The following is a 72,089-nucleotide window of genomic DNA, read 5'->3' as shown; positions in this document are numbered from 1 at the left end:
CTGAGATGACAATCAGATGTGAGTGGGTGACCTGTTTTATTTAAAGCACATAGGTATATCAAAGTCTGATTTCGTTTTAGGTCAAATTTATGCGGAAATCTAGAAAATTCTGAAGGGTTCACAAACGTTTGAGCAGCACTGTATATGTTGTTCAGTTTTCCTGATCAACAGCAACAAAAAAATCTAATTTCTAATTTTACTGAAAGGGTTTTATGATTATTCCAGAAGCTTTATTAGATGTATGGCAAATGGCATCCATATCTTCAGTGCTCCTTTGAGACCTTGGAATAAGTGGATGAGACTGCATAGCTGCCAACTGTCCCGAATTTGCAAGGACTATTCCTAATTTTCAGAGACAGTCCCGGCAAATTTTCACTGTCCCGGTCCTAGTGGGGCTAATGCAAAGCACGGCCGTAATTACACGTTTTTGGGCGGGTTTGGGGTGTTCCCGGGGCGGGCTTATATGCCTCAATTTTACCAACTCAAATATTGGTAAGTATGAGACTTTCACATGCTGTAATTACAGTAGAACTCAGATCTGCACCATCATGAGCTCATCACAGTAGAACCAGGTCATAATTGTTATGCCAGACTCAAATTAGAAGTAATTCCAGCACTGTTGTGACATCATCACAGTTAAAACTATACTAGTACCATTGTGACATTATTATAGAAGAACCTAGAGCAGTGACATCATCATCTAGAAACCAAGCCCGCAGCATTGTGATGTCATTACAGTAGTATCCAGACCAGACCAGTGTCATTATGATATCATCATAGAGAACCTATGCCAGCACCATTGTAACATGACAGTAGAACCCACACCGGCACCATAGTGACATCATCATTATAGATTCCAGACTAGCCTCATTGGGATGTCATCACAGTAAAATCTAAGACAGCATTATTGTGATATTTTGAAATCATACTAGAACCTAGGCCAGCACCACTGTGGCATTGTGCAGTAAAAAACAGCCCAGCAACATTGTGACATCATCAAAGTAGAACCCAGTCCAGCATCATTGGGACATTATCAAATTAGAACCCAGGCTTTCAGCATTGTGACATTATCACACCACAACTCCTGTCAGCACCATTGTGAAATCATGACAATAAAACCCAGGCCATGACATCATCTTACTAGAACTTCACTAGTACCATTGTCATATCATCACACTAGAACCAACACATATATGACATTATTAAAGTGAAACCAAGGCCAACCCAAAACCTTAGTGACATCATCAAAGTAGAAATTTGGCCAGAACTGTTATTACTAAAGATGAGCAAATCGAAGTTGATGAAGTGGAATTCAATCCGAATTTCAGGAAAAATTTGATTTGTCCCAAAGTCAAATGTCACAGCCTTATAAAAAGCCTCCTTATGCCCGGTCTCCGCAATTATACAGTGTACTTAGTGCAGGGAGAGACGTTGGAGGCACTAGGGACAGTGTTTAGAAAAGACTTTATAAAAAAAAATTAAAAGGAGAACAGGGTCCAATAGGGGAGTGTACAGCCTGGGTAATAGGAGCAATTCTATTACACCTTGCTGCACTAGTTGGGGTTACTACAAGTGATCTATTACTACAGATTTTAGGTTGTTTTAAACAGTAATTGCAGTAATCCTAGCATCTGTTATTGGGTTGAAAGTGGTGTCTAATACGACCAGTTTTGGGGTGTATTTATTTTAAGTATATAAAAAGTACGTCCATTCATCCTTGCTTTTGGGGTGTATTTGCAGTCTGATTCAACCAGTTTTGGGATGTATTTATTTCATATGTAAAAGTACTTCCATTCATATTTGCTTTTGTAAAGCCTAAAGTGGTTCATTTAGTTATATAGCACCAATGTATTCTGCAGGACTTTACAAGAAACTGTATAGTTGTCTGAGTGATTGTTAGCTATTTGAGGAAAACTGTTAATGCCCCTTCAAAGCAGCTGACAGCAAGAATGATTTGTTTCTTCAGCTAGCAGTAGGAGAAGGTACCAGTATAGGTCCAGAAGACCCTGATGTGAACATAGGGATTGTGCAATTTGTGCTCCTGTGCCACAAGATAGGAGGAGCACAGTAGAGCTATTGTAACTACCCAGAGTTATGTTACGAAACTCTTTTACCCCGCTACAACCTAAGTGAATTCATACTGTCATCTAGTGTGATTTTATCTAATTTTCTCACAAATGTGCATTGAAACCCTTGTTAAATGTATTTGCTGTAATTTCTATGTTCACCAACAGGTGGCAGCAATGTGTTAACAGGGATTTAGCTACAGTTTAGTGTTTCTAGACTGGAATAGTTTATTCCAGTTTAGCTCCCCCCTCTTTGAGCAGAGTGGGCTCGTCCATGTCCTGCCTCATGGGGAGAGAAGGAAGTTAGAGTCAGTGTGCCAGCCATCCCTGCTAGGGGAAGGCTGTGCTTGTAGGAGCTCCCAGTTCTAGGGATCCAAGCCAGAATTTTGTCTCGGCTGAGACAATTGATCATCATTCCCAGCCTGAGCCTTTCAGCCTCAGCTGGTAGAAGCAGGAAGCTCTAGAAAGAGTCCTGGTTGTTCCAAACTTCTTCCATTGAAAAATTATGGAGGACACTGAACCTTTAGTGCAGCAAAAATGTCCTCTGTCCCACCACACAAACCTGTCCGTAAGCTCTACAGGCAGTTCTTTCCTCCTCATGGGTTGGTTTTTGCTCTGAGATGCATTGTCGGCTGCGAGACATTATATAATACAGGGTTGTGTCTTTCCAAATCATGTCCATGAATTTATCACAGGTGGACCTTAATCAAGATGAGGAAGCATATCAAAGATGATCAAGAGAAATGGGAAAGCTACATTTTTCATAGCAAAGGATCCGAATACTTATGTCTATGCAAAATTTATTTTTATTTTTTATTCAATTTGTAAATATTTCTGAAATTCCATTTTCACTTTGTCATTTTGGGGTATTGAGTACAGATTGATGGGAAAAACTTGATTTGTTTTTATTATAACACAAGGACACAAAAGAGCAAAATGTGAAAAAAGTGAAAGGGTCTGAAGATTTTCTGAATGCATTGTATGTTGATGTGTCTGTTTGGATATCACAGTGAATTTCCCTTATTTAAATAAGTTTTAAAAATGTAAATGGTCTGGAAAATCTGCTAATTTGGCATCTCACCAAAGTCAATAGGATTACTGTACTGTATATACATATAGAACATTTCCAAGTGTAACAAGACACCTTTTTTAAAATCTTTCATCAAAACAAACTGCAAGAGCCATTTAAGACAGTTAAATCTGTCTGTCATTAAGCTGTATAAATCTTCTACTCTCCCTCTCACGTCTTATGAAATATTAAGAACCTCTTTAAACTTCTTAGCCTTTATGACAATAGTTGTGTGCACAGAGCTAAAATAGATCATCGTTCTCAGCCATTAGCTGAACAATCAATACCAAGAACATCAAGAACAGCGTATTTAGTGCTCTGACAGGGGACTAAATGTAACCACTGTTTAAAGGGCAGGAAATGCAAAGGTTCTGTCATCTTCAAACGCCTTTGATCCAGGCCAATAACCTGCAAGCAATATCCTATTCCTATGTGTCATAGTGTTTGAGCCATGGGTTTCATTACCAATAGTTGGCATTTCTTTACAGAAGGAGCACCACAACAGTTTAATGTGTGGTAGATCACAGTGTAAGGCTACATACACACAGCAGTGTTTTTTTGCGTCCTCCGTTCCGTTTTTTTTGGTGGATCAGATGGTTTCCCATTCATTTCTATGGATCCGTTAAAAATGCGGTGGACTCATCCATTTCTTGTCCGCTGTCCGTGTTTCACGTCCGCAAAAAAAGTATTGCATGTCCTATTCTTGTCCGCAATAAACGTTTTGCGGACCCATTGAAGTCATCCGTATGTCATCCGCATCCGTTTTTTTTTTTTGCGGATGGTTGCTGGGAAACCTGTATATATTAAATTTCAAGAATTACAGCCTTCAGGTTTTTTTTTGCGGACCGCAAAAAAAACCTGAAGACACACGGAAACACAACCTACAAAATTTGTGGACAAACGGAACGGATGTGGATGTAAAAAAAACAGGAACACGGATCTGCTATTTGCAGACCGCAAAAAACAACTGTCGTGTGCATGTAGCCTAATACTGTGCATTTTTGGAGATAAAAAGGTTGGAAATGCCCTGGACTCCTCTTACAAGAAAATATGTATCCTTTCTTGGTTGAATACAGTTTCTGTATTTTGTACATGGGCTACCATTGACCCTGTTGCAGTGGCAATACTACCCAAGTTGTATTGTAGAACTGTTGTGTAACTGAACTCTGCAGTATATGCCAATATGCACCTAAATGTGATGATTACTGAGGCATTATGCTACCTTGTAGTGATCCACGCTTTAGTGGAGAGGAAATGGTTAAATATAATTACACTACTGTGGGTGAAATCCTCTGAATATACAGTGTTAAGGCTATGTACATAGTTGTACAGTGTAGTGGTAGCCTGTGAATGGGAATCACTCCCTTGGAGTCAGATATCCTGAGGAAGGATGCTGATGGGTACAGCAGCCATGTGTTAGGTGAACCACACTATTTATTGTAATAAAAACACTGTATTTGAGGCAAAAAGCCCTTGAAATATGTGGCTATTAAGGTGTTAAGGCCAGACATGCAGCAAAAGTAGCCATCAGAGGTTTCGGTAAGGTGGTTGCTTCTTAGGTGTAATCATACCAATAAGCATGTTCCTGTGAGTGCATAAATAGAGGTTCCTGATGGGACGCAGTGAGCAAGACAGTGTTGGAAGATGGTGCAACTGATGAGCCAGTGAGCCAGACAAATCAGGTATGAAAACGAGAAAGTGGAGGTGGGTGATGCCCTTAAATTTGTGCACTGACTCAGGAGTGGGTCAAGCAGCTGGGTGCCACAGTGGATAGCTTGGAGTAGGAGAAGCTGAATTGGTGAATTGGGAGGACCTTTTCTGGTAGCTTGCTGCAAGTATACTCTTGTAATACATTTCTGTAGGCGCTGTGTGAACAATGCGTATTGCCGGAAGAGAGATAACATGACCTGATAGAAGCCTATGCATAATTCGACCAAGGAGGCGCAACAAACAGAGGGGAACTGTCGAGACAGGGGACCCATCCACTAACTCTGCTACATCAGAGCCTACTGCTTTCTGTGTTTCTGTGGTTCTGGTATCTACCGGCGCTGTTCCCAAGATCTCAGCATCTCTGCATCTGTGAAGGACCTTTCATATGCCACCTGCCGGGCCCGTACACAGAAGATATCTACACCAAAACCTGTAGAGCCAGCACAATGGGTAGGTCCCTTTCCAGTTTTATTACCTGCAAGTATACAGTATTTTCGTGCATTGGTCCTATATATGACCCGAATTACTGGTCACAGTTAAGAGCAGAGCCTGGGTTCACCATCCACGATGACCAGGGAGGAATGGACACCTACTTGTAAGTAGGCCTGCTAGGCCAACACCTACACCATTATGTCTTAATGACTGTTCCAGTATAGGCGTCCTTTGTTGCAACAATGCGAGCTGCTGCCAGTTCCCCACGGCCCAGTGGCAGTTCCTTAAGTCACTCTGGATACCAATGCCCGCATTGTGCCCTTTCAGGACTCCCTGCCAGACAATATTTTTTATTTATTTTTTTCATCCCGTTTGTGCCTGTTTTTGCACATGTTTCCCCTTAACCCCTTTTTCAGGTTGATTGGGGGTTTTGCTATGGACATGTTTTATAATATTTTAAGCCATATGCCCAGAAGGACATTTTCTGTGATCATTGCACTGAGCTATCTCTTAAAAGTTTTAAGTTTAAAAAAATAAAATAAATTTGCACTCTGATATATGCCAATTCTTATTGGGACTCTTTATTACTTGCCATGGACTTTATTGCCCTTACTTATGATCGTCGCCCATGTTTCCCTGTCAAGCACTGAAAGTGTCAACGCCCATTATTCATCCAGACCAGTGATATAATATATAGGGAGGTCATTTTCCTGAAGTCTAGTCAGTGTGCAGCCAAGATGTAGCTGCCTGCTGGAGAGAGGCCTCCTGCCTCTCTGCTCTCTCTCTGTTGGCTCCACAGTCCAAGGTTAAAGCCTACAAGATTCAGCCTAGAGGTGAGAAATCTACTTCTATAGCTCGCTCCTCTGGGGTGACCAGTGATAAGCTGCAAACAGCAAGTATTCAAGGGGACTAGTATATTTTATTCAAGTCAAAGGATAGCAAATGTGCCGTACTCAAAGACTTCCCAGGCACCTTTGCAATTAGGTCTAGGACACAGCTTCCGGTATCCACACCTCCAGATTAAATCCTGAGGACAGTTAGGGCAACTGTCAGAAAAGCACTGGAAATAGAGGTTCAAGGATTCTGAAAACCACCTTTAATCTAGGTTAGAATAAGGCGAGAGTTAATACCAGCCTAAGACTTTTTATACTTCAAAAGCCTAGTTTGAAGCAGTAGCTTTCATATATATTAAAGACAAAGAGCCTGTTTCACCTGAGGACTTACAATATCCTACCCTCGTATGCATGAGAGACTGTACAGGGAGTGCAGAATTATTAGGCAAGTTGTATTTTTGAGGATTAATTTTATTATTGAACAACAACCATGTTCTCAATGAACCCAAAAAACTCATTAATATCAAAGCTGAATATTTTTGGAAGTAGTTTTTAGTTTGTTTTTAGTTTTAGCTATTTTAGAGGGATATCTGTGTGTGCAGGTGACTATTACTGTGCATAATTATTAGGCAACTTAACAAAAAACAAATATATACCCATTTCAATTATTTTTTTTTACCAGTGAAACCAATATAACATCTCAACATTCACAAATATACATTTCTGACATTCAAAAACAAAACAAAAACAAATCAGTGACCAATATAGCCACCTTTCTTTGCAAGGACACTCAAAAGCCTGCCATCCATGGATTCTGTCAGTGTTTTGATCTGTTCACCATCAACATTGCGTGCAGCAGCAACCACAGCCCCCCAGACACTGTTCAGAGAGGTATACTGTTTTCCCTCCTTGTAAATCTCACATTTGATGATGGACCACAGGTTCTCAATGGTGTTCAGATCAGGTGAACAAGGAGGCCATGTCATTAGATTTTCTTCTTTTATACCCTTTCTTGCCAGCCACGCTGTGGAGTACTTGGACGCGTGTGATGGAGCATTGTCCTGCATGCAAATCATGTTTTTCTTGAAGGATGCAGACTTCTTCCTGTACCACTGCTTGAAGAAGGTGTCTTCCAGAAACTGGCAGTAGGACTGGGAGTTAAGCTTGACTCCATCCTCAACCCGAAAAGGCCCCACAAGCTCATCTTTGATGATACCAGCCCAAACCAGTACTCCACCTCCACCTTGCTGGCGTCTGAGTCGGACTGGAGCTCTCTGCCCTTTACCAATCCAGCCATGGGCCCATCCATCTGGCCCATCAAGACTCACTCTCATTTCATCAGTCCATAAAACCTTAGAAAAATCAGTCTTGAGATATTTCTTGGCCCAGTCTTGACGTTTCAGCTTGTGTGTCTTGTTCAGTGGTGGTCGTCTTTCAGCCTTTCTTACCTTGGCCATGTCTCTGAGTATTGCACACCTTGTGCTTTTGGGCACTCCAGTGATGTTGCAGCTCTGAAATATGGCCAAACTAGTGGCAAGTGGCATCTTGGCAGCTGCACGCTTGACTTTTCTCAGTTCATGGGCAGTTATTTTGCGCCTTGGTTTTTCCACACGCTTCTTGCGACCCTGTTGACTATTTTGAATGAAACGCTTGATTGTTCGATGATCACTCTTCAGAAGCTTTGCAATTTTAAGAGTGCTGCATCCCTCTGCAAGATATCTCACTATTTTTGACTTTTCTGAGCCTGTCAAGTCCTTCTTTTGACCCATTTTGCCAAAGGAAAGGAAGTTGCCTAATAATTATGCACACCTAATATAGGGTGTTGATGTCATTAGACCACACCCCTTTCATTACAGAGATGCACATCACCTAATATGCTTAATTGGTAGTAGGCTTTCGAGCCTATACAGCTTGGAGTAAGACAACATGCATAAAGAGGATGATGTGGTCAAAATACTCATTTGCCTAATAATTCTGCACGCAGTGTATTTCATATCTGGATGTACTAGAGACTGTTTTATACTTGGATGTAACCGTTACCAGGAGCAACGTTCAGTAAAAGTTACAAGCTGGATTGCACCATCCTTGTCTCAGTCTCTAATTCCTCAGTTAACACTACAGTAATGGTTGTACCACCATAAACGGTACTGGCATCACGACTACAAGGGACCTTGCCATAGTCACATTAATACAGACCATCAAGGGCACTTTGAACCACCATCTGGCCTGTGTCCCTTACACCAGAGTGTGCCCCAGAGAATTCCTGTGCCGTTCTCCTCATCACTTGTGCAGGCTTGCCCAGGGACGACATAACCGTGAGTAACCAGAACTGTATTTACCTCGGCCCACCTAATGCTCACACCGTGACCTCACATATAATTCCCCTGTCGGTCTGGCCTACTGCATTCTCTCCTACAGTCCTTGCTTGAAAAGGGTATTTCAAGCTTTTCAAATTGATAGCCTATGCTCAGGATCTGAGGTAGCGTGCACCTGCGTTCTCATATTCACTTATTGTGGAGGTGCTGGTTCGTTTATTTTTCCCCATTGTCACTGCCACTAGGGGAGTGGCTCCCCCTGGTGGTGAGATTGAACCGTGCACCACCAGCCCATTTACCATGTGCTTTTAATCAGATAGCTTGTACAGCTGTATTCTACCCAGCCCATACTGCAGGCTCACAGCCTGGGAGAGGCATGCGTAGGATGCAGCTTGGTACTACTTTGCCCAGATTGTAGGCTGTAAGCCCAGGAGAGGCATGTTAGAGTAGGACCCATCTGATTAGAAGCGACCTTGACGACCGGTAGATGAGCCCGAAATATTTTTGATCAATTATATTTGCAAAGAGCTTCTAGCTGCATTTGCAGTAAGTATGACCGCCAAGCATTTATTCTTTCAGTGTTTGCTTATATCTTTGTGCAATTGACCAGCAGAGTGCTGTTACCTGTAGTTCTTCTAATCCAAGTGGCGGGGGTCGGACACCCTGCACCCCTGTCAATCAGCTGTCTGGGAGTATCTCCAGTGCCGTAACTGTACAGCTTCATCCATCGTGTAGTAGATGGAGTGCTCCTCCCATGGAAGTTACCAGCTCCGTCCTGTCATGGGGCGCCAAAGGCGCACTCGGTCTCCCATCAGCCACAGACCTGCTGCTTAGCTTCGGGAGCGAGGATCTGTGTTTGGCCTCGTTCCCAGGGCGGCTTTGCTAGCTGGGAGGCTCCCTGATCCTAGGTCTGCCTTGAGCGCCGAGCTGATCACTCGGTGCTCGACTTATCTGTCTGTCGGTCATGTGACGCTGGCCACGTCACATGACCCTCAGACCCCACTATAAATACAGGCGGCCTGCTGGCCACAGGTTGCCTGTTAATTCTAGGTTCCTGGCTATTTGTTGGACTACTGATTACTCACCTGATCCTGTTCCCTGACGATCCTTTGCCTGTACAGCGCATCCCTCCTGGTATTGTGACCTCGGCTCCCACCTGACTACTCTTTGCGGACTCCTCTGGTACTTCTCTACTCTCCTGATATTTTACCCCGGCTTCTCCTGACCATTCTTTGCTTTACCCTTTGTACTGCGTAGCTCTCTTGGTTCTGACCCGGTCCGTTCACTTTCTGTTATTTGTCTTGTCTGTCTTCCCAGCACATATCCTAAGTTAGGGACTGCCGTCTAGTTGTCCCCTGTCATTAGGACTTGCAAGGCAAGTAGGCAGGGCCAGGGGTGAGGGTGGAGCGCAGTGGTCACTATCCTCCCCCCTGTGTGTAGTGTATGTGACCGTCACACGTCCGCTACACAAGCAATGGAGCTTTTTAGTTCCGGTGCCGACTCTAAAACAGCTGAAGGGGGGGGGGGGGTCAGATCCCTGCCAATCAGATATTGATGGCCTACTCTAAGGATAGGCAATCCATATTAAAAATCCTTGTATACCCATTAAAGGACAACAGCACACAAAGGGATTATGTGTGTGTAGTGTCCCACTAGGTAAAGGTGGGCACTGCACAAGGGTTAACATGTCTTTTGCATTACTGTGATGTTTAATTATGCATTTACCTGTGTTCACTGGGTGTCAGGCCTGTTAGGGTGTAGTTTAACCTCCTAGACATTAGAGGGAGCTAGAGAGCCCTAAGTATATATAGGTAGGCCCAGACAGGGGAGGAGTAGTTCAGTCCAGGTGGCTAGAAGTGTTCCCTAGTCAGCCTGTAGTTCCTGAGTCTAAGCTTAGCTCAGAAGATTACCCCAGAAGAAGGACTTACCTCCTGGGAGAAACCTGCAGTTATCCTCAAGCAAAGCAGTGCTAGTACAACCAGCTCAGATAAGTAACCTGATGGGCAGAAGTACTATAAAATAAAAGCAAGGGTCAATACGGGAGGAAGAATTTCTACCAAGGATTAAAGCCAGCATTTAGGCATCCGGGCCTTGGGATACAGCCAGCCAGAATAGCTGTGGAGATAGTGCAGCCGGGGCTGTGAAGCATTAATTGTGTACCCTCCAAGTATCTTGCAAGATTATACCTGCCATATTATTGAATGTAAAGCCTGCTTGTGGAACATTGATATAAGGAACTGCATCATCAACTGTCTGTACAAAGTTGGACTGTTTTCCAAGTAAAGCAACGTTTGGTTCACCATACCATCTGTGTGCCTCCATTACTACTCCTATAAATTGGTGTGCCACCGTTACAGGCACTGGCGTCACGATCCTTAAAGAGACCTTGCCTCAGGCACTCAAAATACCTGCAACATCCAGGGCACCTCATCCACCATCAGGTCTGGTCCCTACATACAGAGTGTGCCCCAGAGGAACTTGTGTCTACCTCTCCTTCACTGCCGCATGCCTGCCCAGGGTCCTCCAAAAAGTGAGTAACCCTCGATTGCCCATAACTGTGACCTCACTATTGCAATACCTTGCAGGTCTGGCGTGCTGCATAAATTGGCGTCACAAACAGGATTCGATCATATCCGCGCCATTGTTGGATTACAAAACTGTGTGCCATTATCCACCTAAAAAGTGACTAAGCCCCACTGTTTATTGAAAAATTGCTGGGCCAAAGAGAACTGTAATAATTTGCGGTGTGAAGATTATAGTGCATGGACTGTTTGCCATTTGTGTAAGCCACCGCTTGCTGTCAGTGAATAGACAGCGATTTGCTCAAAGATGGCCGCTTAACCTGACTGGATTACAAGTGCGCCTCGTTGTACCCGTTTGGCGCGAAAAAGGACAAGGTGAAGTTACCGCCCAGCCTGTAAGGAGGAAGAAACGCCGCCCTGTCGGGAAAAAGTACCGCCTACCTGAATCCCGGAGCTGCAAGAGGCTGCACCTACCTTCTGACACTTAACGTGGGACTCCTGTCTGACGTAGCCACGCATCTCGCGAGACTTGGAGCGAGCACCGCCGGAGTAAGTACTAACTTTATCCTTCACCGGCCCCCTTCTGATTACTATACCGGAGCAGCTCCGACCCCTGCTAAGGTACCAGAAAAGGTCCTCCTTTAGCAGCAAGAGACTTTACTTTGAAAAAAAAAGGGGACTCTGACATTTCAGCTCCAGTCCGCTCCGCTGTCATTTAAAGGGCCATACCCACCTAGTAACACTATGTCCGCACCTGAAGGAGCAGGGCAGGCGGCCCCAGAAATGCCCGCAACTGACAATAGGGCACCTGCCGCCGCGGCAGCATCAAGCCTGATGCCATTAACCATGCCGTATTATTTTGGGGCCCCCTGGTTTCTACGATATTCAGGGGAAGCCCACAAATTAAAGGACTTTAGGGACCAGATACTGGCCTTGTTCCGGCTCTATCCTATATCTGCTGAACAACAAATGGAGATCCTCCTAGCTCAGTTAGAACGGGCCGCCCGCAGGGAAGTCATGTCCTGGCCCCGTTCTGAAAAGAGTACCCTGGAGCAGATTTTTGATCGCCTCGGCACCACATTTGAGGCCAGAACGGTGTCCGAAGTTAAAATGCGATTCTTTAGCAGGAAGCAGCAACCTGGGGAGTCACTCCGCGATTTTGCTCCGTCCTTGCAAGAGACCCTGAGGGCTGTGGTCCAGGTGGACCCCAAGGAAGCTGAGGATCAGGACAGGACTCTTAGAGAACAGTTCATTGCAGGTATAAGTACTGAGCATTTAAAGGGCCAGCTGAGGATGCTGTCAGCCCAACATCCCAATTGTGCATTCTTGGACTTTAAAGAGCTGGCCATCAGCATTCTAGGCCAAAACCCGGCCGCAGGGCCAGCAGCCTTGCCTGAACCTCAAGTTTGTCAACCAAAAACTGTCAATGTGGGGCCGGCTGGAGCCAGTCAGGCCACTCAGGCTCCAGTAACAGATGTAGTGGCAGCACTAATGGAGCAAGTGAACCATCTTACTCTGAGCTTAGAGAAAGTATGCAAGAAAATAGAGTGGGAGAGACCATTGTTCTTAGAGGATGAAGGCCCTTTTCCTCCAAGGCTCCCACCTGCATATAGGGATGTCTACCCAAAAGAACCTGATGGACGGCCAAATTATCGGTCTAGAAATCGAAAGCAGCCTGTTTGCCACTATTGCAAAAAATATGGACATACTGAATCAATGTGCTGGCAGTTAAACGGGCAACCCCTGAGGCAGAGGACCGCCCCTCGGGAGGTAGAACAGTAGGTTCAAAGGATCCAAGCTGGATGCCTAAATATGTGGGATCCCGTCCAAAAATTAAAATATGTATCAACGGGATACCCTTTGAAGCCCTTCTGGATACGGGGTCACAGGTCACCACCATCCAACGACCTGCCTTTGACAAGTTCTGGGATCCAAGTCTCCTCACCCTGCCACCAGAATCCTGGCTAGATATAATTGCCAGCAACGGGAAGCCAGTGAAAGTCCATGTATACTGGGAACCTACTCTTCAGGTGGGAGAGGCCACCTTACCCCACAGCAAGGTGTAATTGTGGTACAAGCAGGAGATAAAGGAGGACACCCTGTGATCCTAGGGACTAATGTCCTTAAAAACTGTTACTCTGAAGTGCTTGAGGCATTGAACCAAACTATATCCTCAGCCTCGCCTGCTTCCAGAAGGGTCATTCAAAAGACTATCAGTGTGCTGTGCGCTCAACAAAGGTTCGCTAACAAAAAAGGGGAACTTTGTACTGTTCGGATCCGGGACAACCGGCCAGTAATCCTGCCTCCAAATTTCCAGATCATCCTTTGCTGCCGTGCGGTGTTAGGGATCCAGGGTCAGGACTATCAAACACTAGTGGAACCCATCCAGATTGAGAATCATCCCTTCGTACGGACAGCCAAGAGTCTGGTGACCGTGTCCCAAGGTAAAGTGCCTGTCCGTTTAATTAACTTTGGTGATCACCCCGTTACTCTTTTTAAGCACTGCCCCGTTGCTCAGCTTTTCCAGGTGTCTTTCCAGGATGTGATCCGTCTGCATTCCACGGAGGCGTTCCAGACTACACAGAGCAGCAGCACCACCGCCAACACCTCGACAACATCCTGGTGGGAAGAGCTTCATGTGGGGAACGAATCCACCCCGAAAGAGCAAATAGAGGGAGTTCTGAAGCTAGTGAGAGAACATCACAAGGCTTTCAGTAAGCACTCCACGGACTACGGAGAGGTCAGTGTAATCAAACACACCATACCCACTGGCTCTCATCCTCCTATCAAGGAGAGGCACAGACCCATACCACCTACTACCACCTATCAGTCTGTGAAAGAGATGATACAAGAGATGAAAGACTCTAACATAATTCGGGACAGTCACAGTCCCTGGGCTGTGCCCCTAGTCCTCGTGCGAAAGAAGGATGGCAGTATAAGGTTCTGTGTGGATTACAGAAAGATCAATCAAATCACCCACAAAGATGCCTATCCACTACCACGCATTGAGGAGTCCTTGACTGGGGTCATCAGCCTATTTCTCCACCTTGGACTTAACTAGTGGGTACTGGCAAGTACCTATGGCCCCAGAAGATCGAGAAAAGACTGCTTTCACTACACCTATTGGCCTGTTTGAATTTAACTACATGCCGTTTGGACTGTGTAACGCTCCAGGGACATTCCAACGGCTGATGGAACGTTGTTTATGCCATAGGAACTTTGAAACCGTATTGTTATATCTAGATTACGTCATTATATACTCCAAGACGTATGAGGACCACCTAGAACACCTGGCAGAAGTGTTCCAAGTCCTTACCAAATATGACCTCAAAATCAAGCCATCTAAGTGCCACCTGCTGAAACCAGCGGTAAAATACCTAGGGCACGTTGTTAGTGCCGAAGGAGTACAGCCCGATCCTAATAAACTTGCTGCTGTCCGTAATTGGCCTACTCCTACCACCGTAAAAGAGGTGAGAAGCTTTCTCAGCTTTGCAGGGTATTACAGGCGTTTCATCCCCCATTTCGCACAAATTGCGCATCCAATCCAGGAACTCCTGAGGGGGCACCCTAAGAAGAGTCCAAAGACTCCTATTCCTGTTGAGTGGAGCGAAGAACGGGAGATTGCCTTCCAGCTCCTCAAGAAGAAGCTGACCGAACCCCCTGTTCTGGGTTACCCAGATTATCAGAAGCCGTAACACCTCTACACAGATGCCAGTAAAAGAGGCCTGGGGGCTGTGTTGGCTCAAGTGCAAGATAACAAAGAGGTATTCTATTTTAATTTGGGACAGACCTGGGTAAGGTTATTTAACTATACTATTTACAGATGCCCAACTGGGCAATAGAACCTGTCTTGACCCAGGTACAAATTAATACTTCACTTTTATTATAATTCGCTAAAAATTGAACTGTACTGAGCATGTGTGCAATTATACTCTTTAATTGAAATAGGACAAGACCAAGAAATTATAAATTAAAAACACAATGCACCTCTACACTGTAAGTGGCAAGCAGTGCACAGTGAAAGTGTGAGAGATGTGCACTATCTCCCACCTTGTATAGTTATGCACAAATTGCTACTAGTAATTCTACTAAAAGTTGACACTACCACAGCACCAAGTGTGGCTCACTTGTAACAAGCAGTATGGTTGTAATGACAACTTAATAAACTAGTAGGGGAGTAGTGATTACTCCCTCTACATACAAAGGGCTTTGCTGATGGGAGGAAGCAGTAACGTTAGGAACCGTTACAGCCAACTCAGTGGCCAGCAATAGTCGCCCTGTTGATTTAACAGTGAGACCGACACAACACCATCAATGTCTGGCCGCTAGGTGCTGATACAGTGGGGAGGCGCAGAGCAATTTAAAATCTACAGCTGTCCCCCGACATGTTTCGCCAGACTTCTGGCTTCTTCAGGGGCAATGGACAGCAATGAGTGGCCGCAGCCACCTGGAGGTTTAAATAGTGTATGTGTAGGTATTGACACTAGCCGCTGTGGATGTAATACGTCACCGCTGACGATGTCAGTGAGGTGATGCTGCAGGCTCTCCACTGGTTGATTTCTAGTACACAGCTCCCATTGGTCCCGCTCCGGTCACGAGCGGCGCGCTGGATAGGCAGTTCATTGTGTCAATACCTACACATACACTATTTAAACCTCCAGGTGGCTGCGGCCACTCATTGCTGTCCATTGCCCCTGAAGAAGCCAGAAGTCTGGCGAAACATGTCGGGGGACAGCTGTAGATTTTAAATTGCTCTGCGCCTCCCCACTGTATCAGCACCTAGCGGCCAGACATTGATGGTGTTGTGTCGGTCTCACTGTTAAATCAACAGGGCGACTATTGCTGGCCACTGAGTTGGCTGTAACGGTTCCTAACGTTACTGCTTCCTCCCATCAGCAAAGCCCTTTGTATGTAGAGGGAGTAATCACTACTCCCCTACTAGTTTATTAAGTTGTCATTACAACCATACTGCTTGTTACAAGTGAGCCACACTTGGTGCTGTGGTAGTGTCAACTTTTAGTAGAATTACTAGTAGCAATTTGTGCATAACTATACAAGGTGGGAGATAGTGCACATCTCTCACACTTTCACTGTGCACTGCTTGCCACTTACAGTGTAGAGGTGCATTGTGTTTTTAATTTATAATTTCTTGGTCTTGTCCTATTTCAATTAAAGAGTATAATTGCACACATGCTCAGTACAGTTCAATTTTTAGCGAATTATAATAAAAGTGAAGTATTAATTTGTACCTGGGTCAAGACAGGTTCTATTGCCCAGTTGGGCATCTGTAAATAGTATAGATAACAAAGAGAGGGTAATTGCCTACGCCAGCAGATCCCTGAAGGGATCTGAGAAGAACGACCAGAACTACAGTTCCTTCAAGCTGGAGTTTCTTGCCTTAGTGTGGGCTGTGACCGAGAAGTTCAAAGACTATCTCGCTGCCACGCCATTTGTGGCCTTCACGGACAATAACCCCCTGGCGCATCTGAATACCGCCAAGTTAGGGGCTCTGGAGCAAAGATGGGCCTCCCGCCTTGCCAACTATGACTTCACTGTGAAATACCGGGCAGGCCGCTCCAATGACAATGCTGATGCCCTGTCTCGGCTACCCACTACGGAAGCCCCAGATGAACCAAAAGATGCCTGGGAAGAAGTGGAAATGCCAGCGTTCTACAATAAATTTGCCCAGCAGGATAATATCCGCACTGAAAACCATCCCGCTGCTGATCCTTCCTCACCAGATATTCCTGAGTCCAGAGGCGACCAAGAAAGGTGGATTAAGCTCCAGTCCAAAAGTAGAGTCCTCGGTGAACTGCTCGACTTTCTTACCAGTGGGAGAACTCCTGAGAGAGTCCGCAGGAAGAGCGCAGACCCAGAACTGATGAGACTGTGGAGACATCGCCACCTACTTTTCCTTCAAAGAGGCCTGTTGCTTAGAAGGAGCCTGCCTAGACCCAGTGTCCTGTGATAGGATATATCAAATCCTCCTACCACGTCGAGATGCCAGTCTGGTGCTAGAAATGTATCACAACCAGTCCGGACACTTCGGCGTGCAGAAGACTGAGGCCACCATTCGCAGAAGATTCTATTGGATTGGAATGAGAGACGATATTGAGAAATGGTGCCGAGAATGCACTGCCTGTGCTGTGGCGCGAACTGAACGTCATGACCAGAGGGCGCCTCTCCATCCTATCGTAAGTAAAACTCCTTTAGAACTTGTCGCTATTGATCATGTGAAGTTGGAGCCGAGTCGCTCAGGGTATACTTATGCCATGACCGTTATTGATCACTTCACTAAGTTTGTCGTAGCAGTGCCTGTGAAAGACCTGACAGCTAAGACTACAGCAGAGGCGTTCTGGAAGTATTTCCTTCTGCCCTACGGCTGCCCAGAGAGAATCCTCACCGACCAAGGGTCTGCGTTTGAGTCACAACTGTTCCAAGAGATGTGCCTGCTGCATAACTGCCAGAAAGTCCGGACCACCTCCTATCATCCACAAGGTAACGGACTCTGTGAAAAGATGAATCAAACTCTCATCGAAATGCTGAGAGCAGTACCCCCAGAGACAAGGGGTAATTGGCCTACTCTGTTGCCACAACTCATGTATACCTATAACAACACAATTCACTGCTCCACCGGTTACACACCTTTCTACCTGATGTTCGGCCGTCAAGGGAGGTTGCCTGCGGACCACTCCCTAGATGTACAGGTGCCTGACGTCATTAACCCACTACCAAAGACTGATTGGGTGGTGGAGCACCAAAGACGTCTCCTCAATGCCAAAGAGATAGTTCAAGAACGCATGGAAAATGCCCGGGAACGACAACAAAGAGACTATGACCTGGCTGCTCATGCGGAACCCTTAGCTCTGGGAGACCTGGTGTGGTTGAAGAACAACCATAGAACCAGTAAATTGGACAGTAAGTGGGAAAGGATTCCCTATGTTATTTCTGCCATTCCTAACGCTGAGCGCTCATCTACCAAATCTCCAGAGAAGGTAAAGGCTCTCAAGTTGTACATAGAAATCGGTTGAAACCCTGTATAGAAGGAGAACCTGCAGCAGAGGACATTGAACAAGAATCTCCTGAGCCTGAGTTGCCAGCCCAACCTGTTGATCCCATGCAGGCGGTTGAGAACCTGATACATGATAAAGATCCACTTCATTGGTTTCTCACTCCCTGGTTAAACCTGGTAGTACCTGCTCCTGTTCCAGTTGTTTCTCCATCCCAGGATGAACCCACTTCAGTTCCTGTTATTTCTTCGCCTCAGAGTGTACCTGAAGGAGCTCCAGAGCCTGTGTTCTCCTCCAATCCTCCTGAACCAAGTCAGGAGGAATCTCCGCCAGTAAGAAGGTCCACACGGTCTACCAAGGGGCACCCACCTGTGAGATTTGGGGACTACATTATGGGCCCAGGTAGCCCCTCACGGGAAACCCCTGTTTAACCCTCTACAAGCCTTGGGTATGGACTCATTGTGTTCCTTGAGCCTCTAAGAATTGTTATTTTGTTCTACATTTTCTATGGACTATCCTGGTATTATTGATACGCTGCACCAGGTCAGCGCCCCTGTTCCCTTACAATTATTCTGAGAGAAGAGAACGGCGCCCCTTGTCACCGCACTTTCAGTGAAACTGTTTATTATATTGCTAAAGTGGTGATTACTGCGTATGCCTGTTCTCCATTTTGTCTTTCAGGAGCAGTATCCAGCTGGGCAGGGCCCCTCCATGTTGCGCCGAGGACGGGCAACGTCATAGCATGGGGGTATGTAGTGTCCCACTAGGTAAAGGTGGGCACTGAATAAATATTCACAATAATCTAATAAAGAAGTATTACGCCCAATATTACATAAATTTATCTGCCTGAGTAGACGTATGAGGAGAAAAATAATAAAGGATTTATTAAATATAAATAGGGAAAACTGAATATCACGTCTGTGACAATCAGGCTTCCAGACTCCAATGGTGATGTAGGAGAGGGATTAAATCCACACCACTATAATAGAGTCCGGACTAGAATCCTATACAGCTAGCACTGCAGTGCTAATATAAGCTGATCAGGAAATTGCACACGACTCAAGGGGTTAAACCAGGCACAGGTTTGTCAGGTGTAGATCAACCTGGCTGGGCGATGTGGGATAGCTGACAAGTGAATCAAGCCCCCTTGGGGTAAAGCATCCACCAGGTGCCACAATATTGTGGACGCTCACTCAGCCATCTCCATCAGCCCAAACAGCCAAGGTGTAATGATGATCACAAACCCTAAGTACACAAGTCAGCTGTAGCGCTGCCTGAGTCAAACACACACCCTGCCTAAAGAGCCGTGTAACAAACACAGGATCACCGGCTCAACGCGTTTCCCTATGGCCATATGAGCCACAATTCATCAGGAGCGAAGCGAAGTGTTTAAACAGTATTAGCCTGTGGAGCAGAACCGCCTCACACTGTTGTGTGTAGAGGCATTCGGCGCTGTGATGGCCGTACGCGGCCGCATGAACGCCGGCCAGATATCCAGTCAGCCCCGCCTACAAAGGGGGCGTGTGTTAGTGCTCGGCCGAATCAGAGCAAGGTGCGTCATCTGACCTACACCCCCGATCCGCCCAGAGCCCTCCTTACATCACACACCTCCATGCTGACACATCAAGTGCCCATGTATACAGGAGGAATCGAAAGTCGCGGCTATATGAGATATGTCACCTATACGCCTAGCACTGGTGTCAGCTATGCTGGAGGAGCCCAAATTGGTGACATCAAGGAAAATGTAAGTGCATCCCTAAACACAACCTTATACAAAGCGGCATAAATTAAAAGACAGTGACAAACATAATGACATGCATACAGAGATACACCCCTCCTCCATAAATCCAATATGTCCATACCAGCAAGGGAGGAAAGGGGGAAATCATAGAGATACATCAAGCATTTATAGCTTATATAGTGGCCAAGGTCTTGAGACAACCACATGCACACAAGAACCAGTAAGGTATCCATATAGTGGTATGACTCAAATGAAGCATGAATACGAAATTGCTTCATTTAACCCATTAGGTTGAATGGTTTGCAATCTGAAGATCCACATCGCTTCTTTTTGGAGCAAGAGTGTGTCCATATCCCCACCGCGTATGGATCTTTTGGGCATAACAATACCCTGGACCCTCAGAACATCCGGATTCCCTGCGTGCATTTCCCGCACATGACGAGACACCGTAGTGTCCCGTGAATTCCGGATGTCTGATAGATGTTCCCCTATCCTGCGTCTCATTTCTCGCTTTGTCTTGCCCACATACTGGAGCCCACAATTACACGTGGTAAGGTATATTACACCCACTGAAGTGCATCTAATGAAGGACCGGATCTTATATCTTATTCCACTACTCACACTAGTGAAAGAATCTCCTTTGGTAATAAATTTACATATGATGCACGAACCACAGGGGAAATTACCTTTCGCAGAATTTTTGAGCCATGTTTCAGGAGTGGGCCGAGTGTAGAGACTATGCACCAAACGGTCACGTAAATTGGAACCACGTCTGTATGTGACCGATGGGCGATCGGATAGGGATGATCCAATGTCAGGATCCGACTGAAGAATGGACCAATGGTTCTGGAGGATTTCTTGAACTTGACGGTGGGCTTTGTCGAAATTAGCCAGGATACGTGGTGTCATATCAACATTGTCCCTATTTCTAGGGGTCAGTAACTGGCTACGGTTTGTGCTCATGGCATGATGGTACGCCTTTTTCAGGGTATACTCTGGGTAACCCCTGTTTGTAAACCTGTGTTTCAGATCTAAAGCTGCGGCCTTAAATTCACCAAGCTCGGAACAATTTCTCCTGGCCCTGAGATACTGTCCCTTAGGGATACCCCTTCTCAGGGCCAGGGGATGTCCGCTCTCCCAGTGTAGGAGACTGTTGGTCGCCGTTTGTTTCCTAAACAGCTTGGTAGTGATACGTCTATCAGCACCTATTGAGATGCTGAGATCCAAAAACGTAATTGCGCTCTCCTGTATCTCAGATGTAAAAAAGAGGCCAATTACGTTAGTGTTTAGGACCTCCACAAATTCAAGAAAACCCTCTCTGGTACCATTCCACAATATCAGAACATCATCCAAATATCTAATCCACAATTGGATGCAAGATGTATATGGATCCATAGATTCTGAGAAAACCACCTCTTTCTCCCACCAGCCCAGGAAGAGGTTTGCGAAAGTAGGGGCACAGGGACTGCCCATCGCAACCCCCCTGAGCTGGTGGTAGATACTTTGGTCAAAAAGGAAGATGTTCCGTGTCAGGATAAAATCCAACAATTGCATAACCAAGGCATTATGGCGGCGACACTGGTCCCCTCTCTGCCAGAGGAAAGTCTCCACCGCTTTACACCCCAACTCGTGTAGTATAGAGGTGTAAAGGGCTTCGACATCCAGACTAGCCAACCATATATCCTGATCACAGTATATGCCGTTCAGTCTCTGTAGCACATCCATAGTGTCGCGGGCATACGAGGTGGGCACTGCACAAGGGTTAACATGTCTTTTGCATTACTGTGATGTTTAATTATGCATTTACCTGTGTTCACTGGGTGTCAGGCCTGTTAGGGTGTAGTTTAACCTCCTAGACATTAGAGGGAGCTAGAGAGCTCTAAGTATATATAGGTAGGCCCAGACAGGGGAGGACATAGTTCAGTCCAGGTGGCTAGAAGTGTTCCCTAGTCAGCCTGTAGTTCCTGAGTCTAAGCTTAGCTCAGAAGATTACCCCAGAAGAAGGACTTACCTCCTGGGAGAAACCTGCAGTTATCCTCAAGCAAAGCAGTGCTAGTACAACCAGCTCAGATAAGTAACCTTATGGGCAGAAGTACTATAAAATAAAAGCAAGGGTCAATACGGGAGGAAGAATTTCTACCAAGGATTAAAGCCAGCATTTAGGCATCCGGGCCTTGGGATACAGCCAGCCAGAATAGCTGTGGAGATAGTGCAGCCGGGGCTGTGAAGCATTATTTGTGTACCCTCCAAGTATCTTACAAGATTATACCTGCCATATTATTGAATGTAAAGCCTGCTTGTGGAACATTGATATAAGGAACTGCATCATCAACTGTCTGTACAAAGTTGGACTGTTTTCCAAGTAAAGCAACGTTTGGTTTACCATACCATCTGTGTGCCTCCATTACTACTCCTATAAATTGGTGTGCCACCGTTACAGGCACTGGCGTCACGATCCTTAAAGGGACCTTGCCTCAGGCACTCAAAATACCTGCAACATCCAGGGCACCTCATCCACCATCAGGTCTGGTCCCTACATACAGAGTGTGCCCCAGAGGAACTTGTGTCTACCTCTCCTTCACTGCCGCATGCCTGCCCAGGGTCCTCCAAAAAGTGAGTAACCCTCGATTGCCCATAACCGTGACCTCACTATCGCAATACCCTGCAGGTCTGGCGTGCTGCATGTGCTGCTGTAACGGATGTGTATATGCAGCTTTGGAGCCTCTTAAATCTGTATAAAACACAAAGTATTTAAAGGGAGTCTGTCACCACCATATGGCCATATACAGTGCTTACATTGTCTTTTAGCACACCTATACATGAATGTAATGGTACCTTTGTTATTTTCTTTAGACTTGCAGAGGCTGGAAAAAACGAAGTTAAATTCATATGCAAATGAGCACTCGCAAGTGCCCCGGGGCGGCGTTCACTGTGTTGGAGCCCAGGCTGCTCTACCTTTTTTTATTGTTTCCCCGCCCTCCTATTCCCTTTCGTCATCCTTCGGTCCGGCAGAGATCCCGCGCCTGTACACTGCCTCGCCGGGCCAGAGCATGCGCACTGCTATGCCCATTGTGAGCACGGCATCGCTTTAACTGCTGCGCATGCACTGGCAAACGCCACATTGCTACTGGTTTCGCGCCTTTCCGACCGAAGGATGACGCAAGGGAATAAGAGGGCGGGCATAGGCAAAGGCTGGGGCGGGGAAACAATGAAAAAAGGCAGAGCAGCCTGGGCTCCAACACAGTGAACGCCACCCCGGGGCACTTGCGAGTGCTTATTTGCATATGAATTAAACTTTGTTTTTCCAGCTTCTGCAAGTGTAAAGAAAAAGACAAAGGTACCATTACATACATGTATAGGTGTGCTATAGGACAATGTAAGCACTGTATATGGCCATATGGAGGTGACAGACTCCCTTTAAGAAAGGTGTAGGACTTTCTTATGCTTTCTTTATTGCAGAAATGTTTATTGTCTGCAATGAAGAAATCTGATTCCCTGGGGGGAATATTCATTATTCATTAGTGTCAGATGTGCCCTGTAAAATCACATTTGTTGGTTATTGGCTTCTGTCATAATGAACTCCACCTCTCTCTGTGTAAGGTGAATTGACTGCTCTGGGAAAAGTCACCAGAAGATCCTGAAGTCTACAGGATGCCACAGAACCCTCCATCTGTGCGGTAAGAACATTCCTTCACATTCATTCATTTTAATTAGCACATTTGTAACAAAGATATAAGATTAACTCTTTTTTGTGTACAATAATGGTTGCGAATGCCTTACATGTACCCAGCGATGTGTTATAGATCGTCATTTAGACAAATGTTCTAGAAAGGTTTCATTTTGTAATTTAAAACCTATTTCTTAATTTGCATAATATTTTCATGTGGTTCTCTGTGTAGTATATGCTGCATAACTGTGAAATGTCCTTAGAATAGAAACCGATGGGGAGCATTGGGTTAAAATAGAGATGAACTAATGGACTCGGATGGATTTTACAAGTGGCTTAAATGCTCTCTTAATGTTTGCCTAATGAATGAAATCTTATTTTAATAGCTTAAAAACATTAGAACTCTCAGTTGTGTTCTCAGCGTAAGACAAAAAGTTAGATTTAGATATGATAATTGTTATTTTATTAGCGTCACATTGTGCCATTAAAATGTGAGTGTGTAATGCATCCATTTGTGCTATGCTTTTAAGGATACAAGCATTACGGGTAAAGCATTTTATATTTACAGTTAGGTCCATATATATTTGGACAGATACAAATTTTTTCTAATTTTTGTTCTGTCATTTACCACAATGGATTTTGAACAAAACAATTCAGATGCAGTTGAAGTTCAGACTTTTAGCTTTAATTCAATGGGTTGAACAGAATGATTGCATAAAAATGTGAGGAACTAAAGCATTTTTTAAACTCAATCCCTTCATTTCAGGGGCTCAAAAGTAATTGGACAAATTAAATAATTGCAAATAAAATGTTAATTTTGTTGGCAATGACTGCCTGAAGTCTTGAACTCATGGACATCACCAGATGCTGTGTTTCCACCTTTTTAATGCTCTGCCAGGCCTTTACTGTGGCGGTTTTCAGTTGCTGTTTGTTTGTGGGCCTTTCTGTCTGAAGTTTAGTCTTTAACAAGTGAAATGCTCTATTGGGTTCAGATCAGGTGACTGACTTGGCCATTCAAGAATATTCCACTTCTTTGCTTTAATAAACTCATGGGTTGCTTTGGTGTTATGTTTTGGGTCATTGTCCATCTGTGAAACGCCGACCAATCAGTTTGACTGCATTCGGCTGGATTTGAGCACACAGTATGTCTCTGAAAACCCCAGAATTCATCCGGCTGCTTCTGTCCTGTGTCACATCATCAATAAACACTAGGGACCCAGTTCCACTGGCAGCCATGCATGCCCAAGCCATTACACTGCCTCTGCCGTGTTTTACAGATGATGTGGTATGCTTTGGATCATGAGTTGTACACTGCCTTCGCCATACTTTTTTCTTTTCATTATTCTGGTAGAGGTTGATCTTGGTTTAATCTGTCCAAAGAATGTTCTTCCAGAAGTGTGCTGTTTTTTTAAGATTTTTTTTTAGCAAAGTCCAATCTAGCCTTCCTATTCTTGAGGCTTGTGAGTGGCTTGCACCATGCAGTGAACCCTCTGTATTTACTTTCATGCAGTCTTCTCTTTATGGTAGATTTGTATATTGATACGCCTATATCCTGGAGAGTGTTGTTCACTTGGTTGGCTGTTGTGAAGGGGTTTCTCTTCAACATGGTAATTATTCTGCAATCATCCAGCACATTGTTGAGGTCACCAGTGCTATCTTTCTCAGGATGTACCAAACTGTAGATTTTGCCACTCCTAAAAGTGTAGCAATTTCTCGGATGGGTTTTTCTGTTTTTGCAGATGAAGGATGGTTTGTTTCACCTGCATGGAGAGCTCCTTTGACTGCATGTTTACTTCTCAGCAAAATATTCAAAATGCAAGCACCACACCTCAAATCAACTCCAGACCTTTTATGTGCTTAATTGAGAATGAAATAATGAAGGAATTGCCCACACCTGCCCATAAAAACAGCCGTTGAGTAAGTTGTCCAATTACCTTTGGTCCCTTTAAAAACTGGGTGCCACATGTAAAGGAGCTGAAACTCCTAAACCTTTCATCCAATTTTAATGTGGATACCCTCAAATGAAAGCTAAAAGTATGGACTTTATGTCCATGTCTATTATATAACTATAACTTGAATATGTTTTAGTAAACAGGTAAAAAAAACTAAATTTGTGTCAGTGTCCAAATATATATCAACCTAACTGTATATTTTATTGTAACAACTTTTGTGATCTTTTGCTTTTTTGAGCTCTTTGTGCAGTGGATTTAAGTGAAGCTATAGTTTGTAAGCAACCCTGCAGAAGGAACTATTTAAGTACAGTAGTGAATCCCTATTAAAATGTACGTTATTTAGTATAATATTTCCATTTACAAGTAGGTGTAATCTGACAATACTCCTGCAGTACTGGGAAGAATTTTTCAAAGGAATTCATTTTCATTTCTTAATATAATGTCTCCAGAGCAAGCATCTATTTATATATGTTATCCTATTAGCTGGAATTTATACATTGGTAGGCAGGATGATAGTGGCATTATAGAGAGCCAACCCCTGTGTGCAAAGAACATTGTAGCTGCAAAAATGGGTATATGACAAGCAGTTTTTAATGCAAGTTTGGGGTAATTTTTTTTATTTTTAATGATTCTAGGAAATATTGGTAGATCTATTTATCTTTTATTCCATTATATTTTAAGTAGTTTGGATTGTTTTTCATTTTACTTTTACATTAAGCCTTTGATACTTTGTACTAATCAGTCATGAATCAGATTAGGATACTGTAAATAACTACAGTAAGAAAGCCCTGCTGGAAAGGTGCACATAATTTACAAGAGTTTACCCAATGACTTAAGCTGCAATTACACAAGCCAATATTTGTCCAGATTATCGAGAGCGTCCATTCCTGCGAACGGTCATTCACGACTATATGCCCATGTAAATGGTCCGCCGATCACCCAATGAATGAGCAAAACACTCATTCATCAGGTCATTCTGTCGTTCATGCAGGCACCACCAATCATAGTTTCTCGGCAGCAGGTCGTATGGTCTAAACAGCTATCTGCTGCTCAGAAACCATGAATCTGTATGAGGACGAGGGATCGCTGCATGGAATGCTTCCTTCCCAACAATCGGCTGCAGAATTGTCCCATCTAAATCCTCCTTAAGGGCTGTATTACACCAACAGATTATCTGACCAATTTCTGTCCAATCAGACCAATAGTTGGTGTGTATAACAAAAGATCTGTGATTGGTCAGAAAATCTGTCAAATAATCTGTTGGTGTAATACATTCCTTTCATAAATCCCATTCCATAATACAGAAATTCTGATAATCTGGCACTCACTTTGTCTTAAATTGCAGCACATAGCCAAGCGAACAGGTGAGATGAAGCAACTGGTTCCATTTAAGAGAATTCTACAATTTGGGCTATTGATTGTCTCACTGTAGTAGTGTTATATGATGACACACGTCAGGATAAATACACTAGATAAGACTTTATGGTGAAAAAAAATGTGGAACCCTCTTGTTGATTTATGCCAGCACACTCATCATTGTGGGACAAGAAACCCTATACTTATTATTCCTGCGCCTACATGCCTTGTAGAAGAACAGGGTGGACATTTCATCTTCACTGTGATTGTGTATAGATGGAGCCCTGTGCAGCCCAGTAGAAATGAGCACCTTGTCTGCTCAATTGATTGCATTGCTTATATCTTGATCAAATGGATATAGCCTACAGTTTTTTATAGGCTTTATTTTACCTTTAGCCAAGATTGTCTCATAAATATTTTGCTGTAGCTATGCCAGCATTTATGTTTTTATTTTTTTTATTAAAGGCATATAGATCATGACTTCCAAACCATTCTGGTGCCTTATTCCAAACGTCAGACGCATACATATCAACAAAATCTGATATCTATGAATTCATAGTAGTTATGTTAAACCATTATGCAATAAAAAACCCCACTAAAAATAGCTAATAAAGATGACTTTAACACGTCTTTATGCTACAAAACAGCCATGAAGCTCTAAATATCTCTCTTTCTGCAATTTGTAGTCTTATACTGACGCCTGAATGTTACTGAGGATAAAGGATCAGTTGTAGGTAAGGGGTGTGCACTAATATATTGTGCTACTACTACCACACCTCAGTTGATGAGAGCAACAAAAGCCCGGCCCAGGTGTGGTAATACGTTTCCTGGCAGTTCCCATACCTCCTTTGTTGATGAAGTAAATTTTAATGGTGCTGGGTCCAATTTGCTATGTAGTAGACAAAAGTTCCTTTGTATGAACATTACTAAATAGCTAACAATTATTTTGTTTGAACTGTAGAGGATATTCCATAAACAACGTATATCGCCCATCCACAGGATAGGTGATAAATGTATGATTACTTAGAATCACAGTGATCGTGAGAATGGAGGTCCCCCAAGCCCCCTCTGTGAATAGAGTGGTAGTGCACACGTGTGACTGCTACTTCCTTCACTGCCTATGGGACTGAAGAGAAGGGAGCAATGGTCATGAATGTGCATTGCTCCATTCACACAGGGGGCTCAGTCTTAAAACGGCGGAGATTTACTTTAAGCTGGCCACGTAAATTAGAAAACTGCTGTAGCTGATGTACTGCACGTGAAGATCTAAGGGTACTTTTACACTACCGGCAGGACGGATCCGACAGGCTGTTCACCCTGTCGGATCTGTCCTGCCGCTATTTTGCCGTGCCGCCGGACTGGCGCTCCGTCCCTATTGACTATAATGGGGTTGGGGGCGGAGCAGTGAGAGGCCGCCGGACTAAGATGTCGGACATGCAGTACTTTTAGTCCGACGGCCTCTCACTGCGCACTGCTGTGCTGCGCCAGGAGCTCCCCCACCGTCCCCATTATAGTCAATGGGGACGGAGCGGCAGTCCGGCGGCACGGCGAAATAGCGGCAGAATAGATCCGACAGGGTGAACAGCCTGTCGGATCCGTCCTTCCGCTAGTGTGAAAGTAGCCTAAGGCAAAATGATGTTGCTGTTTTGCAATGTTGATTTTATTACTGTATTTCACATTTTCAAACAAAACTTAATATAAGGCCTGGTTATGGCACGGCCACGCGGTCAGGTTTCCAGATGCAGTTTTGGAAGACAACATCAGGAGTGGATCATAAAAAGAGAGAAAGTATAAAGGACAGATACAACTGCATCAATAAACCTTGTATCATCCTCGGGTGTCAGTGGTGGTCACCTGGGGTCCCTGGATAAAAAACAAAACAAGGAATGAGTACTGATACAGGTACATTAAACACAGAAAATGCACACACAAAAAAATTCCCACACTCCTTCCATTAGCCATGTCCCCATCCCTCCTCCACCTCACTATCTTATGTCTGACTGTAGGGGTGAACTGGGAACTTAAAATGGCCTTGGAAAAAACTAAAAGTGGCCCGAATGTTGTAGGTGGGTCCAAACTTACAGAGGTAATATCATAGTGCAGCACAGAATACTATCCTACAGAACCAAATACCTCCCCAGAAGCTGTCCTTCTGTGGCGGCCATCAATAGCTGCCATGTTCTGTCCTCCTCCTCCAATTAATATGTATATGGAGCAGGGGGTGGGGGGGCTTAGGAGGTATAATGTGGACCACAACAACAAGCCAGCCCTACCTTCACCATACTGCCTGGACTCCCTCTAATAATGACCTCTGTAGTTCCCCCAGTAGTATGTACCAGTTCAGCAGCAGTAAGGAGGACTCTGGTGGCCCTGTAGGGTCTATGGCCAGTCTGCCCTTGTCCGACTGTAAAACATGTGGCTGGAGCAGGAGCCTCCCTGCTGTCTGCAGAAGGATAAAAAGTTTGTGATACGCCACCCCTTAGCTAAGCTCCTTCCCCATGACAGGTCTCCAGTTGAAGATAGAACAGATCAGCAGGAGATTAACCCCTTTTTTTCCTCTGCAGAATTTCTGCAAGACTGTTTTAGTATCATTCATAAAATGCCACAGACTGGCAAACAGTGAGAGCAAGATTATCTACTGTTTACTTTGCATTCATTTCTATGTTTAGTGTTCCTTTTAGTAATAAGAAGGAGTATACAGTATATCAGCCCGACTGATCCTATAGACACTGCACCTGCAGCTAATGCTCCTTTGTGTGACTAAGCAGTAATTTATTCCATTGTCCTTATATTTCCCCTCAACAGGAAGCGTCTTTTAGTAGTTACAATAAAACAGTTTAAAGGAGAGTGCCGATGAGAAGATCTACAACCAGAGTCTCCGAGGCTGTGTTACAGTGGCAACCATCAGAGGGTGAAGACCATTATGCTTCAGCATGAGCTTTCTGCTACGTGCAAATTCTTTAAGACCTGACATTAAGACAAAGAAGCAAAAAAGACTAACAGATCAGAAGATTGCTGTGTAACACTAGTGACAAGCAAAGACAAATGATTGCAGATCAGGTTCTCTAACAATGCCAACTCTTGTTCTATGAACTTGAAGATTAAACTAACGAGAAAAAAACTGAAAAAATACAGCTGTGAATGATGAAAAGCAGTCTGACACAACTTGGTGCCCTCTGGGCACTTCTGTCTTTCCTATCAGCTGCTGCCAGCTGCACCAGTTTCTTCATGCCATATTGGTTGTATGGCTTCCAAATGGGGAAACCAGTTTCATTTAGCACTTTCCGCCGTTGTACGTACCCTGCTCAAGCAGATGAGAAGAACTTGGTTATGGTTGAAGAATGTGGAAGATATGCCAGCTTTAGTGCCATTCCTAGCCTATCCTGGCAGATCTGTACTCTTGTGACGGGCATTGGTTGTGCTTTACTCCTTTTAGTGTCTCTAGCTGCGGTTCTTGGCTGTTGTATTGGTGACCTCATCTCCAGAATGACCGGTAGAGTTCAAGGGGCTATGCAGTTTATTGGAGGTAAGTCTATATAAATGGTGAAATTCTTTTTTAATTAGCACTGCTAAATACCAAGACTACAATTTTTTCTACTATATAGTTTATAGATTTTTATATATAGTACTGTATATCCAAATATAAATATATATATACACACAAACACACACACGTATCTACAAATATATATATATATACACAAGTATAGTATGTATATTGCATATCTACTATATAGTTTATATATTTGTATATATAGTACTGTATATATAAAAAAAATATATATATATATTCAGCGGTCCTTCAAGTTACAATATTAATGGGTTTCGGGACGACCTTTATATGTTGAAACCATTGTAAGTTGAGTAATTGGTTCCAAAGTCCCAAAATGTCATTCAAGATAAGAGAAGATGAAGATTTAAGAAAAATAAGCAGATAACTAAGACAGATCAAACAAATCCTTACATATAACAGTCAGAAATAGCAGATAACGAACAACTAATCCAGCTATTTTACCAGAGAAGTGACCTTGATTGGTTGGATCTGAGTCAGAGACATTGTATGTTGAGTCTGGTTTCAACTTACGATGGGACCACTATATATATATATATACAGGGAGTGCAGAATTATTAGGCAAGTTGTATTTTTGAGGATTAATTTTATTATTGAACAAGAACCATGCTCTAAATGAACCCAAAAAACTCATTAATATCAAAGCTGAATATTTTTGGAAGTAGTTTTTAGTTTGTTTTTAGTTTTAGCTATTTTAGGGGGATATCTGTGTGTGCAGGTGACTATTACTGTGCATAATTATTACGCAACTTAACAAAAAACAAATATATACCCATTTCAATTATTTATTTTTACCAGTGAAACCAATATAACATCTCAACATTCACAAATATACATTTCTGAAATTCAAAAACAAAACAAAAACAAATCAGTGACCAATATAGCCACCTTTCTTTGCAAGGACACTCAAAAGCCTGCCATCCATGGATTCTGTCAGTGTTTTGATCTGTTCACCATTAACATTGCGTGCAGCAGCAACCACAGCCTCCCAGACACTGTTCAGAGAGGTGTACTGTTTTCCCTCCTTGTAAATCTCACATTTGATGATGGACCACAGGTTCTCAATGGGGTTCAGATCAGGTGAACAAGGAGGCCATGTCATTAGATTTTCTTCTTTTATACCCTTTCTTGCCAGCCACGCTGTGGAGTACTTGGACGCGTGTGATGGAGCATTGTCCTGCATGAAAATCATGTTTTTCTTGAAGGATGCAGACTTCTTCCTGTACCACTGCTTGAAGAAGGTGTCTTCCAGAAACTGGCAGTAGGAATGGGAGTTGAGCTTGACTCCATCCTCAACCCAAAAAGGCCCCACAAGCTCATCTTTGATGATACCAGCCCAAACCAGTACTCCACCTCCACCTTGCTGGCGTCTGAGTCGGACTGGAGCTCTCTGCCCTTTACCAATCCAGCCACGGGCCCATCCATCTGGCCCATCAAGACTCACTCTCATTTCATCAGTCCATAAAACCTTAGAAAAATCAGTCTTGAGATATTTCTTGGCCCAGTCTTGACGTTTCAGCTTGTGTGTCTTGTTCAGTGGTGGTCATCTTTCAGCCTTTCTTACCTTGGCCATGTCTCTGAGTATTGCACACCTTGTGCTTTTGGGCACTCCAGTGATGTTGCAGCTCTGAAATATGGCCAAACTGGTGGCAAGTGGCATCTTGGCAGCTGCACGCTTGACTTTTCTCAGTTCATGGGCAGTTATTTTGCGCCTTGGTTTTTCCACACGCTTCTTGCGACCCTGTTGACTATTTTGAATGAAACGCTTGATTGTTCAATGATCACGCTTCAGAAGCTTTGCAATTTTAAGAGTGCTGCATCCCTCTGCAAGATATCTCACTATTTTTGACTTTTCTGAGCCTGTCAAGTCCTTCTTTTGACCCATTTTGCAAAAGGAAAGGAAGTTGCCTAATAATTATGTACACCTGATATAGGGTGTTGATGTCATTAGACCACACCCCTTCTCATTACAGAGATGCACATCACCTAATATGCTTAATTGGTAGTAGGCTTTCGAGCCTATACAGCTTGGAGTAAGACAACATGCATAAAGAGGATGATGTGGTCAAAATACTCATTTGCCTAATAATTCTGTACAGGGTGTATATATATATATATATGAATAATTATATATAACAGGCACTCTATCATTCAGAACTGCATCGAGTGTCTGTACACACAATGATATAGAAAAAGTGTATGTGACCACCCTCCTAAGCTCTCAATATAACAGATATGAGTATAATATAATAAAGGGTATCTGCCACACCAATTTATTGTATAAAATATTATATAGATTAAAGCATATAACTACAATTATTAATAACACAATTTTAATAAGACGGTATAATTAATAATATTAAAAAGGGATTATATATAAGAAAGAAGAAAAAAAAGTATACAGGGAGTGCAGAATTATTAGGCAAATTGTATTTTTGAGGATTAATTTTATTATTGAACAACAACCATGTTCTCAATGAACCCAAAAAACTCATTAATATCAAAGCTGAATATTTCTGGAAGTAGTTTTTAGTTTGTTTTTAGTTTTAGCTATTTTAGGGGGATATCTGTGTGTGCAGGTGACTATTACTGTGCATAATTATTAGGCAACTTAACAAAAAACAAATATATACCCATTTCAATTATTTATTTTTACCAGTGAAACCAATATAACATCTCAACATTCACAAATATACATTTCTGACATTCAAAAACAAAACAAAAACAAATCAGTGACCAATATAGACACCTTTCTTTGCAAGGACACTCAAAAGCCTGCCATCCATGGATTCTGTCAGTGTTTTGATCTGTTCAGCATCAACATTGCGTGCAGCAGCAACCACAGCCTCCCAGACACTGTTCAGAGATGTGTACTGTTTTCCCTCCTTGTAAATCTCACATTTGATGATGGACCACAGGTTCTCAATGGGGTTCAGATCAGGTGAACAAGGAGGCCATGTCATTAGATTTTCTTCTTTTATACCCTTTCTTGCCAGCCACGCTGTGGAGTACTTGGACGCGTGTGATGGAGCATTGTCCTGCATAAAAATCATGTTTTTCTTGAAGGATGCAGACTTCTTCCTGTACCACTGCTTGAAGAAGGTGTCTTCCAGAAACTGGCAGTAGGAATGGGAGTTGAGCTTGACTCCATCCTCAACCCGAAAAGGCCCCACAAGCTCATCTTTGATGATACCAGCCCAAACCAGTACTCCACCTCCACCTTGCTGGCGTCTGAGTCGGACTGGAGCTCTCTGCCCTTTACCAATCCAGCCACGGGCCCATCCATCTGGCCCATCAAGACTCACTCTCATTTCATCAGTCCATAAAACCTTAGAAAAATCAGTCTTGAGATATTTCTTGGCCCAGTCTTGACGTTTCAGCTTGTGTGTCTTGTTCAGTGGTGGTCGTCTTTCAGCCTTTCTTACCTTGGCCATGTCTCTGAGTATTGCACACCTTGTGCTTTTGGGCACTCCAGTGATGTTGCAGCTCTGAAATATGGCCAAACTGGTGGCAAGTGGCATCTTGGCAGCTGCACGCTTGACTTTTCTCAGTTCATGGGCAGTTATTTTGCGCCTTGGTTTTTCCACACGCTTCTTGCGACCCTGTTGACTATTTTGAATGAAACGCTTGATTGTTCGATGATCACGCTTCAGAAGCTTTGCAATTTTAAGAGTGCTGCATCCCTCTGCAAGATATCTCACTATTACAGAGATGCACATCACCTAATATGCTTAATTGGTAGTAGGCTTTAGAGCCTATACAGCTTGGAGTAAGACAACATGCATAAAGAGGATGATGTGGTCAAAATACTCATTTGCCTAATAATTCTGCACGCAGTGTATATAAAAATATTAAAAATGTATAAATATTAAACACAATTATGTATATAGTCCAGAGCAGTCCATTAATATCCTTTTATGGTTCAATTTAGTTCAATGTCTCCACATTTGATAAATGAGTATATTCGTTATCAAGTTGACCCAAAGAGGTAAAGTTATTTAGTGTCCAGTGATTGTGATGATAAAATAGTGAGAAAGTGTATATATATAAAAAATAAAAAAATATATAGAAAAAGTAAAAAATGATTAAATATAAAAGTAAAGAGTTGTATGAAAATGAGTATACAATAAATATAGTAAATATAAATAATAGGGATAGACTGGTGATGTTGCCATATTTATCAATAATTAATGTGTCCCTCTGGTTATTACTTGATTGAGCTCAGTTAGTACTGAGCTCAGTATTTATATCAAATTGTGTCAATAGCGCGCTATTAGCTACTATGTCGCTCAGTTACCGTATTGACTTCTGTGTTGTGTTCTCACCGACCGAGTCCTTTCATTCATTCAGCGGCGTGTTGATGCTGCTCCTGAGGTTGGCGTCCCACGTGTTGGCGTGCTTTCTCTCCGGGCTGTTTGAATTGCCAGGCTGTTTTAGATCCTCCTTGCGATTGAGGATTGTAGGAATCTCACCCCGATTTAGTTCCTGCCACACTGTGTTCTACGGTTTGCGGTAGTATTATTTCCTTTAATGGATTATCTTTGCCTCGTACGGTGTGAACTTTTAGTATACAAGAAGCTTCTTTAGAATTACATTCATGTATTCCTCAGACGCGTTTCGGTCGTGTAATTATTCATATTTATTCTGTGAGGCTTTTCAGGGAAACCTTTTTAACAGAGCACCTTATCCATTTGCCACGACAGGTGAGCCACCACACACTCCTGTATTTCTGTATATATATATATATATATATATATATATATATATATACACACACAAGTATATACAAATATACGGTATATATATATACAAGTATAATATATATGTTGTATATCAGCAACAAAAACAAAATTAGTCGAGACAATTTCAATTGAAGTGGCATGTTCGTGTAGATCCCAATTTAAGAAGTGCCCTGTAACTTTTTAGAACTATGTAGCAGGCTTGTTGGCATCATAATGAAAGATTTTTTCGTAAAACATAACTATAAATGACTATTTACATGTCCAGCGTTACTTAAAATAATCAGACTGAATGCATGACAATATTAGAAAGTACAAACAGCCAAACTGGGTTTCTGCAAAAACAGGTTAAGGTGCAATATTATCCTTTAAACATGTTGGCTTGAACTTGCAGACTCTCTGTATTTGGATTATCCCTCTTCATTGTGTAGCTTTACTGTAGAATTTCCAAAGAGGACAGAGAGAAAAGGGGCCGTATTGAATAGCTTGCTCTGGCTCTTAAAAGAACATTCCATTTTAAATGTACTTTTACAGGGATTTAATGTATGTTCTTGTTGAAATACGGGATTGGGGAGGAGAATACAACAAAATGGTATTTAACTGTTTAAATTCTGTTTGAATGAGGAGGAAGTGGCTTGACCATCTCTATAGGCACTAACTATGCTCTAGCATTTATGGGGGGCAAAAGGAAGGAGGCAAATGGGGCAGATATAGTAAGATAGGTGTAACAAATGACAGTAAAAAGTCCAGTGGAACAGAATGTGCCAAATTAAACAGGTTTCCTAGGAGTTTGATACTGATGGCCTATCCTTGATATCTTATTGGTGGGGGTCTGACACCCTGCTGATCAGATGTTTGCCATCCAATGAACAATGTGGCCTCCTCTCTGCTTACCAAGCACAGCACCGTACACTGTATAGCAGCTGAACTTGATATTGAAGCCAGGCCCATTCACTTGAATGGGACTGGGAATGTGATGTTACTGGCCTAGGAAGAGTGAGCGTCATTACCTCTTCAAACAGCTGATCCATGGGAGGGTACAGGGAGTTGGACCCCTAGCGATCAAATATTGATGACATATCCTGGGAATAGGCCATCAGTATCGAACTCCCGAAAAAGCCCTTTAAGAAGTCTCTTAATAAATTTGGTGTATCTCCAGGCAGTCTCTGCACCAGAAATTTTAATCTACACCAGCTAAGAGTTGGCATAGGTTTCAGTTATGGTTTACTTCAATTTCTGGTGTAAATTATAGTAAATCTGCCAGGTTGCAGAAGACCATGCCCCTCCTGCTTCTCTTGACACCTGAAAAGTAGATAGAGAAATGAACAGTTGCAAATTGGTGCAACATAATTTGTAACATTTTTAGCCAAAATAATGGTGTACATGTACAGCATTTGGTAAATGTCCCTGAATGTGTTAACCCCGAAGTATGGTACCTAGAAGTAGACCTGTGAAGTAGAGGAGACTTTACAGCAAGGATCATTGTAATACAACATTATCTGCACCTTTGAAGAGGACCTGTGTTAAAAACATATTTAGCAAAGCTAGGCTAGTGGTAGCTTTTGAACTTATTAAGTTCAGATTTTGGGGAGCAACAGCGCACATCCTATTTGAGAGGTGTTAACAGGTTATTTTTCATACATCAGGCTCGCTGTATTTTAGTGTAGCCTGGAGGTGTCGCCCATAGAAATTCAGAATTCAGCACATTGGTTACCATACTCTTTGTAGTTCTCTAATAATTCTGTTTTACCAGCCCCATATACCATTTGTCTTCAACTAGTGGCTCCCTGGCTGTTGTGGAAATGCCAGCCATGGGCTTGTAGCCAATGGTTGAAGACTTCTGTTCTAGGGTCTTCAGAATTGTAAAACTAAATCAATAATCATAATGATATGAGAAAAATGTTATAACTAGAGTGTTATTTTTTGAATCATAGCCAATTTTTTTAAAGAGATTAAAAAAACAACACCTGGAGCAAAAGATAAAATAAAAATCAGATTAACTGCCTGAATAAATTTTGCTAAAATAAACTCCCTATAAATCACATTAATTAACCACTAAGCCTTCAATCTTAAAGGATTGTACCTATGAAACTGGCTGACCAGTTACATGTACGCTTGGCAGGTGAAGGCATCTGTGTTGGTCCCATGTTCATATGTGCCTGCATTGCAAAGAAAAATTATGTTTTGATATATGCAAATGAGCCTTTAGGAGCAATGAGGGCTTTACACTTAGAGGCTCTGCTCTCTCTGCAACTGCCACGCCCTGTCCACTTTGATTGACAGGGAGAGGCAAATTGCAGAGGGCATGGTATTTGCAGACAGAACAGAGCCTGTAGGTGGAATGGCAATGCTCCCGTAGCTAATAAAGGCTCATTTGCATATATTAAAACTTTTCTCAGCAATGCGGGCACATATGAACATGGGACCAACACAGATGCCTTCAGCTGCCAAGTGCACATGTAACAGGTCAGCCAGTGTCATAGGTACAAATCTGCTGACAGATGCCCTTTAAAAATTGAGCTATTCCTGTATTTTAAGTCCAATTGTGTGGACTTAGAAATTAGTCCTATCGGTCACTAATTTCTCTAGTCACATAATTGTAAATTAAACAATTGATTGCCAGCAATTCCAATTACTTTAGCTATCAAATATCAGCCATACTCAAATGATCTATTCAACACGAATGCAGATTTTTGTCAGTAACGTGATTGTAGATCTGTCATTCAATACATTGACAGCATCGACCTCAAACTGCTTACTAGGCTTTGACTTCTGTGTGGGTATAGGGTACACAAAGGGTGATTGTAACTTTTGTAGTTCACGCCTTCCCCTCTTTTCAGAAACTGCAATGATACTGAATGATCATTCTGTATAAACTTCCTCTTTTTACACCTTGTGAAAAATAAATGTTTCTCAGTGCATGTAGATCCTCATTTACAGGACTAAGATGAAGACTTTCTCATTTGTGCAGAGCTCTTCTCCTTTTTAATTCATAAATGATCAATTGTTATTATTCATTAATTATCATTATCTGGATAGAGTGGAGCTGCAGCCTGGTCACACTCTTCACACTGGTAACTGTTCCTATAAGCCTGCGAGCATACAGTACAGACCAAAAGTTTGTACACACCTTCTCATTGAAAGAGTTTTCTTTATTTTCATGACTATGAAGGCATCAAAACTATGAATTAACACATGTGGAATTATATACATAACAAACAAGTGTGAAACAACTGAAAATATGTCATATTCTAGGTTCTTCAAAGTAGCCACCTTTTGCTTTGATTACTGCTTTGCACACTCTTGGCATTATCTTGATGAGCTTCAAGAGGTAGTCCCCTGAAATGGTCTTCCAACAGTCTTGAAGGAGTTCCCAGAGATGCTTAGCACTTGTTGGCCCTTTTGCCTTCACTCTGCGGTCCAGCTCACCCCAAACCATCTCGATTGGGTTCAGGTCCGGTGACTGTGGAGGCCAGGTCATCTGGCGCAGCACCCCATCACTCTCCTTCATGGTCAAATAGCCCTTACTTTAAAAGTTTTCCCAATTTTTCGGCTGACTGACTGACCTTCATTTCTTAAAGTAATGGTGGCCACTCGTTTTTCTTTACTTAGCTGCTTTTTTCTTGCCATAATACCAATTCTAACAGTCTATTCAGTAGGATTATCAGCTGTGTATCCACCTGACTTCTCCTCAACGCAACTGATGGTCCCAACCCCATTTATAAGGCAAGAAATCCCACTTATTAAACCTGACAGGGCACACCTGTGAAGTGAAAACCATTTCAGGGGACTACCTCGAAGCTCATCAAGAGTATGCCAAGAGTGTGCAAAGCAGTAATTAAAGCAAAAGGTGGCTACTTTGAAGAACCTAGAATATGACATATTTTCAGTTGTTTCACACTTGTTTGTTATGTATATAATTCCACATGTGTTAATTCATAGTTTTGATGCCTTCATAGTCATGAAAATAAAGAAAACTCTTTGAATGAGAAGGTGTGTCCAAACTTTTGTTCTGTACTGTACATTACACTTTCTTCTCCTCCCCTTTGCCCCCTACACTGATTGTTCGCCAATGCTGCGGTGATCACAGAACTTTGCTAGCTAACAAGTTCCCTCTACAGGCTCACAGACATCCTGCTATTCCATGTTTTTTCTCCAATACTGCGCTCACAGTACGGCTGGCTCACAGTAACATCAATACATCTAATAAAGGTTTAAAATACATGTGCAATTAAAAAACCTAAAATAATACTCCTACAGTCTCAGTCCCTTTTTGCCCACGCATGTATTATCAGAGATGGCGGCTTTTATGACTTTTGTCCCACACTTCTAAAATGAATCGTCTCCTGTATGTTATAACAGTTGACACTTATATTGGTGCGATTTATATTACGGTCTTCTGTATATTGTAATAGTTCACACTTATATTTATGCGAATCGCACAGCGGTCTTTTTCATATCGGTGAAATTTACTTTGGGTGTTGCGCTGCAGCGCTATCATAATGGCGTTAGATGTTATAGCTCTTAATATATCGTTATACACAATCAAGTGTTAATGTCCGATATTCCAGATTGTGCTGTTCTTCTATTGTTATAAGTAAACTCTGGATATTTCTTACCAGACTCAGCCGATTTCCTGCACTTGTCGTGCTTACTCTGATGCACTGGCCAGGGTATCTTTGCGCATGCACTTTAGAATCTTATCCACGCCAGACTTCGGAAGATGTTTAATGCTCTGTTACCATACTCGGGGTGTCCCTTTCTGCAGAGATGCAGTCTGTGAAACAGGCTCAGACAGCTCAGTCTCTGCAGCCTCTTCTCCTGTTAGTCCCCTCTGCAGCCTCCCCTCCTGTTTGTCCCCTCTGCAGCCTCCCCTCCTGTTTGTCCCCTCTGCAGCCTCCCCTCCTGTTAGTCCCCTCTGCAGCCTCCCCTCCTGTTGGTCTCCTTTGCAGCCTCCCCTCCTGTTTTTCCCCTCTGCAGCCTCCCCTCCTGTTGGTCCCCTCTGCAGCCTCCCCTCCTGTTGGTCCCCTCTGCAGCCTCCCCTCCTGTTTATCCCCTCTGCAGCCTCCCCTCCTGTTTGTCCCCTCTGCAGCCTCCCCTCCTGTTTGTCCCCTCTGCAGCCTCCCCTCCTGTTAGTCCCCTCTGCAGCCTCCCCTCCTGTTAGTCCCCTCTGCAGCCTCCCCTCCTGTTAGTCCCCTCTGCAGCCTCCCCTCCTGTTAGTCCCCTCTGCAGCCTCCCCTCCTGTTAGTCCCCTCTGCAGCCTCCCCTCATGTTAGTCCCCTCTGCAGCCTCCCCTCCTGTTAGAGACTGAGCTGTCTGAGCCTGTTTCACATACTGCACCTCTGCAGAAAGGGACGCTCTGAGTATGGTAACAGAGTATTAAACATCTTCGGAAGTCCGGCGTGGGTAAAATTCCAAATATATATTTATTTGTATATTAGTTTAGATACCTGACTTTACATACAGAGATGCATATGCTAAGTGGTTTTAAGCAGATCACTTGTGGTACAATTACTTCAGTACTTATAGCTTCTCTGAGGGGAGGTACAGTATACCTGTAAAGGTGTTTATAAAGTATTATTTTTCAATTTAGATGGTGTTAAAGGGAATCTGTCCCCCCAATTTTGGACCATTATCTGCAGTAATACACAAGTAGCACTACAGATATGGAGTCCAGATCATTATTTTTACTTTCCTACTGCCTCCCGCTCCCCAGCTGTCAGCGCTCAGAGCTGCGTTGAAATACATTGTCAGGATTGCTGTGCATGCGCACGAGTCCTCTCCACTATGTTAGCATGGCACAGCAGTCCGGACGTGATCTAGACTTCTTATCTGCAGTACTACTCATATATTATTGTAGATAATAGTGCAAAATCAGGGTGACAGAGTCCCTTTAAAGAACCTACACTTAAGCATCCTCTGGAAATCCCTACTACATAGAAGTTCAAAGAGATGATCAGTCTTCTATCTTCTTAGATGTTGCAGGTGAAGTTGATAATCATACAATATTACAGCTAATAACCTTGTACTTTAGGTCTAACAGTTTTAATATTTCTGAATGTCACTTATTTAACTAAACAGTCATACAGAAAGAGCAAAAGCATCATTACACAAGCTTTGATGACTTTCTATGCATTGAGTTCCAGTGTAGGCGCACCCTACTGCCTGGTGGCAATTTGTAAAAAGAACTTATAAACTATAACCATAAAACTGGTTGAGCTCAGTTGACCAAAACTGTATTCACAATTCTGTAGCATTCAGAGCATTTTATGTAAATACATTGAATCATTTATTTTTTCTGCTGAACCTAAGTGACAGTATATACACTGCTCAAAAAAATAAAGGGAACACTTAAACAACACAATGTAACTCCAAGTCAATCACACTTCTGTGAAATCAAACTGTCCACTTAGGAAGCAACACTGAGTGACAATCAATTTCACATGCTGTTGTGCAAATGAGATAGACAACAGGTGGAAATTATAGGCAATTAGCAAGACACCCCCAATAAAGGAGTGGTTCTGCAGGTGGTAACCACAGACCACTTCTCAGTTCCTATGCTTCCTGACTGATGTTTTGGTCACTTTTAAATGCTGGCGGTGCTTTCACTCTAGTGGTAGCATGAGACGGAGTCTACAACCCACACAAGTGGCTCAGGTAGTGCAGCTTATCCAGGATGGCACATCAATGCGAGCTGTGGCAAGAAGGTTTGCTGTGTCTGTCAGCATAGTGTCCAGAGCATGGAGGCGCTACCAGGAGACAGGCCAGTACATCAGGAGACGTGGAGGAGGCCGTAGGAGGGCAACAACCCAGAAGCAGGACCGCTACCTCCGCCTTTGTGCAAGGAGGAACAGGAGGAGCACTGCCAGAGCCTTGCAAAATGACCTGCAGCAGGCCACAAATTTGCATGTGTCTGCTCAAACGGTCAGAAACAGAATCCATGAGGGTGATATGAGGGCCCGACGTCCACAGGTGGGGGTTGTGCTAACAGCCCAACACTGTGCAGGACGTTTGGCATTTGCCAAAGAACACCAAGATTGACAAATTCGCCACTGGTGCCCTGTGCTCTTCACAGATGAAAGCAGGTTCACACTGAGCACATGTGACAGACGTGACAGAGTCTTGAGACGCCGTGGAGAACGTTCTGCTGCCTGCAACATCCTCCAGCATGACCGGTTTGGCATTGGGTCAGTAATGGTGTGGGGTGGCATTTCTTTGGAGGGCCGCACAGCCCTCCATGTGCTCGCCAGAGGTAGCCTGACTGCCATTAGGTACCGAGATGAGATCCTCAGACCCCTTATGAGACCATATGCTGGTGCGGTTGGCCCTGGGTTCCTCCTAATGCAAGACAATGCTAGACCTCATGTAGCTGGAGTGTGTCAGCAGTTCCTGCAAGACGAAGGCATTGATGCTATGGACTGGCCCGCCCGTTCCCCAGACCTGAATCCAATTGAGCACATCTGGGACATCATGTCTCGCTCTATCCACCAACGTCACGTTGCACCACAGACTGTCCAGGAGTTGGCAGATGCTTTAGTCCAGGTCTGGGAGGAGATCCCTCAGGAGACCGTCTGCCACCTCATCAGGAGCATGCACAGGCGTTGTAGGGAGGTCATACAGGCAAGTGGAGGCCACACACACTACTGAGCCTCATTTTGACTTGTTTTAAGGACATTACATCAAAGTTGGATCAGCCTGTAGTGTGTTTTTCCACTTTAATTTTGAGTGTGACTCCAAATCCAGACCTCCATGGGTTGAAAAATTTGATTTCCATTTTTTTATTTTTGTGTGATTTTGTTGTCAGCACATTCAACTATGTAAAGAACAAAGTATTTCAGAAGAATATTTAATTAATTCAGATCTAGGATGTGTTGTTTTTGTGTTCCCTTTATTTTTTTGAGCAGTGTATAATAGGCCAGAGCAGCATTTACAATTCTGCAGCTTTTAAAGCTGAAATTTTTATAGCATCCTTTGAGATTCAATGGGCCAAATTTACTAATACTATATGAGATTTAGACAGTGTAAAATTACTTCTTAAGATGCGCTGCCACCAGAATTCAACTGCAAGTTCGGACTGATGCTTGTGTTAAACCTGAAGACATCAGTGGATGCCTTAGTAAACGATACCTAAAATAGCTGGTGGATGAACCTGAAGTCCATTGCATCTAGCATTGCTTGGGGGAAGGGAGGAAAAGGGGAGCATACTACAGATCCAGCATCAAAATCTGTAATAATTGTCTTTCCTCTGTTTTAGAGAGATAATTATTATGTGTCTGTAACACCCTGGAGTGGTGTTACCACTCCTACACCCTGCTACTATCTTTAATGGTCTAACCTAAATGCCATCTTATGTATTTCTGTCCAGGTCCTCTACACTGTGCATTCCTAATCTTGTTATGCAACTGTTTTATTACATGTAATTTATGTACATGTGCCTAGTTCACCAGCAGGTGGCAATGCAAATGGAGTTATAGTTAGAGAGAATGGAACTTGCCATTCCATTCTCTCCCCTTTGGGCATAAGTGGGCCAGTCCTGCTTCCTGCCAGAAGGGTGGGGCAAGTTTCCAGTAGTTGGAGTTGGAGTCTAGTTCAAGACAGGAGGTGTGTGAGCAGGGGCCCGCTCAGGCATGCCTACGCCAGCCAGAGCACCCTAAGCTCTGCTGGCCATGAAGAAAGATGTCTGGAAGCCATAGGGGATAGAGGAATAGTTCTTCGGCCACCACAAGAGAAATCAGCAAGAGGAAGAGTTCTTCGGCTGAATATAAGTTTTACTGAGTGTCAGGAGGGGAATAACATTCAACAGCACCCTATCCAAGGTTACCAGAGCAGATCAGAAATACAGCAACCAGACTTAAGCAGAATTTAGTGCAGCTTAACGAAGTAATGCAAAGTATTAGGCAAGCCTGTCAGTACAGCAGAGAAAGAGAGAAAGCATAGTTATTGAGAAAGCCTGCTAGTTTATGCCAAAGCCTGCTGTGACCAAGATAAAGCTTGAAGATTGTTTTTATTCAAGTAAAGCTGCTGTTCAACTACATACAAGGTCTGGACTAAATCTTTCTTTCAAATCCCTAAATTATTTCCCCTTTTTATTGCTTCAGAGCCAAGGCCTGAGGGTCCAGCAGTATCCAGGTAGGAGCACCGTGACACACATTAAGAAGACATTTAGGCCACACTATTACACCACTCGGCATTTCATACTAACCCTGGGTCGCGAAAGAGGGCCCTGGGGGGGGGGGGGGGGGGTGGCGTACATTGCATGTCCAGCAGATGGCAGCATTACACAGTGATGCTGCCTCCCACTGGTATTGTAACATAAAGGGGGCTAAGGGTGTCAGGAGGAAGTCTTCTCCATCGAGACAGTAGAAGTGGCAGCTATAATTAGGGATTACTTGTTTGTCCAACTGCCTCTTCTGTTCCATTCTGAGACCATTCATGCTGAAGTTGCTTCTCATCCAAGGGTGTGAGCTCACTAAGAACACTGTCATGAATAAAGAATGGCATCAAAAAAATCCTCTAACAGCAACTTCTACCAACAACCCAGGAGCAAGTTAATGATGAAAAATGCTCTTTCCAGCAGTATGGAGCACCATGTCACAAGGCAAAAAATGATAACTAAGTGGCTTGGTGAACAAAACATTAGCATTTTGGGTCCATGGTCATGAAAATTCATAGATCCCATTGAGAAACAGTGGTCAATTCTCAAAAAGCATATGGACAAACGAAAACACAAAAATTGTGAGGAAGGGAAACACCACTAGATGTTTTAACCAGGTATAAACCGGCCCTGCGTCTATGTTTACACCTATAAGCTTACTATGCATAAAAATTTTGTGCTAAAAGTTTGGAGCACATTGACACGTCTTAAGCCTGCCTCTTTTAACAAAGCACGCACACTTTCGAGCTAAGTTGGACAAGCAGTAAAATCTGTCTAAAATGCTCAAAATATGCGGTGCAAAGTAAAGAAAAGCGAAGCAGTTTGTAAGGAACCATATTCGTTATCGGGGCATTGCTAGGTTAAAACATTTGGTGCCTGGGCCCCTGATGTTTTGTCCCAGGCCCCGAATGTCCTGCCTGCCAGCTAGATACAACTGTATTGCTGTCCTCAGGATGGCTATACAATTGAATCTAATGCACTGGAAGAGCTGAAGGACCTGTAGTGACATCACAGGTCATGTGAGGCAGTGGTTGGGAAGGACCTGCGATGAGGTCACCATCATGTAACCAGTGCAGTAGAGGACGGCAGTGAAGAGGAGAAGAAGCTGTAGTGATGTCTGCTACATGAGGAGAGGTAAGTGAAGGCTGAGCAATGCTGGGAGTTGTGGTTATTTAACTGGGACTGTATATTAGGGCTGAAGGGAGGTATGTTATTTACATGGAACTGGGTGTTGGAGGTGGCTGGGCAGGGGGTCATGTTATTTATATGGGACTGTATGTTGATGGTGGCTGTAGGAGGAAGTGATGTTATTTACATGGGACTGTATGTTTATGGTGGCTTAGGAGGGTGTAATGTTATTTACATGGGACTGTATGTTGGAGGGGGCTGGGGGATGGAGTGATATTATTTACATGGGACTGTATGTTGATGGCTAGTGTTGAGTGAACTTGTGGTTTAAGTTCGGCGTCTAAAGTTCAGCTTTGGGTTATCTAAGAATCCCGATATGGATTCCGAATTCCGTTGTGGTCTGTGGTAGTGGAATCAATAATGGGATTCTTTTATTACCCGGATCCGAACTTTAGACGCCGAACTTAAAACACAATTTCGCTCAACACTATTGATGGCGGCTGTGGGAGGGAGTGATGTTACTTACATGAGACTGAATGTTGGAGGGGGCTGGGGCAGGGTGATGTTATTTACATGGGACTGTATGTTGAAGGCGGCTGTGGGAGGGGATTATGTTATTTACATGGGACTGTATGTGTCACCGCCAGCTCTCTGAGAAGCTGTGGCAGACGTTCTTCTGTACCTCTTGCATGATGTTCTTTGTTTTGGTTTCACTTTGTCATCTCTTTTCCTTCTCCCAGCTGTCATCTATTTACACTAATTGCCTCCCTTTATATTCCCTCCCATACTGCCTCACTTTGCGGTTTATACTACTTCCTGGATTGTGTTCACTGCAAGAGGCTGCAACTGCGGGTTCCTCAGATAAGTCTTTTTCCTTTATTTGTGTTTCCGTGCTGGCTTGATTCTAGGTGACCCTGACTCCCTCCGTATTTAGTGCAGGGAGACGGTGGTCGTGTCCCCTCACTATTATAGGGTTTTCAGGTGTCACTCAGTCTAGGTACGAGGGCATGCAATTTTCTATCATAAAGATCTTTGCATGGGCAAAGCAGTCAGGGAGAGCTATAGGGATTTTATAGGGCTCACCCATATGTTCCTTAGTTTGGGATCAAGTCAGTCGGATGTTTATTTATAACTTCCAGTTTTCTGCAACACCATCCGTGACATTATAAACCGCCATAACCGTCTTAAGCATGGATCCGGTTTCAGCCTTCACAGCTTTCACTGGAGGTAGCAGATCTCCGTAAAACTGTGTCTCAGTTTCAGGTGACCGGTTCTGCTTGCGTTCATGGAGTTTGTTCCGAGCCTAAGATCTCGCTTCCGGATACGTTCTCCGGGGGTAGTGAGAATCTTGTTCGTTTTAGAGAGGCTTGCAAACTCCATTTTCACCTACTTCCCCATTCCTCTGGTGATGAGGAGCAGAGGGTGGGGATCCTCATCTCGCTGCTCAGGGATAACGCTCAGTCTTGGGCCTTTTCGCTGCCGGTGGGGGCACAGCCCCTCCGATCGGTGGATAAATTTTTAGTAGCCCTGGGGCAGATATATGATGACCCGGATCGTATTGCTCTGCCTGAATCTAAACTGCGTCTTTTATGCCAGGGTAAACAGTCCGCAGAGATATATTGTTCAGAATTTCGGAGATGGGCAGCTGATACTGGTTGGAATGATGCTGCACTCCGAAGTCAATTTTGCCATGGTCTTTCGGAGGGATTGAAAGATGCATTTGCCTTTCATGAGAAACCTGCCTCCTTGGAGTCTGCCATGTCTCGAGCTGTTCGTATTGACAGGCATCTTTGAGAGAGAGGAGAGATCACTCCTTCCTGTCATATTCAGTTCAAGGACAGTGGGGCAGTCTCATTCAGTGCGCAGGGGCCTCAGCCTCTCTCAATCCCCTCTGAGGAGGAGGCCATGCAGCTGGGTTTTCTTGCCTCTGATAGTAGAGGATTCAGCTCTCAGAGGAGGGTTTGTTTCTGTTGTGGAGGTATAAATCATTTGGCAAATGTTTGCCCCTCTAGGAGATTCATGGAGTTTTCTGAGGGTAATAAAGAAACAAAAAGAAAAAAACCCTCTAAAAACTTTCCATCGGTTACTATTGGCAAGGTTGATGCGGAAATTGAAGGTTTGCCGTTTGCTTGTAGTTCCCGTTTTGTCCTACCTGCCAGGGTGGCGCTAGATAGCAAGAACATTGTTTGTGAGATTTTTGTAGATAGTGGAGCAGCTTTCAATCTCATTGATAATCAATTTGCTATAACACATGGTTTCCAGGTATGCACTTTAGGAAAGGATATACCTGCTTTTGCTATCAATTCCGCTCCACTTTCTCAAAAATCGTTAAAGGGCATAGTTCACAATATCCGTTGACTGTGGGTGATGCTCATGTTGAGGATATGTCATGTTTCGTCCTAAGCGGATTACCTACTCCTCTGGCTCATTAAACATAACCCCACCATTGATTGGCAAGCAAGGCAAATAAATGGTTGGAGTGACTTTTGCAGAGAGAATCGCCTCACGGCGTCTCTTTCAGAGGTTTCTACCAAGACTGTACCATCTTTTCTCTCTGAATTTTCGGATGTGTTTTCAGAGAGTGGTGTCCAGGAGCTGCCCCCTCACCGGGAGTACGATTGCCCTATTAATCTCATCCCAGGCGCCAAGGTGCCAAAATCACGTTTATATAATCTCTCCCAGTACGCTATGCGTACTTATATCTCTGAGAGCCTGAGAAAGGGACACATCCGACCCTCGAAGTCACCTGTTGCCGCTGGGTTTTTTTTTTGTTAAGAAAAAAGATGGTTCTTTAAGACCATGTCTGGATTTCAGGGAGCTGAACTGTATCACAATTTGTGACCCTTATCCGCTTCCTCTGATCCCGGACCTGTTTAACCAGATTGTTGGGGCTAAAGTTTTTTCTAAGTTGAATTTAAGAGGGGCATACAACCTAGTCAGGGTCAGGGAAGGGGACGAATGGAAGACGGCCTTCAATACCCCTGAGGGCCATTTCGAGAATTTGGTTATGCCCTTTGGTTTGATGAATGCTCCAGCCGTCTTCCAACATTTTGTGAACAGCATTTTTTTTATCATTTAATGGGGAAATTTGTACTGGTGTATCTAGATGACATTTTGATTTTTTCTCCTGATTTCAAAACTCATAGGGACCACCTATGTCAGGTCTTGCTCATTCTGCGGGAGAATAAATTGTACGCTAAACTGGAAAAATGTGTGTTTGCGGTTCCAGAAATTCAATTTCTGGGTTTTCTTCTCTCCGCTTCTGGTTTTCGCATGGACCCTGAGAAGGTCCGCGCTGTGCTTGATTGGGAGCTTCCTGAGAATCAGAAGGCTCTGATGCGGTTTTTGGGTTTTGCCAATTACTACAGGAAGTTCATTTTGAATTATTCCTCTGTTGTTAAGCCACTCACTGATATGACTAAAAAGGGGGTAGATTTTTCCTCCTGGTCGGTAGATGCGCTTAAGGCCTTTTCTAGTATCAAAGAGAGTTTTGCTTCTGCTCCCATATTGGTACAACCTGATGTCTCTCTGCCTTTCTTTGTTGAGGTGGACGCTTCTGAGGTGGGTCTGGGTGCGGTCTTGTCTCAGGGTCCCTCTCCTGCCAAATGGCGACCGTGTGCCTTTTTCTCAAGGAAGCGCTCCTCCGCAGAGAGAAATTACGATGTGGGAGATAGGGAGTTGTTGGCCATCAAATTAGCTTTTGAGGAATGGCGCCATTGGCTAGAGGGAGCCAGACACCCTATTACCGTGTTTACCGACCATAAGAATCTGACCTACTTGGAATCAGCCAAGCGTCTGAAACCGAGACAGGCCAGATGGTCTTTATTCTTTTCTAGGTTTAATTTTGTTGTCACTTTCCGCCCTGGGGTTAAAAATGTGAAGGCTGATGCCCTGTCACGTTGTTTTCCGGGAGGGGGGAACTTTGAAGACCCGGGTCCCATTTTGGCTGAAGGAGTGGTCGTCTCTGCTCTTTATCCTGATTTGGAGGCAGAGGTTCAGGCAGCCCAGGCAGAGGCTCCTGATCTTTGTCCTCCTGGGAGGTTGTTTGTGCCTATCGCTTTACGACACAAGGTTTTTAAGGAGCACAACGATACTGTCCTTGCTGGGCACCCGGGGAGTAGAGCCACAGTGGATCTCATTGCTCAGAGATCTGGTGGCCAGCTCTTCGTAAGACGGTTGAGGGTTTTGTGGCAGCCTGCGAGACGTGCGCTCGTGCCAAGGTCCCTCATTCACGGCCATCGGGTTCTCTCCTCCCGTTACCCATTCCTTCCCGTCCTTGGACGCATCTGTCCATGGAATTCATTACGGACCTGCCTCGTTCCTCGGGGAAGACTGTGATTCTGGTAGTAGTGGACCGTTTTAGCAAAATGGCTCATTTCATTCCCTTTCCTGGGTTACCCAATGCTAAAACGCTGGCGCAAACATTTGTTGATCACATTGTCAAATTGCATGGCATTCCTTCAGACATAGTTTCTGATAGGGGCACGCAGTTTGTTTCCAGATTCTGGAAGGCCTTCTGTTCTCGCTTGGGGGTTCGGTTGTCGTTCTCTTCTGCTTTTCACCCGCAGTCGAATGGCCAGACTGAACGCATCAATCGGAATCTGGAGACATATCTGCGCTGTTTTGTGGCAGAGAATCAGGAGGATTGGTGTTCATTTTTGTCCCTGGCTGAGTTTGCTTTAAATAACCGTCGCCAGGAGTCCTCTGATAAGTCACCATTTTTTGGTGCATATGGGTTTCATCCGCAGTTTGGGACATTCTCTGGAGAGGGGTCTTTTGGTTTACCTGATGAGGAGAGATTTTCCTCATCTTTGTCATTTATTTGGCAAAAGATTCAGGGTAATCTGAAGAGGATGAGTGAGAGATATAAGCGTGTGGCGGATAAGAGACGTGTGCCTGGTCCGGACCTGAATGTGGGTGATCTGGTGTGGTTGTCTACAAAGAATATCAAACTGAAGGTTCCCTCCTGGAAGTTGGGTCCTAAGTTTATTGGGCCTTACAAGATCTTGTCCGTCATCAATCCCGTTGCCTTCCGTCTTGATCTTCCTCAGAGTTTGAAGATCCATAATGTTTTTCACAGGTCCCTTTTAAAACCGTATGTCCAACCCACTGTACCCTCCTCTTTGCCTCCTCCTCCGATTGTTGTTGATGGTAATCTTGAATTTCAGGTCTCTAGGATTGTGGATTCTCGCATTATCCGCGGTTCTCTCCAGTACCTCGTTCATTGGGAGGGTTATGGTCCTGAGGAGAGGATGTGGGTCCCAGTGGCGGACATTAAGGCCACTCGTCTTATCAGGGCCTACCATAGGTCCCATCCTGTGAAGGTGGGCTCTGAGTGTCCGGAGTCCACTCGTAGAGGGAGGGGTACTGTCACCGCCAGCTCTCTGAGAAGCTGTGTCAGACGTTCTTCTGTACCTCTTGCATGATGTTCTTTGTTTTGGTTTCACTTTGTCATCTCTTTTCCTTCTCCCAGCTGTCATCTATTTACACTGATTGCCTTCCTTTATATTCCCTCCCATACTGCCTCACTTTGCGGTTTATACTACTTCCTGATTTTGTGTTCACTGCAAGAGGCTGCAACTGCGGGTTCCTCAGATAAGTCTTTTTCCTTTATTTGTGTTTCCGTACTGGCTTGATTCTAGGTGACCCTGACTCCCTCTGTATTTAGTGCAGGGAGCTGGTGGTCGTGTCCCCTCACTATTATAGGGTTTTCAGGTGTCACTCAGTCTAGGTACGAGGGCATGCAATTTTCTATCATAAAGATCTTTGCATGGGCAAAGCAGTCAGGGAGAGATCTAGGGGTTTTAAGGGCTCACCCATATGTTCCTTAGTTTGGGATCAAGTCAGTCGGATGTTTATTTATAACTTCCAGTTTTCTGCAACACCATCTGTGACATTATGTTGGAGGCGGCTGTGGGAGGGAGTGATGTTATTTACATGGGACTGTATGTTGGAGGTGGCTGGGGAGGCAGTAATGTTATTTACATGGGACTGTTTGTTGATGGTGGCTGTGGGAGGGAGAAATGTTATTTACATCGGACGGAATGTTACAGGGGTCTGAGGGACGGAGTGATGTTATTTACATGGGATTGAATGTTGAGGGGGCAATGTTATTTACATGGGACTGTAGGTTGAATGTTGAGGGGGTGATGTTTACATGGGATTGCATGTTGGAGGTGGCTGGGGAGGAGGTGATGGTATTTACATGGGACTGTATTTTGGAGGGGGCTGTTGATAGAGAGGGATGTTATTTACATGGGGCTGTATTTTGGAGGGGGCTGGAAAGATGGTGTGATGTTATTTACATGGGAATATATGGCGGAGGGAGGGAAATAGTGTTATTTACATGGGACTATATATTGGAGGGGCTGAAGGGAGGGCAGTGATGCTATTTAGCAGGGAGTGAGAAGTAAGGAGCTGAGGCTAGCTTTGCCTCCTAGCAGAACTGGAGCAAACCTCAAAGCAGCTACCTGCAAGGACATTACTTTTATACTGTACAATACGTTTTCTACCATTGATCTAGAATTTTAAATCTGAGTGAAAACATCTGACCTGATACTAGACCAAACTCCATTCCAGGGCAGCTCACGTACGTATTTTTTTTAATTGTTTATTTATTTGATTTTATTTTTTGTGGGGGGGGGGGGGGGTATTGAATTTATAAAAAGAAGCATATATGTCATCACTACACCAATACAGAGGGTAATGCACAGAATTATCAGTGAGTGGTATTTGGCATAATATTGGGCTTCAGGCCTCAGTCAGCTGTTTTCATTTATTTATTTCTCTACACTGTTGCAAGTTTTTTTTTAGGGTTGTTCAATTTAATTAAACCAGCATATATGTGATCAATACACCAATACACAGGGTTACGAAAAAAATTATCTGTGAGGCCTAAAATTGTCACGGAAGGGTTCCAAACAAAAGACCCAGAGCCATAATGTGGGTAGCAACAGCACTAGCTATCCGGCCAGAAAAAGTAGTAGTACAGTAGGCCGCAGTTGTCCCTGTTGGCTTTGGAATGGCGTAACGTTGAGGAGAATGAGATTGAGGATTGGATGGCTCACTCCTCCTCTCAGTTGCAGCAGGATGACCACAGCATCTGAAGGGTTAAATATCCACAATCAGTCAGTAGACTGATCGTGGACATTTCAGCTGGGACTCGGCTAAGAGGGCGCTAGCTTTACCTTATTGGCGCATGATATATATATATATATATATATATATATCCATCGTGCTGACATCTGCTTGGCAATATTATTCTACAGTTCAATATGTTTACAATGTGTGTGTGTATATATATATATATATATATATATATATGTATAGGTATATATACCCCCAAGTAACTTCAATACCTTTGTGATCACATTGCTGCGCCAACTACAAATTACTGAGCGCCATTTAACATTTCTTAATGAGTTGCTCTGGTTTGGACTGGACCTGGAATGCAGAGCAGCCACACTTGCTGTAGTCCTCTGTGCACTTTCCTGCTTGTAAAAATCCTGGCTAGGCTGACTGATGCTTGTACATCATCAATTGTCAGCCAATCACAGAGGTGCTCAAAAAGCCGTCTCTCTGTGAATGGCTGACAGGATGAGGTATACGAGTCAGTCACAAGAACACAGAGGAGTAGGGGTGGGATTCAAATTTTTAACAACAGGTTCCCTACTTAACGGCGGACACATGTTTACATATACATATACCATATATATGCAACACACATACACATAAGTACACCACCGCTCTGTGCTTTCCACTCATTACATCAGATATAGTTAGATAGCTTATATATATAATACAGATAGTTAGTGGGAGATAGTCAGTGTAGGTTAGATCGTGATATAGTGTAGCTGATCTGCTGTCCATACATACATGCTACATACATAGAGCTGTGATGTCACAAGTTCACAACAATACTTAGTGCACCAATCAGTCATATGTAGTCAGACCTGCTAAAATGTGAAGTTTCACGTATTGCGCCAAAATATTTGAATCATTAGTGCTGATTAGCGCAATCGCGAATATATTGGATTACTCTATCTGCATATAAAGCCATTTTTAATGTTCTGCTGTGCCAACCATTTTCTCCAAGAAGGAAGGAAACTTCTAGCAGCTTGGAAAATGTAGCAAAAGTGAGCCACGCCTGTATTGAGCGCGCATTACGCGAATATTACATTGCCGATTTTCCCAATCAAGAAAATAATCGCGAATTCTCGAATATATGACGAATATATGACGAATATTCTACAACATATTCGCGAAATATCGCGAATTCGAATATTGCCCCTGCCGCTCATCACTAAAAATAATGCAATTACCATATTAATACTCTGTACTTGCATCTGGTAATTGTATGTTTAAGTTCCTCATGGCTGCTGGCGAAGCAAAGGTTTTTATAAGTTGTTCACGTCTGCGGTATCTGATGTGGTTATCTGGCCCCTGGTTTGTAGAATAATTTGGAAACTCCTGATGAAAAAATGTTACAGTAGCAGATTTTGTTTTAACATTTTATTGTTGCCTTCTTTCTTCTTGTGAGGTTTATATATTTTGTGAGATAAAACAGAATATAAAGTGATAAGCTAAAGGAATTGTACTACACCGATTATAGCAGATCCATCAATGTGCCTGCATAGCGTGAAAATGCATTGAGATTCACTTCTTTTACATTAGGGATAATGTTGGCACAACATAGTGGCGTTGATTTATTTTATTTTTTTAACCTTTCATTACACATAACTTACTAGACCTATATCTAGCACTAGATATATAATAACCTATTCATTTATCCTCATAACTAAAACAATTCCTGCATAAACAGGTACCAAGCCCAGAGCATGCCCGGACCCGGAACAGAATGCCACAACTCTCATTTAATATGCATACTTCTCTTTTCTTTTAGTTCATTGTGTGCAACTTTACATTTTCTGAAGGATTAAATATGCAAGGCAACAAGAATGTTCTTTATAACTATACGGTGTAATTGGTTGCAATGAATAGCGCAGATTGCAGTGTGGTTCACGCTACGTGTCCTTTTTGTCTCCCTGTGAATCTCTGTAGGACTCCTCATTAGCTCCGGATGTGCCCTGTATCCACTGGGGTGGAACAGCCCTGAAATCCAGCAGGCGTGTGGCAATGTTTCCAGTCAGTTCCAATTAGGTAACAAGTGACTCACAATCACAGATCGTGGCCCGATACCAGTGTGTATGAGAGGCACTAGCTGTGCGTCTCCGTAAAACTCATTATGGCCAGGAGGCACCGAAATCAATACAGCAGTCTTTTCATGTGTACAGTGCTGGATACATGTTATATAGTTACATTGGCATGAAACATTAACTCATTTGTGGCAGAAGGATAAGGCTAGGTTCACATCGGAAGTGCTGTCCGGCTTTTCTGTTTTGGTATAGGAACAGATAAACCTCAGCACCAAACACCAAAGGGGCCACCTGATTCCATTGACTATAATAGGATCTAGACAGTTTCCGCTATGGATTTGGACATTTTTCCTAGACAAATTCCTACACTTTCCCCTAGGGTATAACTCCAAATTTCTGCAGGACCTTTGGGGCCCACTACTATGTCAGAGCCTGGAGTCTCTGGTGTGATTGATGTGGTGAAAAAAAAATCCAGCTCACAGATAGCAGGGCAATGCAGCACGGATCCAGGTGGGTTCACACCCAGGACAATCCAAACCGAGAAAAAGGGACTGGATCCAGCGAGTAAAAATCACAAATCTTCTTTATACACTAATAAATATTTAAAAGCGCACATAGTCAGTGACCAGCCGTCTGCATCCGTACTTCTGTTACGTGGCCCCGTAAAAAAGATAGAACATGTTCTATTCTTGTCCGCAATTATGGACATGAATAGGCATTTCTACCATAGGACTGGCATTTTGCGGAACGCATACTTCCTTTGTCCATGTTTTGTGGATCGACAATTTGTGGAACCACTAAAGGATAAAGTCATCTGAATGAGCCGTAACAGAGAAAGCCTTGAGCAGGGGACTCACCTTTAAAGGTGGGTCCCCTGCTCAAAGCTTTCTCTGTTAATCTGGGCAGACCTGCGAAGGGAAGCATACTTGTTTCCCAGCACTGGCTCCCAGCTTCTTTGCTCCCTGGCCCCGGCTCCCCGGCTGGGCTCCCCGGATGTACAGTTGTGTTCAAAATAATAGCAGTGTGTTTAAAAAAGTGAATATAGCTCAAAATCCTTCTAATAGGTTTTATTTCCATACACACAAATGCATTGGGAAAACGACACATTCTATTCCAAATCAAAACATGAAGAAAAATATATCAAATTTGTGTTGTTCCTCTAAAAAAAAATTAAGAAAAGTGAATATTAAGCTGTTCAAAAAAATTGCAGTGTTTGTATTCTTCTTTACAAACTCAAACATTCACTATATCAAATGAAAAATGTTTGAAGATTTTGCTTTCCTTTGAATCACTTAACTAATATTTAGTTGTATAACCACTGTTTCTGAGAACTGCTGTACATCTATGTTGCATGGAGTCAACCAACTTCTGGCCCCTGTGAACAGGTATTCCAGCCCAGGATGATTGGACTACATTCCACAGTTCTTCTCTATTTCTTGGTTTTGCCTCAGAAACTGCATTTCTGATGTCACCCCACAAGTTTTTTATTGGATTAGGATCCGGGGATTGGGCTGAGCACTCCACAATGTCAATCTTGTTGGTCTGGAACCAAGATGTTGCACATTTACTGGTGTGTTTGGGGGTCGTTGTCTTGTTGGAACACCCATTTCAAGGGCATTTCCTCTTCAGCATAAGGCAGCATGACCTCTTCAAGTATTCTGATTTATTCAAACTGATCCATGATCCCTGGTATGCGACAAATATAGTGAGGAACAGAAGTATTTGAACACCCTTCGATTTTGCAAGTTCTCCCACTTAGAAATCATGGAGGGGTCTGAAATTCACATTGTAGGTGCATTCTCACTCTGAGAGACAGAATCTAAAAAAAAAATTCAGGAAATCACATGTTGATTTTTAAAGAATGTATTTGTCTTGCACTGCTGAACATAAGTATTTGAACACCTGAGAAAATCTGTGTTAATATTTGGTACAGAAGCCTTTGTTTGCAATTACAGAGGTCAAACATTTCCTGTAGTTCTTGACCAGGTTTGCACACACTGCAACAGGAATTTTGGCCGACTCCTCCACACAGATCTCCTCTAGATCTGTCAGGTTTCGGGCCTGTCGCTGAGCAACACAGAGTTTCAGTTCCCTCCAAAGATGTTCTATTGGATTTAGAGTCACAACAATAGACAATCACAGTCTGCTTAAACTAATAACACACAAAGAATTAAATGTTACCATATTTTTATTGAACACACCATGTAAACATTCACAGTGCAGGTGGAAAAAGTATGTGAACCCTTGGATTTAATAACTGGTTGAACTCCTTTGGCAGCAATAACTTCAACCAAACGTTTCCTGTAGTTGCAGATCAGACGTGCACAACGGTCAGGAGTAATTCTTGACCATTCCTCTTTACAGAACTGTTTCAGTTCAGCAATATTCTTGGGATGTCTGGTGTGAATCGCTTTCTTGAGGTCATGCCACAGCATCTCAATCGGGTTGAGGTCAGGACTCTGACTGGGCCACTCCAGAAGGCGTATTTTCTTCTGTTTAAGCCATTCTGTTGTTGATTTACTTCTATGCTTTGGGGCATTGTCCTGTTGCAATACCCATCTTCTGTTGAGTTTCAGCTGGTGGACAGATGGCATTAAGTTCTCCTGCAAAATGTCTTGATAAACTTGGGAATTCTTTTTTCCTTCGATGATAGCAATCCGTCCAGGCCCTGGTGCAGCAAAGCAGCCCCAAACCGTGATGCCTCCACCACCATACTTCACAGTTGGGATGAGGTTTTGATGTTGGTGTGCTGTGCCTCTTTTTCTCCACACATAGTGCTGTGTGTTTCTTCCAAACAACTCAACTTTGGTTTCATCTGTCCACAGAATACTTTGCCAGTACTGCTGTGGAATATCCAGATGCTCTTATGCAAACTGTAAACGTGCAGCAATGTTTTTTTTGGACAGCAGTGGCTTCCTCTGTGGTATCCTCCCATAAAATTCATTCTTGTTTAGTGTTTTACGTATAGTAGAACAGGGATGTTAGCATATGCCAGAGACTTTTGTAAGTCTTTAGCTGACACTCTAGGATTCTTCTTCACCTCATTGAGCAGTCTGCATTGTGCTCTTGCAGTCATCTTTACAGGACGGCCACTCCTAGGGAGAGTAGCAGCAGTGCTGAACTTTCTCCATTTATAGACAATTTTTCTTACCGTGGACTGATGAACAGCAAGGATTTTGGAGATACTTTTATAACCCTTTCCAGCTTTATGCAAGTCAACAATTCTTAATCGTAGGTCTTCTGAGAGCTCTTTTGTGCAAGGCATCATTCACATCAGGCAATGCTTCTTGTGAAAAGCAAACCCAGAACTGGTGTGTGTTTTTTATAGGGCAGGGCAGCTGTAACCAACACCTTCAATCTCATCTCATTGACTGGACTCCAGTTGGCTGACACCTCACTCCAATTAGCTCTTGGAGATGTCATTAGTCTAGGGGTTCACATACTTTTTCCACCTGCACTGTGAATGTTTACATGGTGTGTTCAATAAAAACATGGTAACATTTAATTCTGTGTGTGTTATTAGTTTAAGTAGACTGTGATTGTCTATTGTTGTGACTTAGATGAAGATCAGAAAAATACAAAGAAATCCGCAGCACTTGTCATATGTAGAAAATATGATGTTGGTTTATTCCATAAAACAGCAAGGTGATGCGACGTTTCGACCGTCCTCGGTCTTTTTCAAGCAATGCAGTGAATATAAAGCATGTGTCTTATATAGTGCCTAGTAGGTGGGATTAACTCTCCCCCAGGTGAATTAATACATCCTCATTAATAGATAATCATGTGTCACCATGTGTCACCATACATAATCATTAATAAACAACCTTCAGGTGCAATGTACAATCTTATAAGTTAATATTACCTCCTATATGGGGATGGCGTCCCCGGGGTATTATCCCATGTCCGCAAAGCTTCCCAGAACATGCCACGCTCGGTGTCCCGGAAGCTGTAGTACGCATGCGTCCTCTTCTGTCATCAGCCAATGGGGAAAATTCCCTTAGTGACGTCACCTGTTGTCAAGGGCGTGGAAGCAGATTGCATTCCACGGCACTGCAGTGCGTCAAACTTGTCCCTCAATGACGTAGGGGTTGTCATGGTGACGCGGCCATCCACACAATAAATCATGGAACGTACGCGTCACCCGGCCCCTCCCCTCCCCTCATCACTGCTCAAATGGTTCCAGGACAGGTCCTAATGGGTGAAGGTCCCTCTCATTGTGTCAAAATGCCTCCAATATAGTAGTTGGGGTAATTTATAGACGTAATAAGTTCAAAATCCCCATATGTCCTAGATATTTAATATGGTTCCTCCAGAGTGATCGCTGTTTTCCTTCAGCCATACACCCCTATGAGGATATCATATACTCAAACATGCTACCCCTTAAGGGTGGTGACCCCGTCCCATCTGTGCCATCAGATGGGGCAGATGTCTCCTATTGGGGTTCACGGTCGTTCAGGGTGCCACAAGGGCCAATCATATTTAATGACAATAGCCCCCGTGACACACCTCGTCCGTCCATACATACACTATATTTTCTTTTTAGAGGTAAAAGACCAAAGGATAGGACTCACCCCCCACTGGCCAAGCCTGGACACCACAGAGACTGGACATTGGGCTATATGACATTGGGGACATCAGAATCAATGGTTGCGGACCAAGGGAGAACCCCGGTGAGGACATCCCTAGAAAGAGACAATTAAATATTAGTGTTTGGTGAACATCTCTAAATATTAAAATCATCACAACAAAGTTGGGCACAATCTTAAGTTACACAAAATAACAAATAAATATCCCGTCTACACTTAAGAGGAAGAGATATGCTGGACCCCCTATAGAAAGACCCCCAGATTGAAGTCCCTGTTGAGTCCCCTAGGTTCACGCGTATCGAGCCTATATATCCATTTTAGCTCTAGTTGTTTAAGAAGGGTTTTTCGATCTCCCCCCCTCCGTAACGGTGGTATCCCATCTATGATCTGAAATCGAAGTTGGGACAAATTATGCCCCAATTTATCAAAATGGTCTGGTACTGGGAGATCCAAAGCTTTTTTTCGAATCTTGGACTTATGCTGTGTGATCCTCTTTTTTATCTCCTGTGTGGTTTCCCCCACATAGAGGAGCCCACAAGGGCACTGAAGGGTGTAAATGACATAGGATGAATTACAGGTAGAAAACTGTCTGATTTTATATTTTTTTCCGGTATGGGGGTGTGCAAATGCTTTTCCTTTTATCATATTATTACAATGGCAACACCCTAAACAAGGATAACATCCTATCTGTTTCCGTGGTTGCATGTTTGGAGGTTTGTCCGCGTGTACCAACCTGTCTCTGACATTAGGACCTCTTCTGTATGAGAACAGGGGGGGATTTTTAAATTCAGGGGTATCTGGAAATGCTTGTGTGAGGAGTGTCCAGTTCTTTCTAATTACCGTAGCCACCTGTCTACTCAACATTGTATATCTGGAAACAAAGGGAATCCTATTTTGGACATTCGATTTATCTGTGTTCTTCTCGAGCAGTTTATCCCTTTCCATCTTATGAGCCCTATCTTGGTGTTTATTAGTCAGTTGTGAAGGATATCCCCTATTGACAAATTTTTTGTTCATTTCCCACAATCTTGTCTCCACCTTTTTCTCATCACTTACAATTCTACGTACCCGTAAGAATTAGCTGTACGGCAGTGATTTTATCATATCTCGTGGGTGTGAGCTATCATATTGTAGGATATTGTTTTTGTCAGTGTTAGATGAAGATCATATCACATTTTATGACCAATTTGTGCAAAAATCCATATCATTCCAAAGGGTTCACATACTTTTTCTTGCAACTGTTTAAGCTATACTAGCAACCTAGGACAGGTCTTAGCTGGCCAGCTACACTACCGACAGTGACCTTTGAAACTATGGTCCCAGCTCTCTTCATGTCACTGACCAGCTGCTCCCTTGTAGTTCTGGGCTGATTCCTCATCTTTCTTATCATCAGTGATACCCCACGAGGTGAGATCTTGCATGGGGTCCCAGTTTGAGGGAGACTGACAGTCGTATTTAGTCTCTTTCATTTTCTAACAATTGCTCTAACAATTGATCTATTTTCATCAAGCTGCTTGGCAATTGCCCTGTAGCCCTTTCCAGCTTTGCGGAGGTCCACAACTTTGTCTCTGGTGTCTTTTGACAGCTGTTTGATCTTGCCCATGGTAGTAGTTGGCATCTGACTGACTGTGGGGTGGACAGGTGTCTTTAAAGAGCTCAGACAGGTGCTACTAAGTTAGATTAATGAGTGGAGTAGAGGTGGACTTTTTAAAGGCAGAGTAACAGGTCTTTGAGGGCCAGAATTCTTGCTGTTTCTCAGGTGTTCAAATACTTATGTTCAGCAGTGCAAGACAAATAAATTCTTTAAAAATCATACAATGTGATTTCCTTTTTTTTTCTTTCTGTCTCTCAGAGTGGGAATGCACCTACACTGTGAATTTCAGACCCCTCCATGATTTCTAAGTGGGAGAACTTGCAAAATCGCAGGGTGTTCAAATACTTATTTTCCTCACTGTAGGCCCAACACCGTAGTATGAGGAACAACCCCATATCATGATGCTTGCGCCACTATGCTTCACTGTCTTCACAGTGTACTGTGGCTTGAATTCAGTGTTTGGGGGTCGTCTAACAAACTGTCTCCGGCCACTAGGCCCAAAAAGAACAATCTTACTTTCATCAGTCCACAAAATGTCTCTTTAGGCCAGTCAATGTGCTCTTTGGCAAATTGTAACCTCTTCAGCACATGTCTTTTTTTCAACAGTGGGACTTTGCGGAGGCTTCTTGCAGATAGCTTGGCTTCACATATGCGTCTTCTAATTGTAACAGTACTCACAGGTGACTTTAGACCTTCTTTGATCTTCCTGGAGATGATTGTTGCCTGAGTCCTTGCCATCTTGGCTATTCTTCTATCCATCTGAATGGTAGTTTTTTGCTTTCTTCCACGTCTTTCAGGTTTTGGTTGCCATTTTAAACCATTTGCGATCATTTTAGCTGAGCAGCCTATCATTTCCTGCACTTCTTTATATGTTTTCTCTTCTCCAATCATCTTTTTAATCAAGGTACGCTGTTATTCTGAACAATGTCTGGAACGACCCATTTTCCTCAGAATTTCAGAGAGAAATGCACTGTAACCAGCATGTACAACATTTGCTGCCTCCCTTCCTTAAATAAGGTCAATAATTGCCACCTGTTTTTCAAAGAATTAATGACCTCATTAATTGAACTCCACACTGCTATTATTTTGAACATGCCCCTTTCAATTAGTGATTTAATTACACAGAATCAGCAGCATGCATGTCATGACTGTTGGGTCTGTTGGAATTCTATTACTCTACTACACCTGCTAGTAAATTAATTGCCATGTAGAAATATAATTTCTACCAAAAACAGTGATTGATCAGGTTAGTGATGTCTGACTGCTATTATTTTGAACACAACTGTAAACTTCCTGTTCAGCACTGCTGTAGCCAATTGCTGGCCGCAGCTGTGACTTTCTTCCCTTGCATCATGACAAATGATCACATGATGCAACAGGAGCAAATCACTGCTGTGGCCAAAGATTGGCTGCAGCGGCGTCAAACAGAAAGTTTACATCTAGGGAGCACAACTGAGCAGCTGAAGCTAGGGAGCAATAGAACCAGGATCCAGCACTGGGAAGCAGGTAAGTACACCCCGAAAGATGCAAAAGCCCTTTAAGAAATTCTTATGCCCTATCCTAAGGCCTCATGCACACGGCTGTTGTGCGCCGTTCCGTGCATTGGGGACCACAGTTTGCAGTCCCCAATGCATGGGCAACATTCGTGCGGCGGCCAGGACGGGTCAAGACCCATTCAACTTGAATGGGTCAGTGATCTGTCCGCACCGTAAAAATATAGAACATGTTCTATTTTTTTGCCATGCGGAGGCACGGACAGAAACACCACGGAAGCACTATGTAGTGCTTCCGTGGGCTTCCGATCAGTGCTTCCGTTCCGCACCGCATCTCCCGGATTGTAGGCCCATTCAAAGGCCTAAAGGATTTATTGTGGAGTAACAAACCATTTAGTTGCAGACCAATGATTACTTAGCACTTCAAAGGAAAAATGGGATTGTTCCGACACTTTTGGAGGAATTATAATTCTGTTCTCTGGGATTACTATGTATCCAAAGAGTTATATGCTGAATAAGCTTTTTAAATGCTATAATATATGCAGGCAATAACATGGAATCACAGGTTAAGCAGAAGACAATTGGAAATCATTAAAAATTAATTGTGCTGTTAGCAGGCAGGTACATTATTCCCGTTCCCTGAAACACATTAAACCTTCATCTGCATGATTACTGCCAAGCCTGGAACACCCTGGACCTTGTAAATGGCTCCCACAGGGATAATGTGCTCATGTAATTCCGCACTTAAACCGCTTCTGGTCTTTGCCAATTTCCCTCTCTTACCTTTAAAGCACATCTTTAGATATTTACCTATTTATATTATAGTTACGTCAGGATGTTGCAAGGTCAGCTGTTATGATCAAGCTGCTAAACACAGAAGTAGTATTGATATCTGCTATGTCCTCCATGAATGTAATGCTAATGACTATTGTCCACAACATGACATTTTGTCCTCATCTTGCTTTAGGAACCTGCAAGATCGGCTGGGCTTATTACTGCACTGGTGGTGGAGCAGCGGTCGCCATGCTGATCTGTACATGGTTGTCTTGTTTTGCTGGGAAGAAGAGTAAGCCGTCCCCTTATTGACAATGGACTATTACTCGTAATAACTAATGTAGATGATTTGTTTCTGATTATTGCCAAGCCATAATGGGGAAGGCTAAAATCCTCCTAACAGGATGAAGCTGTGTATAAAGTATATGCAAGGGGCTTGTTTAGCTTAATGAAAGCATATATGAAAGTACTGTGATGAAGACTCAAAAATGGCTGCGCCATTCTTCAGTCCTGTGAAAGAAACATTGCCATAAACTGATATGAAAATTATGATAGATCACTTGAACGACAAATTATGGAAATACTATATAAAAGAGAATTTCACTGAAATAAATCAATTGTATTTGCGTAATTGACTGATTACTATAAATGAAAACCAGTAAACTAAAACATATCCGTTATTACATATGCAAAAATCCAGTACATGCAATGAATTCAGAAAGTCTTCAATCCCTTCCATTTTTTTCACATTTTGCTATATTGTGACCTTGTGCTAAAATAATAAAAAAAAAAATCAAGTTTTCCCCATTAATCTGCGCTAAATATACCATAATGAGAAAGTGAAAATGGAATTTTAGCCTTTTTTTTTTTGCAAATTTATTAAAAAGGAAAAACTAAAATTTCACATGGACATAAGTATTCAGACCCTTTGCTATGACACTTAAAATTGAGCTCTGCTCTGGGGGACTCCTATATCTCTTGACCTTCTTTGAGATGTTTCTACATCTTGATTGGAGTCCACCTGAGGTAAATTCAGTTGATTGGACAAGATTTGGAAAGACCACTCCCTTCTATATAAGGTCTCAAAGCTGACAATGCATATCAGAGGAAAAACCAAGCCACGAGGAGGAAAGAACTGCCTGTAGAGCTCAGACACAGGATTGTGTGGAGGCACAGATCTGGAGAAAGGTAAAGAAATTCTGCTGCATTAAAAGTTCCCAACGCAATTCTTAAATGGAAAATGTTTTGAGCAACCAGTACTTTTCTAAAAGCTTGCCACCCCACCACATGAAGTAATCTGGGGAGAAAGGCCTTGGTAAGAGAGGTGATCAACAACCCAATGGTCACTTTTGTTGAGTTCTAAAGATCTGGTGTGCAGATATGAGAAACTTCCTGAAGGTCAACACTGCAGCACTCCACAAATATGGGCTTTTCTGGCAGAGTGACCAGAAATAAGCATCTCCTAAAAGACACATGAAGGCCTGCCTGGAGTTTGCAAAAAAAAAAAAAGCACCTAAAGGATTCTCAAACTGTGAGAAACAAGATTGTCTGATCTGATGAAGCCACGTTTGAACTTTTTTGCCTCAATTCTAAGCATCACTTCTGGAGCAAATTAGGCACTGCTCATCCCCTGCCCAATACCAACCCTACAATTGCGGCAGCATCATGCTGTGGTGTATTTTTTTGTGCTCTGAGAAAGGTAGATTGGTCAGGGCTGAGGAAAAGCAGAATAGAGCAAAGAAATTCAGAAATATTCAAAATGAAAACCTGATCCAGAGTGCTCTGGGCTAAATGTTCAACTTTCAACTAGACAATGACCCTAAGCACACAGCCAAGACAACGTGGGAGTGGCTTAGGGACAACTCTGTGAATTGCAATAAATCCCTCAAATCCATGTGTGTAAACCTTGTGGCATCATGCCCAAGAAGACTGGAGGCTGTCTTCAACTAAGTACTGAGTGTTCTACTCAGCTAAGTTAGAGAATCATTACAGATCACGTCTGCCTCAGTCTTTGTATTTCTGAAGTGTTTAATGTCGTTATAGCCACCATCTAGTGGTGTTAAGTCTTATTACTCTTTGTTTTTCCTGTTACAAAGACTACTGCATTGTGAGTGGTGCACTGCATTGTGGGAGTGCAAAGCATCCTGGGAAAGAGAAGTCTCCAGTCTCCAGGACACATCAGCAGAGCTGTCCTTTTGTATATCTCCTTCTTAAGCTTCACCATCCTTGTAAAATCATATCTGGTGAGAGATCTACCTTTGTTTCAGGGACATATGTTATGCAGAGCTGTTCAGCTAGTTGTAATTGTTACTCAGGGAGTTGTTACTACTGTTAGCTATATATGAGGAGGTAAATTCTAGAATTGACAGCGAATCAATGGATGTCGTATATCTGGACTTCTCCAAAGCATTTGACACTGTACCGCATAAAAGGTTAGTATATAAAATGAGAATGCTCGGACTGGGAGAAAATGTCTGTATGTGGGTAAGTAACTGGCTCAGTAATAGAAAACAGAGGGTGGTTATTGATGGTACACACTCAGATTGGGTCACTGTCACTAGTGGAGTACCTCAGGGGTCAGTACTGGGCCCTATCCTCTTCAATATATTTATTAATGATCTTGAAGAAGGCTTGCACAGCAAAATATCAATTTTTGCAGATGACACTAAACTGCGTGAAGTAATTGACACGGAAGAGGACAGTATACTGCTACAGCTGGATCTGGATAGATTGGAGGCTTGGGCAGAGAAGTGGCAGATGAGGGTTAACACTGACAGATGTAAAGTTATGCACATGGGAAGGAATAATGCAAGTCACCCGTACATACAAAATGGTAATACACTAGATAACACTGACAAGGACCTAGGAATTTTAGCAAACAGCAAACTAAGCTATAAAAAACAGTGTCAGGCAGCTGCTGCCAAGGCCAATAAGATAATGGGTTGCATCAAAAGGGGCATAGATGCCCATGATGAGAACATAGTATTACCACTTTACAAATCACTGGTCAGACCACACATGGAGTACTGTGTACAGTTCTGGTCTCCTGTGAACAAGGCAAACATAGCAGAGCTGGAGAGGGTCCAGAGGAGGGCAACTAAAGTAATAACTGGAATGGGGCAACTACAGTACCCTGAAAGATTATCAAAATTAGGGTTATTCACTTTAGAAAAAAGCGGACTGAGGGGAGATTTAATTACTATGTATAAATATATCATGGGTGTAAGAAGGTACCAGGAATCATCGTGGATGGAAGGTATGTGTCACCGAGGTTCCTGGCCTCTGTGAAGTAAGAGACTGTATTTTATGTGTCAGCAGCAGCTATTGCTAATTGACACCTTGAGATTTAGCATGGCTGTCATAGCTGATCCTGGACGGCTCTTACGGGGAGTAGTCAAAGTGCTGGGTGGGTGACTACTCCCCATGTTCCAGGCCGGGTTTTGTCAGGCATAAAAACCAGCCAGCACTGCCAGGTGTGGTGGATTTACCTCTCTCTGACAGTGGAGCTCAGGAGTCTATGTGCTGTGAACTGAGGGCTGTGCTGGGATTTGAGGTTTGAGCCGAGCTGGAGGACTCAGGCCCCTCTAAAGGCGAACAGGCCGCCTATGGACTTGATAAGGCTGAACTGCTAACAGGGTGTGAATTAACACCCAGGAGAAAAGGTGACTTTTATTGTTTATGGACTTTCCTTGTGTGTGAACAAACACCAAGCCACCTGCGTTTTGTGATTCACCTTGTCTGCATTTTGTTGTACACCAATGTCTGAATAAACACTGCTGTTTGATTCAAGAACTATGTACTTTGCCTCTATACTGCATCCGCTAGTCCTAAATACCAGAGTGAATCCCCACAGGGGTCAGTACAGAGATCTTTCCCATCATCTATTTATCCCCAGGACTGTGACTGTGACAATGGGACATCCTCTGAGCCTGGAGGAAAGAAGGTTTGTACACAAACATAGAAGAGGATTCTTTACGGTAAGAGCAGTGAGACTATGGAACTCTCTGCCTGAGGAGATGGTGATGGGGAGTTCACTAAAAGAGTCCAAGATGGGCCTGGATGTATTTCTGGAGTGTAATAATATTACAGGCTATAGCTACTAGAGATGGGTCGTTGATCCAGGGAGTTATCTGATTGCATGAATGAAGTCGGGAAGGAATTTTTTCCCCCTTAAGTGTGCAAAATTGGCTTCTACCTCACAGTTTTTTTTTTTTGCCTTCCTCTGGATCAACTTGCAGGATAACAGGCCGAACTGGATGGACAGATGTCTTTTTTCAGCTTTATATACTATGTTACTATGTAATCTTATGTATAGGCAGCCATTTTACCATGTGTTTCAGTGTTAATGCAAATGTTATTGTACATGCTATCTATACTTTATACTTATACATGTTATTTGTATTCTTGTAGTTTTACCAAACAATCCTGGTTTGCCAATCAACAATCCTCTTTTAACAATAAACAAGTTAGACTACAAAGAACAGTCCTCTTATTTGGAAGACAGGAATGGTTTATGCTGAATGTCAGACTGCACACTGTGTGAACCTGTATTAGACAGAACACTGAATGAAGGGTCTGAATACTTATGTCAATGCAAGGTTTTAGTTTTTATTTCCAATAAATAAGCAAATATTTCTAAAATTCTTGTTTTCACTTTCTCATTATGGGGACTTGATTGCAATTGGTGGGATAAAACTTGATATATTTTTTTACATTTTAGCACAAGGCTGTAACATAACTACAAAAATGTGAACAAGTGAAAGGGTTTGAACTTTCTAAAGACTGTCTGACTGCATTGTAATGTGAGCCATTGCCAATAGCAACAGACAAGAATCTCATGCTTGGTAGCCAAAGTTAGTAGACAAAAAGTTGTAGCTCCATTGCTTATAGGGCTGTTTTTGTTGAGTTTTTGTTCATCTCAATATGTTGTACTTTAATTTCCACTATATTTTTGGAAACAGGCACCAAAGTGGTTCTTCATATCGTTGCTTATCATTTAGAAATGACCAAACTAGAATAAGGCCATTCGGTTTAACAGAAAAATGTTTTTACACCAATGTGCTCTGATAATTCAGTAAGTAACCATTACCATATATACACAGATAATTCTAAAATTATTCCATTATTTGCCAGGGAAATGTATAAAATCGATTGCACTAAGAACGCCACTGTTTACTTTATTAAAGGGGTTTCAGTATGAGATTGGTCCAACTCCTAGTACCCCTGCTGATCAGCTGTTTGAGCAAGCCGTAACACTCAATGGAGCTCCTCCTCGCAACTTACCAAGAACAGCTCCGTCCGTTTGATAGTGGCTGTAATTGGTATCGCAGCTCAGACATTCACTTGAAAGGGACTGACCTGCACCTAGTCCAATTGACTAATGAATGTGACATTACATGGCCTACAAAGAGGCCTGAGCGCTTAAGGAGTGCTAAAAAGTTGATTGGTGGGGATGCCAGGAGTCGTAACCCCACCAATCTTATATTGATGAACCATCCTGAGGATAGGTTATCAATATGAAATTCTTGGAAAACCCCTTTAAGGCTTATTAAGGTTCAAGTCTACAATTCTGTTTTATAGGTTTGCAGAATATTTTAGGTGAGCTGAAGATTTCATAATATAACCATAGGTGGGAAATCTTTTTGTATAACATGATTAGTAAAATAATTCTGGCTGCATGTCGCTACCACTAGGGGAGCTAAATGCTTGTAGATTGCACAGCTAGTCCTGAACTCAAAGTGAGCTGTATAAGGCTAGTTTTACATTTGCGTTAAGCAGATCCAGTGGGCTGTTCTGGTGGGGAACAGCCTGCCGGATCCATGAATACTGGCTGCTACAGTGCACTGCCGAGATACCGTCCGGCCGCATTCACTTTAATGAGGACCAGCCGAGATCAGCCGCAACCTGGCAAATATGCCAAGAAGTGGACGAACAAATACCGCTGCGTGCAGCAGTTTTCATCTGGCCGCCTCTCTGCATATTTGATGGGCAACAGCCGAATCTCTGCCGGTGCCCATTATAGTGAATATGGCCGGACAGTATCTCGGCTGCGCACGGTAGTGCATGGTATTCACAGATCCGGCAAACTCTTCCTGGCCGGAACAGCCTGCCAGATTTGTTTTAATGCAGATGTGAAACAGGCCTAAGCTGTATACATTGAGCTCGTTGTAGTAGCTGCTGATAGCTTCTATGACATTGCTTGCCTTTTTTTAACTATGAGCTTTGTAACAATTGGGCGCTTTACCTTTATGGTAACTACAACAATGAATTGTAGTGATTAAGTAGACCTGGAGATATACTTTGCATGAAGGTTTTTGAAAATTGACAGGTAAAAATAGGAAGCATCATTGGGTGACTTCTAGTCATACAAGTGAGAAGTCTCTATGTTTATGGCCATTGAAAGAGTTAACAATCTGGAATCGCATTTTTAAAGAATTTCTAAGCACAATTTAAAAACATCAGTTCACTTGAGCGAGAACACTGGGGAGTACCATAACTGAATATGTGTGCTAAACATAAGCTCAAAGACAGAGTTCACTGTCCTGTGTAAAAGAAATATATTTTCTATGCCAGACTGAGAACTGAAAGTGGACCTAGAAAAAACCCCCCATAAAAGTGGCTCAATGTTGTAGGTGAGTCCAAATGGACAGAAGATGTGGCAACACAAGTAAGTAGGGACAATAGAAGTAGGTGGGGCCACAATACCATTGTGCAGCACAAAATATTGCCCCAGAATAACAAAATATTACAGTGCAGCGCAAAAGACTGCCGCAGCATAACCAAACATCACAGTGCAGCACAAAATACTACCGTCCTCGCCACAGTATTCAACTGTATCACTGTCGTGAGGACGTTGATGCAATTGAGTTCAGGAGGGCACATGTGGCAGTTGGCCAGGTGCCTAAGTACCTGATGCTCCTATTATGAATTAGACTTATTATGCATCAGACTTAGTCTCAATGGGCAGTCTACTATATAGGCGTGCTTATGTAGTCCAGCAGGGTGGAAGCAGTGGGAAATCTGGAGCCAAACGCACCCGGGGTGGACCACCTGCTACTTAGGAGCGTACCATTTTCTAATTGTGCAAACAGTTGTTGCCTTCTCACCAAGCTATTTGCCTATTGTCCTGTAACCTATCCCAGCCTTGTGCAGGTTTACAATTCTGTACCTGGTGTCCTTAGATGGCTGTTTGGTCTTGGTCATGGTGGAATGGTTGCAGTGTGATTGATTGAGTGTGTGGACAGGTATCTTTTATACAGGTGCAGTAAGCCGGATTGGACTAATGCACACTGGCGCAATAATATGCACTGACTGGGTCAGGTGTAAATGATAGTTAAGAGTTTTTGTTCGTGACGCCAATTGCAGTGTGCGCAGGTTACAGTCTCAGGGCCCTTTAAGGTGTTGCAACTCACGTACCAGGTGAGGAATGCCAGAGTGGGGTAATGTCTCTGTGTAGTAGTAGGTATAGTGTCAACGGTGTCTCCTACCTTGGTACGGCTGGCCTCCTGGATCCTGGATCACTTGCAATAAATAAGTGTGTTGCTAGTAGGAGTAATTGAGGAACTTGGTAGCAGTAAATGAGATCTAGACTTGATATATAATTCAACTTGTCTTTACTGAAGGCAGCTTTCACCAATATGAGATACAGCAATAGTCTTTTAGGTCCCAGCAGGTATTTGGCAATGTATGGCAGGGATCAATATCTCTTCTGCATCTAGCATGTGCCTGGAGCTCTCTTGCAGGATTAGTCGTCTGCTTATGGCTCTGTAATATGTGGCAGGAATCTGTCTTCTGCTCTGTCTATCTTCTGCTTGGTATGGGGACTGACTAGCTGAGGAGGAATTTGGCTTCTCCTGGTCTCTGGATAGTTACTCACAGTTCTGCTCACAGGGAATGGTTCTTCCTGGAGATCTGGAGGTGCTGCTTGTTTGTCAACCAGCTGAGGCTGAAGGGCTCAGACTGGTGATGAAGATCTTTGGTCTCAGCCGAGACTCGATCCTGGGTTGGGATCCCTAGAACTGGGAGCTCCTACCAGCACAGCCTTCCTCTAGCCGGGGTGGCTAGCACACTCACTATAACTTCCTTTCCTCCCCATGAGGCAGGATGTGGGAACATTCCACACCTCCTCAAAGAGGGGGGAGCTAAACTGGAATGTACTATTTCAGTCTAGAAATGCTAAACTGTTACTAAGGTCCTGCTGACACATTGCTGCCACCTGCTGGTATACATGGAAATTACAGCAAATACATGTAACAGGCTTAGAAAATGCACATTATTGAAGATGTGATGTTAAATTACACAAGATGACAGTACAAATACACTTAACAGGATGTAGCGGGGAGAAAGAGTTTAGTAACATGACTCTGGAGTTCAAACAGGTGCAATTAATACAGGTAATGAGTGCAGAGTAGGAGGGCTTCTTAAAGAAAAACAAACAGGTCTGCGAGAGCCAGAATACTTGCTGGTTGGTAGGTGATCAAATACTTATTTCATGCAATAAAATACAAATTAATAATTTTAAAATCATACAATGTGATTTTCTGGATTTTTTTTTTAGATTCTGTCTCTCACGGTTGAAGTGTTCCTACGATGAAAATTGCAGACCCCTGCCTTCTTTGCAGGTGGGAAAACTTTTTAAATCGACAGTGTATCAAATGCTTATTTTCCACACTGTAGGTGTGCTTATCTAGTTCACTTACTGCACCATTATTACTTAATCTGTTCTGTTATACATAGACTTACTGTGCATCAGACTCATTGTCAACAGGCAGTCTAATTTAGGCACATTTTTCAAGTTTATCTGCTGCGCCATTCATACGTAATCTGTTCTGTTATACATAGACTTACTGTGTATCAGACTAATTGTCAACAGGCAGTCTAAGATATAGGCGCATTTATCTATTACACTTACTGCACCATTAATACTTAATCTGTTTTGTTATATATAGACTTACTCTGCATCAGACTTATTGTCAACAGGCGGTCTAATATATATGCGTGCTTATCTAGTACACTTACTGCGCCATTCATACTTAATCTGTTACATTACTGATTCATTTACTGTACACTATGGCTAAAATACAGTTGACTGGGCAGTGGCAAAAATGTTGCTGTAGCCAGCACAAGTAGCAGCAGAAGAAGGGGTGGCGGTAGCAGCAGCCGCAGCGACAGGTCAGAGTTTCTACTGTCATCCAGCAGTCAAGTTTTGACCAATAATCCAGC

General features: G+C 43.1%; 1 protein-coding gene across 1 annotated transcript; it reads left to right on the top strand.

The window, feature by feature from the left end:
* Nucleotides 1–23,297: 23,297 nt before the first annotated feature.
* LHFPL1 (LHFPL tetraspan subfamily member 1) lies at nt 23,298–63,517 on the top strand. Its single transcript, XM_040442838.1, has 4 exons — nt 23,298–23,375; nt 29,479–30,199; nt 54,326–54,424; nt 63,061–63,517. The coding sequence occupies exons 2-4, from the start codon at nt 29,815–29,817 to the stop codon at nt 63,177–63,179; spliced, it is 603 nt and encodes a 200-aa protein (XP_040298772.1). The 5' UTR covers nt 23,298–23,375; nt 29,479–29,814; the 3' UTR covers nt 63,180–63,517.
* Nucleotides 63,518–72,089: the final 8,572 nt, after the last annotated feature.

This window comes from Bufo bufo, chromosome 8 (assembly GCF_905171765.1).
Source record: "Bufo bufo chromosome 8, aBufBuf1.1, whole genome shotgun sequence".
NCBI lineage: Eukaryota > Metazoa > Chordata > Amphibia > Anura > Bufonidae > Bufo > Bufo bufo.
Note: the sequence above shows the minus strand (reverse complement) of the source record. Positions and strands in the feature narration are given on the sequence as shown.

What these genes read in the sequence shown, in the direction of transcription:
- LHFPL1 (XM_040442838.1), top strand. Translation starts at nt 29,815, where the DNA reads ATGATGAAAAGCAGTCTGACACAACTTGGTGCCCTCTGGGCACTTCTG. An exon ending in GGCTATGCAGTTTATTGGAG is followed by an intron (nt 30,200 to 54,325) that starts GTAAGTCTATAT and finishes GAATCTCTGTAG; the next exon opens with GACTCCTCATTAGCTCCGGA. An exon ending in TTCCAGTCAGTTCCAATTAG is followed by an intron (nt 54,425 to 63,060) that starts GTAACAAGTGAC and finishes ATCTTGCTTTAG; the next exon opens with GAACCTGCAAGATCGGCTGG.